This window comes from Haemorhous mexicanus, chromosome 15, assembly GCF_027477595.1.
Source record: "Haemorhous mexicanus isolate bHaeMex1 chromosome 15, bHaeMex1.pri, whole genome shotgun sequence".
NCBI lineage: Eukaryota > Metazoa > Chordata > Aves > Passeriformes > Fringillidae > Haemorhous > Haemorhous mexicanus.
In genome coordinates this window covers 16,557,139-16,627,097 of record NC_082355.1, presented here as the reverse complement: position 1 = coordinate 16,627,097, position 69,959 = coordinate 16,557,139, and the positions used below count along the sequence as shown (strand labels likewise).

Below are 69,959 nucleotides of genomic sequence, written 5' to 3'. Positions count from 1 at the left end.
CCTTCCCTTCCCTTCCCTTCCCTTCCCTTCCCTTCCCTTCCCTTCCCTTCCCTTCCCTTCCCTTCCCTTCCCTTCCCTTCCCTTCCCTTCCCTTCCCTTCCCTTCCCTCTCCCAGCCGTGCCCAGGGCAGAGCTGTGCCCGTGCCAGCCCCCTGAGCTGTCCCCTGCTGTCCCCAAGGTGCTGGGTGCCATGTCAGCTCCAGCCCCCCGCTCTCTGCTGTCTCTTTGAGGTCAAACAAGTGGAGAATTTCTCCTGGAGCAATGTCCCTGCTGCATCCCAAACCTGCCACCACTGACTGCTGGCCCTGGGAAGCTCCCAGAGAGTGCCCAGCTCCAGGCAGGGAGGGGCTGGGCAGCTCTGTGGCACTGGTTTGGACTGGTTTGGGCTGGTTTGGGCTGGTTTGGACTGGTTTGGGCTGGTTTGGGCTGGTTTGGGCAGGTTTGGGCACTGCCAGGGCAGTGCCACGGCTGAGATCAGCCTGGTGGCAAAGGACAGGGGTGAGGCACAGAGCTCAGGCTGGCCAGGCTCTGGCTGGTGACACATTTTAGGTCACCAGGGCTGGGTACACACTGCTGAGACAAGCAGGAGCTCTGCAGGCACCAGGCAGGCTCTGGGGGTCCTAGGGAGGGGAGGGGATGGAGTGGGAAAAGGATGGCAGGACAAACAGGAGTGATGGAAGCCAGGAGGAGAAGGCTGGAGGTGCCATCCCACGGCTCCAGGTGAGCACTGTGGGATTTGGTGCTTCCTGGTGAGGAGCTGAAGGAGCTCACTTGTGCCTGGAAAGGGGAAAACCAGCACCCTGAAGGCTCAGCTGGGGCTGATTTTCCATCACATTTGGGATCCCACTGCATCCCAGGGCTGTGTGGGGCCTGTGAGGCTCTCAGCCCTGCTGGGGGCTGTGCCCGAGCTCATTCCTGCATCCCTCGGCCGGAGGTGGAGCCCTGGAACAGCCACTGGGATCTGATCATCCCCTCATCTCCTGCACATTCGAGTCATGAGCATAATTCAGCAGCTCTGGGCTATGGGGAGGCCGGGGAAAACAGCCCCTCCTGGGCTTCTCCTCCTTGGAAACTGTCTGTCCTTCCCCACCCCCTCACCCCAAGGGCAGATTTTTGGGGTGCAGAGGATGGCACCACATTTGGGATGAGCTGTGCCCTGGCAGCCAGAGAGGCCCTGGGAAAAGTGCCATCCTTTCCAGCAGGCTTGGAAAGGGCAGGGATGTGCAGAGCTTCTCCCAGGAAAGGACTGCTGTGCCCTGGTATGAGCTTGTGCTGTGTAAATCCTGCAGGACCCACTCACGAGGGAGCCAGGATCTGCTCTCAGGGAGCTGGGGGAGCTGGGTCTGGGTGTGGATGGAGCACCCAGAGCTGCCACAGTCCCAGAGTGTGGGAGCCCAGGACATTCCTCTGGCTGCCCTGGAGGACTCCAGACCCTGGCAGGGGGCTCAGAGACCTTGGCACAGAGTCAGAAACACTTTGATTTTAGCCCATGGAAAAAACAATTACCAACTTTGTGTGAGGAGTTACAAGCCACAAGAGTGTGACTAGAATGACAGTGAATTTGTCACAGGGTGAAAAAGCAGAATTTTGGGGTTTTTAGAATGGGGGTTCAAGAGGCAAGATGGAGGAATCTGGGTGTGTCCTGTCCTTCTTCTTCTTCTTCTTCTTCTTCTTCTTCTTCTTCTTCTTCTTCTTCTTCTTCTTCTTCTTGCCCTCCATCTTCTGCTGTGATGGTGGCACTTCTGGTTTGGTTTAGAGTACAGACAGACTGTCTGACATGGGTGATAGGTACTGGAAAATTATTGTAAATAAAGTACACATATAAAATACTTAGTATAAAAAGCCAACACCACCCCAAGGGCAGGGGCTGTGCCACAACCCAACCTGCTGGACAGACCTCAGGTCAGAGAAGGAATGGAACAGATCAGAGAAAATAAACAGCCTTGGAAAGCAGAACCGAGGAATCTCGACTTCTTTGGTTATGGGGTGGGAAAAAAGAGACTTTCCAACATCTCAGGAGTCATCACATGCACAGAAACCCAAGGCCAGAGAACCAGAAAGAACCAGGAGCAGGGCATGGCTGGGATGGGATGGAGAGCACGGGTGTCACTGGTAGGTGACACTCACACACACACAGGGGATCAGGGCCTAAGAAGAAAAGGTTTTTATTCTGTGTTCTCCAGTTTATATACTCTTAACAAAGCATGATCTTAAGCCATTAACTACATCACAATAACTTCTTATATTCATTGGTGCAAAGCAATTAACGTCAATATAATTGGTAAAAGTTTTACAGAAATTTAATAAGGCACCTATACACATCTACTTATGCACATAGTCTAGCTTACAAAAATTTTCATCTTTTCTAATCTGTTCTTATGCTGATGGCTTTGTTTTCTTCTTTGCTATGGATATACTCAAAACCCATCAATTGTTATTTCTTCTACTAACTCAGCTTTGCTTGCAGGCCAGCTGTGAAGCCCCTCCATACTGGGGGAAGGATTTAGGGTGGGGTTAAGGAGGGCAAGAAGGCTCCATCCCTCCTCCCAGTGCTTCCCCACATCCCTGCCCTGCCCAGCAGCCCTTCCCAGCCCTCTGCAGCTCCATCCCCGCTGTCCTGGCTCTGTTGCAGCCCAGCCCCTCTGGCACAGTCCCTCTGCTTCCCTCCAAGCTTCCCTTGAAGCCTCTGTTCCCTTTTCCTGGCCACCAGGGATGCACCCTCAGGGTCACTGCTCATTAGAGGGCCAGGCCAAGGTGGCCTCTGTCATCCATTCCCTAAGGATGCACATCCTCCTCTGGCAACCCCCAGCTGTGTTTGGGTAGAAAGAATGGAGTTTTGGGGCTTTTCCTGGATTTGTGGGTGGTTTCTGTTGGAGTTTCCCTGGGAGAAGGAGGTGCCACTGGAATGTGGTGTCACCACACAGGCAATGAGTGGTGAGTAGGCAGAGCAGCCATCCCTGGTGGTGCCTCCAGATCAGATCCATGCAGGGAAACTGAGGAATGATTCAAACCAGTTGATTCCAGAGGTGTTTCCCAAAGGCCACACAAAGCCCTGGGACCACTTTCAGCTCTGCCTCATCCCATAGGATCACAGAACATGGAATGGTTTGGAAGCAAACCTAAAAATCTGTTTGCTCTATCCCCTGCCAGGGCATGGACACCTCCCACTGTCCCAGGCTGCCCCAAGCCTTTTCCAGCCTGGCCTTGGGCACTGCCAGAGATCCAGGGGCAGCCCCAGCTGGCACCCTGTGCCAGGGCCTGCCCACCCTGCCAGGGAACAATTCCTCCCCAATCCCACGTGTGGCAGTGCCAGAGGAACAGAAACCTCTGCCCTATGCTCTCAGGGTAACACCACAGTGGGTTGTGGGGGATTCCTCAATGTCATTACAACACTAATTAATCACTGGGCCTGATGGTTTTCCTGTGGGATCCTTCCTGTGCTTCCCAGAAAGCCAAAGTGTCCCTGCAGTGCTGGAACTGTGACAAGGCTGCTGCAAACAGGGAGCTGAGCAGAGGCTGCACGTCCAACCTCCTTTAGAAACTCCTTGTTAAAGGGTTTGGGAAAGAATCTTCTTTCTCTCAGTCAAACCTTGCACTGTGGGGCTATTTAGGAGTGCAGGTGGCCTCAGCTGTGTCCGTGTGAGATCTGAGTGCTGAGATGGGCTCAGGGAGGTAGTTCCCAGTTTTCCAAAGCTGCCTTTCCCCAGGAATGTGGGAGCTGGGATGTGATTGGCACCTGCTGGGCTGATGGACAGGCAGGGGGAGCAGGGAGGGGGCAGGCACAGCTCCCTGTCCACGGAGCAGAGCGTGGCTCCCTTAATCCCATCAGTGCTGCTGGCACCAAGCCCCGGGGCCGCAGGGCTGTGCTCCGGGCCAGCCTCAGCTCGGGTGGCTGGGCAGGAGAGCCCGGTGCAGGCAGCCGTGCCTCCAGGTGGGGTTAAACCCTGGTGTCAGGCCAGCCTGGGCCTTCATACTGGGATAAGGGGGTCTGGGAGCAGGGCAGGGATGGGGACAGGGTGGGGTGAGAGCTCTGGAGATAGGGACAGGGACAGGGTGAGGTGAGAGCTCTGAGGATGGGGGGACAGGGACAGGGTGAGGTGAGAGCTCTGGGGATGGGGACAGGGACAGGGTGGGGTGAGAGCTCTGGGGGTGAGGGATGGGGACAGGGACAGGGTGAGGTGAGAGTTCTGGGGATGGGCACAGGGACAGGGTGGGGTGAGAGCTCTGGGGGTGAGGGATGGGGACAGGGACAGGGTGGGGTGAGAGCTCTGGGGATGGGGACAGGGACAGGGTGGGGTGAGAGCTCTGGGGATGGGGACAGGGACAGGGTGGGGTGAGAGCTCTGGGGATGGGGACAGGGACAGGGTGAGGTGAGAGCTCTGGGGATGGGGACAGGGACAGGGTGAGGTGAGAGCTCTGGGGATGGGGACAGGGACAGGGTGGGGTGAGAGCTCTGGGGATGGGGACAGGGTGAGGTGAGAGCTCTGGGGATGGGGACAGGGACAGGGTGAGGTGAGAGCTCTGGGGATGGGGACAGGGACAGGGTGGGGTGAGAGCTCTGGGGATGGGGACAGCTCTGGGGATATGGGGACAGGGACAAGGTGAGAGCTCTGGGGATGAGGGGACAGGGACAGCAGCGTGGGGGGTGATCAGCTGGCCATGGAGACTCTCCCTGTGTTGGAGGAGGACAGTTCCCCTCTGGCAGAGGAGCTGAGCCCCTGCCCCTGCCCAGCTTGGGCAGCACCCCAGCCTTGTCCCCATCACTCTGCGGTGGGAATAAACGGAGCCGAGCGTTCTGCTGGGCTCCAGAGCCCCCCAGGGAGGGGGCTGGGCTGCCTCTAAATCTCCTAATCCCCTTCATCAGAGTGCCAGACAAGCAGAGACACCGAGCAAACTGCCTGGGGCTGGGCCCCCCTGCTCCTCTGAGCTGCTGCAAATCCCAATCATCCTGCGGGCGATTACAGGGGCTTCTCCTGCAGCACAATATCCAATCTCCCCCAGAGGCCACCGCAACATATGCAGGGCCAGGCTCCGGGGCCACGGCGGGCTTGTCTCTCGCTCATCCTATTAGCGGAGAGCCTGGCAGGGCTGTGCGGGCCGGGCACCCCCCGGGCCGGCGGGGGAAGGAGCGAGCGGCTGCCCCGACCGCGCTCCCGCCGCTCCGGCACTGCCGGCTGAGCCAGCCCCGCCCTGCCCTCTCCATGGTCCTGCTCCGGAGGCTTCACAGCTGCCTGCCTGCCTGTGGGAATCGTGGATTTAAACACATTTCGTGATTAAAAAAAAAAAAAAAAAAAAGTGGTGTCAGCTTTTCTGTTCTTTTGGAACCTCTGCCCTGAGCGCTGGGCTGGCTCAGCGGTGATGCAGAGCCCTGCTGCTGTGCCAGGGGGCATTTGTGGCCATCAGCACAGCAGAAAGAGCTGTCCCGTTGCTCATCCAAGGAAAAATCCTCCCTGCTGGGCCCTCCCTGCTCAGGCAGCTCTGGGCAGGGCTCTGCAGTTGCTTGGCCCAGGAACCACCTCAGCACCTTTCGAATTCTTTAAGGCTGCAGTGAGATCAGTTCCCACCTGGCTCCCTGTGTCCAGCTGCCAGAAATGCCCATTGCTGTGGGAGGGAGGAACCTGGGCAAGCACAGATGGGGATGGGGGGGACGCCCTGAGGGTGCCCAGAGCAGCTGGGGCTGGCCCTGGATCCCTGGCAGTGCCCAAGGCCAGGCTGGACAATGGGGCTTGGAGCACCTGGGACAGTGGGAGGTGTCCCTGCCATGGCAGGGGTGACACTGGGTGATCTCCAAGGTCCTTTCCAACCCAAAGCCTTCTGTGATCTTGTGATTGTGTGGCTACTGAAAATCCAGCTTTAAACCTCCCAGTGCTCAGGGCTGAGCCAAGTCCTGCTGGGAAAGCCCTCAGGAGGAAATGGTGCCACTGCACTGCTGGAGCCAGCAAGAGATCCCAAACCTCATCCCCATTACCATGCAAGGCCTGGAAATGACCCTGCCAGGCCTGTGCAGGCAGCTGGACAGCTGGGGCTGCAGGTCAGGCCCTAGGCAGGCACAGGAATTAAATTTCCCATCAAAATGGATGTCCCTGGCCTGGCACTCTCCCAGCTCCTGCTGTAAGCCAGGACCCAATTAAACCAGAAATACCTGGAAAAGCCAGGTCACAGCAGAGCTTTGGCACAGGCCCAGCCCAGCCCTGTCACATGCTGTCCCCAGCAGCCACCCTCACCCCTCAGGGATGGCCAGGAGCTCCCACCTCCTCCACCTCCAGCCAGGAAGGAATCCCCAGGGACTGGGCAGGGACAGCGAGGACACATCAGCTCATCCATGGAGCCCAGGCAGCTGGGACAGTGCTGGGGTGCAAGATCCCTGTTCCCACCCCCCTGCAGGGCTCCCTGGGCACCGATTCCCATCTGAAGGTGCTGATGGGATCTCTGTGCCCATTCCTGTTCCCAACCCCTGCAGGGCTCCCTGGGCACCAATTCCCATCTGAGGGTGCTCGTGCTGGGGCCCTGTGCCCATTCCTGTTCCCAACCCCTGCAGGGCTCCCTGGGCACCAATTCCCATCTGAGGGTGCTGCTGATGGGATCCCTGTGCCCATTCCTGTTCCCACCCCTGCAGGGCTCCCTGGGCACCAATTCCCATCTGAGGGTGCTGCTGATGGGATCTCTGTGCCCATTCCTGTTCCCAACCCCTGCAGGGCTCCCTGGGCACCAATTCCCATCTGAGGGTGCTGCTGATGGGATCCCTGTGCCCATTCCTGTTCCCACCCCTGCAGGGCTCCCTGGGCACCAATTCCCATCTGAGGGTGCTGCTGATGGGATCTCTGTGCCCATTCCTGTTCCCACCCCTCCAGGGCTCCCTGGGCACCGATTCCCATCTGAGGGTGCTGATGGGATCCCTGTGCCCATTCCTGTTCCCAACCCCTGCAGGGCTCCCTGGGCACCAATTCCCATCTGAAGGTGCTGATGGATCCCTGTGCCCATTCCTATTCCCAACCCCCTGAAGAGCTCCCTGGGCACCAATTCCCATCTGAGGGTGCTCCTGATGGGATCCCTGTGCCCACTCCTGTTCCCAACCCCTGCAGGGCTCCCTGGGCACCAATTCCCATCTGAGGGTGCTCCTGCTGGGGCCCTGTGCCCATTCCTGTTCCCAACCCCTGCAGGGCTCCCTGGGCACCAATTCCCATCTGAAGGTGCTGCTGATGGGATCCCTGTGCCCATTCCTGTTCCCAACCCCCTGCAGGGCTCCATGGGCACCAGTTCCCATCTGAGGGTGCTGCTGATGGGACCCTGTGCCCATTCCTGTTCCCAGCCCCCTGCAGGGCTCCATGGGCACCAATTCCCATCTGAGGGTGCTCCTGCTGGGGCCCTGTGCCCATTCCTGTTCCCAGCCCCCTGCAGGGCTCCCTGGGCACCAATTCCCATGTGAGGGTGCTGCTGATGGGGCCCTGTGCCCTTTCCTGTTCCCAGCCCCCTGCAGGTCTCCCTGGGCACCAATTCCCATCTGAGGGTGCTCCTGCTGGGGCCCTGTGCCCATTCCTGTTCCCAACCCCTGCAGGGCTCCCTGGGCACCAATTCCCATCTGAGGGTGTTGCTGATGGGATCTCTGTGCCCATTCCTGTTCCCAGCCCCCTGCAGGGCTCCATGGGCACCAATTCCGATCCTGAGGGTGCTGCTGGGGTCCCTGTGCCCATTCCTGTTCCCAACCCCCTGAAGAGCTCCCTGGGCACCAATTCCCATCTGAGGGTGCTCCTGCTGGGGCCCTGTGCCCATTCCTGTTCCCAGCCCCCTGCAGGGCTCCCTGGGCACCGATTCCCATCTGAGGGTGCTCCTGCTGGGGCCCTGTGCCCATTCCTGTTCCCAACCCCTGCAGGGCTCCCTGGGCACCAATGAGGGTGCTCCTGCTAGGGCCCTGTGCCCAAGCCCCCTGGCCGTGCCGGCAGCCGCAGCAGCCGCAGCATCCGCAGCCCCTCGCAGCCGGTAATTGATGTGTGCTGCCATGGAAACCAGAGGGCTCCAGCCCGGCTGGATGCGAGCTCAGGGCTCTGCCGGAGGAGGGGAAAGCTTCGTGTGCCGGTGTGGGGTGAGGGGAGAGCACAGGAACGGAGAGGAGAGGCCAGGAGGGAACGAGGAGGGCAGGGAGTGGATGGGATGGGTGGGACAGGGCCGGCAGAGAGGGGAAGGAGGCACAGATGGCATCAGGGAGGGGTCTGGATATCCTGGGATGGCTGAGGAGGAGGGAGTGTGAGGGCATGGAATGTTCAGGATGGACAGGGGGAGCTTGGGACTGTCTCTGCTTAGGAAAACACCCTTTGGTCACCTGTCCTGGGGGCAGCTCTGCCCTCTGTGCCAGCTGTGCCAGCCTGGAACCTCCCTCAGCATCCAGACCCTCTTTCCTTGGGATGGCAGCAAAGGGCACGGGGCTGCCCAGGGTCCCTGGGGACACATCCCTGCTCCCAGCTGGCCTGGGCCTGCCCTGGGGGGCAGCTGAGAGCCTCCCAGACCCCAGCACGAGGGGCAACCCCTCAGGAATGGGGGCACTGATCCCCTCTCACCCCCCTGCAGAGCCCTGGGGAGGGCATGGCTCAAAGGGAGTCCCTGCAAGGAGAGGGGAGGCTGAGCTTCAGCTCCACGTGGGAACTCCTCCTTCCTCCTCCAGGCTGGGAAGGAGCCTTTGCCTGGTGGTCCAACCACAGCGAGCCCAGAGCTGAGCAGGGAGAGGTGCAGGGCTGTGTGTGAGCCCAGCACAGCCCAGATGTGCCACAGCTGTATGGAACCCACTGGAGAGGGGAGCAGCCCTGCCCCGAGCCAGGAAACCTCCCGGGATCGTCGGGATCCTGTGCAAAGGCAGGCAGGGTAAAACCCCACAGCCAGGGCTGGAGGAGCTGGGGTGGGAACAGCCACAAATGTGCCCTGGTTTGGAGAGGCCCAGATGTTTCCAAAGGCTCTGAAATACCCCCAAACCCCCAGCCATGCCTGGGAAAGGAGATGGTGAAATTGAGCAAGTCTCCAAGGGGCAGTGGTGGAGGTGGGAGGGGGTCCAGAGAGCTTTGATGAGATTTTCCCTGATTCCCACCTTGGCTGGTGACAGGCCTTGGGGCAAGAGGTGTTTTGTCATTGAAATATTTGGGTTTCAATCATAGAATCAATCACAGAATCATGGAATGGCTTGGGTTGGAAGGGGCCTGAAAGCTCCTCCAGCTCCAACCCCCTGCCATGGGCAGGGACACCTCCCAGTGGAGCAGGATGATCCAAACCCCGTCCAACCTGGCCTTGCAGGAGCCTGGTCTGTGGGACAGTGCTCTGGGGGCTTATCCTCCTTGTCCTCGTGCACGAACAAGGACAAGGAGCAATCCTAGAGCTGGCAAACAGGGAGCCAAGAGCAGGGCAGGGAGGCAGGCACATCCCAAAGCCTCCGCAGCTCTTTCTTCCCCTGAGGGTGCTCAGAGGGAGGCGTGGGAAGGAGCAGGCAGGCCCAGAAGCAGCCGGGTTTTCACACTTTTATTGTAAAGCTTTAGGAAGGGCTAATTACAATGGAGTTGGTCATCTTGACAGCTCAGCAAACGAACGGAACAGGGGAGAACGGAAAGAAAGGGGCATCACGACGGTGTCATGCTCACGGCTCCGAACAGAAAGAGTTACAAGGGAATCAATTGTGCTCACAGCGCCCGGGGAAAACCAAGCCCAAGGCCCAAAGGCTTCCCCGCACAGGGAAATGCATCACACATTGAGCAGTACAACCTTAGCAAGAGGCGTCGCCTTAGACATAGGGCACCATCTGAAAAATAGTGGGGGGACTTTACTCTGCCATAGGATTTCTCCTTTAGAAAAGCTACACCTGCATGTACATAAAACTGTACAAAAAACAAGGCATCACAAGCAAGGAAATGAAATCTCGTATAAATAGAACCAACACTGAAGAGCTACAAAGGGGTCGCTTAGATCCTTCCCACGCAGCCCGCCTGCTCCCTGGCTCCCACCTTTGGTTTTCCCCCTGGCTTGTCCTAGTGCAGTGTGAGATACAGTGAACCCTCCTCCTCCCTGTGCTTGTCTGGACTGGAGCCCGTGGGGAGCTGTCCTCCCCCCACGCGCACAGAGGCTTTATCCTTCTGGCTTATAATTGTGCAAATGAGCTTCTTCCCACAGCACCTCTTCCTCGCCCTCCCCCAGGACTGATCCCCAGCGACACTGGCAGCTTCCCCCCGGGACAAATCCCCTCAAACCCCTCTCCCAGGACTGATGGCCGGCACCCTCTCCTCCCCAGGGACCCATCCCCCTGCACCCCGCTGAGGCCCCGGTCCCCCAAGCCCCCCCTCTGGCCTTCCCCACACACCCACGCAGTGCCCCGAGCCCCCCAAGCCCTCTGCACCCCCAGACACCCAACCCTGGCCCCAGCGTGCTCCCCTTCAAACCCCCAGCAGCCCTCTGTGCCCCCCCACAGGACTAAGCCACCCCCAAACCCATCCCCACCCCCATCCCCCGGGGACCCCCCTGCACTCCCCCCTCCCTCCGCACCGTGCTCGCACTGAGGACCTCGCCAGGTGCTCCAGGAGACAGCACAGCAATTCCAGCCACGGGAATTCCAGCCTCGGGATCCCTCTGGAGACCCCAGCACAAGATAGGGAGCCCCCCCGCTGGGATGAGGTGGTCTTGGACAAGCCCCCCCTCGGATGTGGCTCCCCGGGGGTCCCCGAGAGGGGCACTGGACACTGCCACTGCCTGGGCCCAGGGGAGGCGTGAGCAGCCGAGTTGGCAGTGGAGTCAAAGATCGTGGCCAGCGCGGCCAAATTGCACATTCTGCCCAGTTTGGCCCTGAAACTACAGAGCTACAATAAAAACAAGGTCAGGAGCGGCACCTGCTCAGGCAGCCAGAGCGGGGCAACGCGGCCCCGCCGGGCAGAGCAGGAATCCCGGCCGGACCCCCACCGGGAGCACCCGGCCGCTCCGGGCCCGGCCGGGCGGGAGCAGCAGCGGGAGGCCAGAGGAGGGTCCTGCCTCCTCCGGCGGGCACCGCCGGGGCCGCGGCCGCGGGCAATGCGGGGGTGGCAGCAGTGCCACCCGGGGAAGGCAGGGCTGGGGCACGAGGGACACGAGGGACACGAGGGACACGGGGCAGCGGGTGCGAGCAGGCGCCTTCTGCCGCCCTTCCTCTGTGCCCCGGGCTCGGCTGGCACCGTGTCCCCTCAGGGAGCCGCGCGGGGAGGTGGCTGCGTCCGCCACCGCCCCATGGGGGGAGAGGAGCTGCTCAGAGCGGGGTGCTGGGGGGGAGAGGCTGGGCAGGGGGTCCCGACAGGCACTACAGCTATGGCAGGGCAGGCCCTGCCCCAGCCCTGCGGGGTCCCTGTGGCCCCGGAGCCCGGCGGAGCCCCGCGCCAGCCCCGCGGGCACGGACCGGGCGCTCGCTCGCCACAGGAGAGCCGTCCTGGCGGCCTCACTCCCTCGGGAAGGTGCCAGAGCTAGAGACGGGAAGCACAAGGGTGCAGCACGGCCCCTCCTGCGGCCCAGAGGGGAAGGGCTACCTAGGAATGAGGCGCGAGTCGCCCGGACCCCTCCGGCCAGGGGTGCACCCCAAAACCGGGGCTGTGCCCCGGCTGCCAAGGGAGCAGCGACAGAGCCAGGGGGCCCCCTCAGGAAGCCCTGTGAGGGGCAGGGGCTCCTCTGACCCTGCACGGGAGCTGAGGACGCCGGGGCAGCAGGAACCTGCCGGGGAGACCGGTGGACCTTTGACAATGGAAGAGAAAGCTGGACCCCGTGAGAGTGGCCCTGTGGCCTAAGGGCAGCGGAGTCCAGCGGGCAGGGGCTCGGCGGCCCCCGGTGTGACCCTGAGACAAAGCTCCTCCTCACAAAGGCAATGGTGGCTTTACAGGCGGATGGGACGGAGGTCGAGGGCACGGCACAGCCTGGCCTCGTGGGCATCCCCTGCCCCGAGGAGGCCCGAGGCGATGGGCTTAGAGCCGGAGCCGCTGGCGACCTCCCTGCCGGCAGAGGCGGACTGAGGGCTTCTCCGGACCCAGCCGGTCCCTTCCTGGGGACATCCCCTCCCCGGACCCAGCCGGTCCCTTCTCTGGGGGCTTCCCCACCCCTCCTCCACCCGCCAGGCGCAGGATCACCACCGGGGAACCCCCCACCCACCCCCAAAGCAGCCCCCACCTATGGCACCGGGCAGTCCCTAGGGACCCTGCAGCTTGTGGGCACAGTGACAACGTTCGGAAAGAGATCCAGGCTGAAAAACAGCAAAGTCCCTACAGTCGGGCCAGGATGCTGCCCCTCTCCTCCAGCTCCCCAGCTGCTGTTTCAGGGACTGATCACATCTCTATTTACAATATAGAACACGAGTGCGGGCCGGACGCTGCGCTCCCAGGGGCTCTTCCACGCAGGAAACCATTCAAAGCTGGAACTTGCTCCCTGTGGTTTGTTATTTTTTTTCTTTTTTTTTTTTTGTTTTTCCTCTTTTTTTTTTGTCTGCTTTTTTTTTTTTCTCATTTTGTTTTGTTTTGTTTTCTCTTTAAATGTCTCTTTTTTTTTGTTTGTTTCAAGGACAATAAAAAGTTGCGATCAGGCAGGACTTGAATGTCATTCCTATAAGATTCGTATTTACAGGAGTCTACAGCAAAGAGACAGGCAGCTGGCTCCCCGTGCTCGGGGACACTCCTCATCCTATGCCCCAGGAACTCCACCAGCTCTGCGTGGACCTTTGGTACGTAAGCCCTTCTCTCCCTTCTCCGTGCCCTCCGCCTGGGAGCCTGCCCAGCCCTCCCCGGCAGCAGTTCGGGATGCTCGGCAATCAGGGTCGGGATGCTTTTCACCCTTCCCACCCACCCCCAGCCCCGGGCAACAGGGGGTTAAAAAGGCGCTCCTCTCATCCCTGCCTCGCCCTGCCCTGCTCCCCGCAGAGCCCCCTGCCTGGAGAAGCAGCCGGAGCCATAAAGCATCGAAGTGGAAAATGTTCCTCTGGCCTCAGCTCCCTGCCCCTGGCGCCCAGCCTCACAGGTAGATCTCCCTCTTAGTGGTCTGGGCCGAGGGGGTGGTGGCTGGCTGGAAGTCCGAGGTCTGGGTGAGAGGAATTTCCTCCATGGGAGAGTCCTTGCAGGGCTCATGGCTACTATTGGAGAAGGCACTGTACGTGGGGAGCAGGCGGAGGTTGGCCATTTTGGTGCTGCGCTCTTCCGACAGTCTGGGGCTGCCGTTCCCGACTTGCTCTTGACTCCCTCTGTCTTGGTAAGGCACAAAAGTGGAGAGTTTGAGGGCGTTCTTGGGCCTGCGGCTGGGGGAGGACTGGCCAGGCATCCAGCAGGTGTCGGAGTGGCCGAACTCTGTGCACTCCCGGGTGCAGGTCCCAGTCATGGCTACATCGGGCAGAGGCCGGAGATCTGTGGGGAACAAGGGACAGCGGTGTTACCCCTGGGAACCCCGGCTCGGGAACCTGGCCTTGGGAACCTGGCTTTGGGAATCCCACCTTGGGAACCCTGCATTGGGAACCCCGCCTCAGGAACCCAGCCTTGGGAACCTGGCTTCAGGAACCCCACCTTAGGAACTCTGCATTGGGAACCCTGCCTCAGGAACCCAGCCTTGGGAACCCTTCCTCAGGAACCCAGCCTTGGGAACCTGGCTTCGGGAACCCCACCTTAGGAACTCTGCATTGGGAACCCCGCCTCAGGAACCCAGCCTTGGGAACCTGGCTTCAGGAACCCCACCTTGGGAACCCCGCCTCGGGAACCCAGCCTTGGGAACCTGGCTTCAGGAACCCCACCTTAGGAACTCTGCATTGGGAACCCCTCAGGAACCCAGCTTTGGGAACCCTGCCTTGGGAACCCTGCATTGGGAACCCCGCCTTGGGAACCCAGCCTTGGGAACCTGGCTTCAGGAACCCCACCTTGGGAACCCTGCATTGGGAACCCTTCTTCAGGAACCCAGCCTTGGGAACCCTGCCTTGGGAAACCCCTCTCGGGATGCGGGGATGAGCAGCAGGGACTGGACATCTCCATCCTACCCATGCTGGGACAGACAGCCGGACTGACGGACACCCTGGGAGATGGACCCACGGACACCCTGAGAGCCAGACCCACAGACACCACAGGAGCCAGACCCACAGACAAAGAAACGGGAGCAAAGCAGAGCTGGGAGGGAAACCCGAAGCCACAGAGAAACAGGAGGCAGAGCACAGGGCAGAGCTCCCCAAGCCCTCTGGAGACCAGGATTGCACAGCTTGGATTTGCTGAGCAGGACATGCACTGCCACACCAGGCTTGTGATCCCAGAAGGTGAGGCACCACCTGGAACCTGCCAAGCTCCAGGAATTCCCACTGGGCACTGTGGCATCCCATGGCATCACTGTGCAGAGACAGAACTGCCCTGGACTCAGCCCCGAGGCACAGCCGTGTGTCCTGGGCAGCACCCTCGGGCATCTCTGCCCTGCTCCCACCGGGCATTCCAGGCCACATTCCAGCCTCCCCTGGCACTCTCAGCAGGAGCCACAAGCCCAGCCAGAAGTCCTGGTCTCCTGTGGAGCCTGCAATCCCCGAGCACACAGAGGCAAAGCCATGCCCACCCTGAGAGAGGCTGGAGATGCCAGGGGTGCCCTGTGCACCAAACCCCTGCCCCCGAGGGAGCCCAGCACCCCAGGGCACCACAGCTCCCTGCTCCTGGCACAGCTGGGACACTGAGCACCAGTTAGACCAATTCACATACTGGTGTCCTCACACACCAGCCACCCCCTGCCCCAGGTGTCCCTGAGCCTTGGCCAGGTGTCCTTGGCACAGGCAGCACCTGTCACAAGGCTTCTGAGGCCAGAATTTGGCACTTCCATGCAGTCCCTCCCAGAGCCATCCCAGTCACGAGCCAGTCCTTGATTTCTGCCCCAATTTGGGACACCACAGAGTGCCCCAGGACACATCACTGACTGCTGCCACAAGCAGATCCAGCCCGGTGCTGGTGCTGGGGTGGAAGCAGGGGCTGCCCATGACCTGGAGGCTGCTCGGATTTCCAGATGCCCCTGTGGTTCCCAAAAATCCTCTCCATGTCTCCACCACTGTGGAGCTCTCTGCATTGACAGACTGATGGAGGGAGATGCTAAGGAGCTCTGGGAACCTGAGACCTGTGGGCACCCCCTTCCCACGGGACACACACGGGTCCACACAATTCCCCCATCTGAAAAGCAGGGCAGACCCACAGGTGCCCCCTGAGCCCAGGGAAGAAGCAAACCAGAGCACCATGGTGGGGTTCCTGCCCTGGCCAACGCTCCCTCCTGCCACCAGTTTGGGACTGCCACACACCCAAGTCACCCTGGCACAGCTTTCACACACAGGACGCAGGAGAAGGCTCCAGACAATGCTGGGAATGCTTGACACCGGCACGGACAAAGGGGTGAAGTCAGCAGCCAACCACTGTGTGAGCACATCTTGCCCTAAACCAGCCCCCAGTGATGCTCCCCAAACCCTCAGCTGGGGGCTGGGTCCTGTGCCCACATTCCATTCCTGGCACCCACGGGAGCTCCCCCTGGCAGCTGGGATATCCTGGCGGGAGCCACACGGACATACCTGATGGCAGCCCCCCTTCACAGCCTGCTCCGCTCAGGGGACTCTGATGAGGGGCAGAAAAAGGACGACAGCGTCACATCAGTGCACAGCCCCGGCCTCCACACCCCCTGCAGCCTCTGCCACCCCTGTCCCCCTGGTCCCCGCTGCCTCCTCGGCCTCTCCTGGCCCTGCTCCAGCCTCCTGGAGGCCGCTCAGCCACCGCTGCTCCTCCCTCACTCCTTGCTCCAGCTTCATCCTGATCCTCCCTGGAGCCCAGCGGCCCCGGCGGGACTGACACGGGGATGCTGGGAGCTGTCTGGGTGGTGACACCAGAAGCTTGGGCACATGGAGGGGTTGGGGCTGTGCACACACACGGGGATACACACAGGGATACACACAGGGATACACATGGATGCACACATGGATTCACACATGGACACACATGGATACACACATGGATACACACATGGACACACACATGGATGCACACACATGGATTCACACACATGGATGCACACACATGGACACACATGGACACACACATGGATGCACACACATGGATTCACACACATGGACACACATGGACACACACAGGGACACATACACACAGGGATACACACATGGACACACATGGATACACATGGACACACACATGGATACACACACAGGGATACACACATGGACACACATGGATACACACATGGACACCCACGCATGGATACACACACAGGGATACACACACATGGATACACACATGGACACACACATGGATACACACATGGATACACACATGGATACACACACATGGATGCACACACACATGGATGCACACACATGGACACACACATGGACACACACATGGATACACACATGGACACCCACGCATGGATACACACACAGGGATACACGCATGGATACACACAGGGACGCACACACATGGATACACATGGATACACACACAGGGATGCACACAGATACACACATGGATACACACACGGACACACACATGGATAGACACATGGATACACACACATGGATGCACACACACATGGACACACACATGGACACACATGGACACCCACGCATGGATACACACACAGGGATACACACATGGAAACACACAGGGATAGACACATGGATACACATGGATACACACACAGGGATACACACATGGATACACACACATGGACACACATGGATACACACGTGGACACCCATGCATGGATACACACACAGGGATGCACACAGATACACACACACGGATACACACAGGGATACACACACATGGATACACATGGATACACACACAGGGATGCACACAGATACACACATGGATACACACAGGGACGCACACACATGGATACACACGGATACACACAGGGACACACAGAGGGACACACATACATGGATATACACACGGATACACACAGGGACACACACAGGGACACACACAGGGACGCACACACATGGATACACATGGATACACACACAGGGATGCACACAGATACACACATGGATATACACAGGGACACACACAGGGGCACACACGGATACACACAGGGACACACAGAGGGACACACATACATGGATATACACACGGATACACACAGGGACACACACAGGGACACACACAGGGACACACACAGGGACACACACACATGGATACACACAGACACACACACACACAGACACACACACACACACAGACACACACACACACAGACACACACACACACACAGACCCACACCCGGATCCATCCCACAGGATGCTCGCCCTGCTCGCGGCGCGGGGGACAGCCATGCTCACACCACGGGGACAAGAAGCAGCAGCACAAAAGCAGCCCGGGGACACGGCGGTGGCGCGGGCAGCACGAGAGCACAGCTTGGCAGGGCACGTCCTTGGGGCTGGCCATGCACCAGTGCCTGTTTCCCAGGGAATCGCCTCGATTCTCTCTCCCACGTGAGATACAAAACCAGAGGCACAACGGCTCCATTTCCGTCCCTGCTCTGGGCAAGCAGAAGCAGAGAACGGAATCTGAATCCAAGAGGATCCATCAGGTTTTCCTCTCGGGACCACAGGATGCTCCAGTGGCCACGCAATGGCTTAAGCACTTTGAGGTTGTGTTCTGTGGTCTTTCCCTTGTGTCCATGAGGAATTATCGCCATCCTTTCCTCACCAACTTTCCTCCTGGATGTCCTTTCCTCTTGCAGAAAGGCCGTGCTGCTCTGTGCTCCCAGGGGAGTGGATGGGAGCCATCCCCTCTTCCTGGGGCAGAAGGAGCTTTGCCGAGCCCGCAGAGGGGACTGGCAGGACTGGAACAAAATCCACCTCTGCAGGGAACAAAGCTATGGGGATTTCCTTGTGCCAGCAGCAGCTTGGGAATGGCAGGATCAAGCAGGAACGCTGTGTTCAGGGTCTTTTATTCTGCTCTACCCATTGTCTGCTCCTGGCACTGGAACCTTTTTCCAGCGTTGTCCCCTCGCTGGCGGAGCGGATTCTGTGCCATGAGCCCGGAACGGGGCAGGGTGCAACTCCTGAATAGCTGGGACTGAGGGAAAACACGACCCCATGGCCTAATTCCCAGCACATGCTGGTGGCTCAGGGACTCTGAAGTGCCACCAGACAGGCACAAATCCCTCCTCGGTGGGAATTCTGCCCATGGATTTTCCCCCATTCTGTGGGGTGGTGAGGAGGCAGGCCCTCACCCCGGGGTGCACAAAGGGTACTCGGGATTTCCCATCCCTCCTCCACCCAAAATGCACTTTTGTTCCTCTGAGGCCCTGGAATGTGACAACATTCCCAGGGATGAAGAGGATGGCCATGCCCTCTGTGGTATCAGGTTGTCCTGGTCACACCAAGTAAAGCTTCATGCAGCTGCTGTGTTTTCCTGAGCTTTGGCCCATCCTGGTTATTCCAGGCCACCAGACTGTGCTTCCCAGGCAGGGAAGTGGTTGCTTGGGCATTCACAACCCTCACATCCTCCTGGCTCCCCCCTTCCTGCAGCTTTTCCTCTCTCTCTCTGGCATGCCCTGGTCAGCTGCCTCGGGGTGCTCTCCTCCTCAGGGATGAACCCAGGGCGGGAAAAGTCAGATCCCTTTGGTTTCTTGGGGAGCACCTCTGGGGTTTTACACCAGGACACCCTCAGAGATGCCAGGTTGGCACCTCTGGGAAGAGGCACAAATTGGTGCTGCTGCTAATAATTCCTGTCTCCCTCTGTCCCCACCCAGGGCAGGAGCTCATCCTGTCACAGGGCTCCTCCCAACCTTACTGGGGGATTCCAGCACAGCTCTGGGGCACTTTGGGAACAAGACAAAAGCAGCAGCCTCAGCCAGCAGTGCTTCCATCTCCTGCAGGAGATGGGCAGAGATTCCCCCACCCTCTGCAAGCCTGGGAGCTCCAAGCAGAGGCTGAGCCAGCCCCGAGCACGTTTTTTATGCCAGCCTGGTTTCCATCCCCAACCTGGTTTGGTCTTCCTGTGTCTTCCACTTGCGTCAGTGCAGGGAGAGCAGGGAGGGATGATGCAGCACAGGAAAAGTCTTGGAAGGGAGGGGAAGTGCTGGAGCAGCCCTGGGAGGGGAGGCAGTGGGGCTGTGACAGAGCAGAGCACGGCAGAGGATGCAGAGAAGCCCAGGAAAGGGGAGGAGGGAAGCACAGCATGCCAGGAGGGACTGGAGAGGCTCAGTGGTGTGGGGAAATGGGGAAGGGAAGTGTGGGGAGAGTAGCTGGGAGGAAAACCAGATGCTTTCCCAAAGCTGGGGTCAGAAAGAGCCTTCTTCCCTCCCTGGGGAGAACTCATTCCAGCCAGCTGCCCCAAAAGCAGAGCCCCAGAGCCCTGACCTGTGCTGGCCCTGGGGACAGAGGGACAGAGCAGGGCCCATGCTGCACCCTGGGGTGCCAGGGGTTCCAGAGGTCTGTCCTGGGCCAGGGAAAGGGGCAGGGCCCCCAGTAGAGGCAGCCTTGCCACCGTGCTGTGGACACCTGGAAATACCTCCTGTCCCATTCCTGGCCCTCAGGGCTCTGCAGACCCCTCTGGGATGTCCCTGAGGGTGGTGGCCCCCCATGACATCACCTCCCAGCAACACTGTCCCCCCTCTCTGTGCAACAAGGACTCCCTTCCCACCCCACAGCTCCTGGAAATCCTCACCATTCCCTATTTCCCCATTCCTGGTGCCGTTCTCCTGCACCATGGCTCCTCCAGGAACCATTCCCAGGAATCCTGCTCCCTGCTGCCCATGGCAGAGCTGCTGGCAGGCCCCATCCTGCCGTGCCAATGTTCTCCACAGGAGCCACTCCCCACAGCTCTGTCCCCCACAGGTGTGTCCCCCCAGGTGTGTCCCCCACGGCGCAGTCCCAAAGGCACAGCTCTCCCATGGCGCTGCTCCCTCCAGGTGCCATTCCCTGCAGTGCCATTCCCGGGAAGCACTGTCCCCCACGGTGCTGCTGCCTCCAGGTACGGGTCCCCCAGGGTGCCACGTCCTGCAGGTGCCATGTTCTGTGCTGCTGCTGCCTCCAGGTGCTGCCCCCCCTGCTGCTGCCTTCCCTGCAGGCAGTGCTGCTGCAGTGGAGCCATCTCCTCCAGGTTCCATGTTTTACAACACTGCTCCCTCCAGACACCACTTCCCTGCGGAGCTGCTTCCTCCAGGCACCAGTGCTGCTGCTCCCCTCCCTCCTCAGACACCCGCAGGAACAGCTGGCATTGTGCAGCCCAACATCCCGTGTTCCTGCACTAGCCCCATTGCTATCCTGTCCTTCAATCCCATGAACAGAATCCCATGCTATCCCATTGCTATCCCATCCTATCCTATCCTATCCTATCCTATCCTATCCTATCCTATCCTATCCTATCCTATCCTATCCTATCCTATCCTATCCTATTGCTATCCTATCCTATCCTATCCTATCCTATCCCATCCTATCCCATCCTATCCCATCGCTATCCCATTGCTATCCTATCCTATCCTATCCTATCCTATCCTATCCTATCCCATCCTATCCTATCCTATCCTATCCCATTGCTATCCTATCCTATCCTATCCTATCCTATCCTATCCTATCCTATCCTATCCTATCCCATCCTATCCTATCCCATCCTATCCCATCCTATCCCATCGCTATCCCATCCTATCCTATCCCATCCTATCCTATCCTATCCCATCCTATCCCATCCTATCCCATCCTATCCCATTGCTATCCTATCCTATCCTATCCTATCCTATCCTATCCTATCCTATCCTATCCTATCCTATCCTATCCTATCCTATCCTATCCTATCCTATCCATCCTATCCTATCCTATCCTATCCTATCCTATCCTATCCTATCCTATCCTATCCTATCCTATCCTATCCCATCCCATCCCATCCCATCCCATCCCATCCCATCCCATCCCATCCCATCCCATCCCATCCCATCCCATCCCATCCCATCCCATCCCAGCAGGAGTTTCCTGCAGGGAACAGGCATGTTGCAGCTCTGTGCCTCATTCCCAGCACGTTTTCCCCTTGCCAGGGCTGTTGGGAGAGGGGGGCTGTGCTGCAGGTGGCTCTGGAGCCAGGATCTCCTTCACAATCTCACAGACAAGGTCCCCTTTCACGGTCCTCAAATGAGGGGGGCACAGCCGGTGCATTACTCCAGCAGGGAATCATGGAGTATCCTGAGCTGAAGGGACTCACTGGGATCACTCTGTCCAGCCCCTGGCCCTGCCCAGACCCCCCAGCAATCCCCCCTGTGCATCCCTGGTGTCCAAAGGCTCCTGGAGCTCTGGCAGCCTCAGGGCCGTGCCCATTCCCTGGGCAGCCTGGGCAGTGCCCAGCACCCTCTGGGGGAAGAACCTGTCCCTGATCTCCATCCCAAAGCTCCCCTGCAGCCGTTCCCTCCTTCCCTGAGCTCTGCCCTCGGCTCCTCTGCTGCAGCTGAACCAGCCCAGTGCCCTCAGCCCTCCTCGGGTGGCCCCTGCAGAGCCTTCCCCAGCCCCGGCCCCTCCTTGGGGCTCTCTGGAGCAGCTCTGGGGCTCTGATCTTGTGGCACCCGAAGTGCCCCAGCCCTGGGGGTGAGGCTGCCCCAGCCCAGAGCAGGACAATCCCCCCCTGGCTGATCCCCAGGACATCTTTGGATGAAGAATCCCTCCAGCAGCTCCTCACCCACTTCTGGCCCATATTCCCGTGTGGACGAGCCCAGAGCTCAGCAATGTGCCCTGCGGAGCTGCTGGGGCGCTGCCTGTCCCCCCGGCGGGGATGGATGGGCACGGAGCACTCGGAGCCGGAGCAGGGGCAGGAGCTGCCTCAGCCCAGGGCAACCCCAGCCTCCCCCCGCAGCTCCCGCACCCTCCCCGGCTGCAGGACCACTCCTAGCACTACATCACCCAGCCAGACGGCTGCGGGACCGATCCTAGCACTACATCACCCAGCCAGATGGCTTCCCAAGGTTCCCACCCTCGCTCCAGATGGCTCCTGCTATCCGAGCCCGACCCGGCACTGCCCACCGAGGGGTGACTGCGGCTCCGAGCCACACCTCCGGCTCCCGGGGCAAGAACGAGCAACATCCGCTCTTCCACACATCCCCGGAGCTGCCCAGGTGCTGCAGGGCAGGCGCAGGCTTCTCCTGGGCTCCGCAGCCAGGAGATGGAACCACCCCAGCATCCCCCCGGCCCCTCCACTCCTGCTGCTTTGCCCTTGTGCTGGGCAGCACAGGCAGCTCGGCCCGAAGGGAACGGGCTCTGCACACACGGATCAGCCCCTGCAGGACTCCCCGGCACTCCAGGGCTGCAGACGGCTTCCCAGGAAGGGATGGGGGCAGATGGACCCACCAGGCTCAGCATCGCCCCACAGCTGGGGCTGTGGAGCTTTGCCTGGCTCCCAGGGGATGTGTTCTTCCCTTTCCCCACTCCCAAGGGATGTGTTCTTCCCTTGCCCTGCTCCCAGGGGATGTGTTTTTCCTTTCTCCATTCCCAGGGGATGTGTTTTAGATTTTCCCCACTCCCAAGGGATGTGTTTTAGATTTTCCCCACTCCCAGGGGATGTGTTTTCCCTTTCCCCCCTCCCAGGGGATGTGTTTTCCCTCTCCCCACTCCCAGGGGATGTGTTTTCCCTCTCCCCACTCCCAGGGGATGTGTTTTCCTTTTCCCCCCTCCCAAGGGATGTGTTTTCCCTTTCCCCACTCCCAGGGGATGTGTTTTCCTTTTCCCCACTCCCAAGGGATGTGTTCTTCCCTTGCCCTGCTCCCAGGGGATGTGTTTTCCCGTTCCCCACTCCCAGGGGATGTGTTTTCCCTCTCCCCCCTCCCAAGGGATGTGTTTTCCCTCTCCCCCCTCCCAGGGGATGTGTTTTCCCTTTCCCCACTCCCAGGGGATGTGTTTTCCCTTTCCCCACTCCCAGGGGATGTGTTTTCCCTTTCCTCCCTCCCAGGGGATGTGTTTTCCCGTTCCCCACTCCCAGGGGATGTGTGCCAGAGGAGCCACCTCCCTGCTGCAGTCACAGTGGCCACATCGCCACAGCAACGGCAGGCAGAGCACCCAGATGGATGTTCCCAGACACTAAGCATGTCCCTGCAGGGCCTGGAACACACTGAGGGCTCCCAAAATCCCCATCACCCCACAGCTTCCCTGTGACACCCAGCAAAACAAACTCAACCCCCCTATAACAGATTTTGTGGTCGTGGTGTCACCCCCATGATCTCCTGCCCTGGCACAGAGGGGCTTCAACCTTCACTGGACTATAAAAAGCAGAATTATTACATTAAACTGCTGAATAATGATGTTAAAAAGCATCTAAATAGGATTACAGGGTTCAAAGGTTAGGAAATGCCAAAATTAGGATTGTCCAGGCAGCCTTAATTCTCCTCCTGCAAGTGCTTCCTGATGCAGAGCAGAGTCTCACTTTGGAGGGAAATATTTCCCCTGGGGTCCCTTTGTGGCTTCCAGGGAGAGGACAGAACCCCTGGGAGGTTTAACAGGGAAGAAGCTGATTTGCCAGTGAGACTCTGCCCCAGAGGCTGCAGAAACTGGGGAAAGTACAAGGAAAGGGTCAAGAGATCACAGAAAACTCCTCCTCCAAAAAGAGGCTGGAGGATGGGGGGGGTGTGGTGTTGCTCTCCTAATGAGAAAAAACAGCGATTTTCTCTCCTCCTTCCAGAGATAAAATATCTGGGCACATTTCGCTGGCACTTCTCAAAATATTTGGTACCTGGCACACGCCCTCTATGAAAAATCAGGTCCCTGCAGCTAAAACTCACAGCAGCCAAAAGCAAAGGCACAGAATGAGCATTGCTGGGCAATCCCCTCACCCACTCTGCATAAAACAACCCAATCCAGCTCCAGAGTGAAACCCTGGATGCATTCATATCCCAGCATTATCCTCTGGCTGTCCTACAGACCGGAGGCACTCCACAAATATCCACCAGGAAGGATCCGTGGAATAACCAAAGCCTCTTCCAGCACTGGCTCCTGCCAGGTGAGCAGCAGCACCTGAGGCTCCTTTAGGGGCACACAAAGGCCCTAAATCCGTGGAATTTGGGCAGTGGAACTCCTGCCCTCCTGCCCCAGGAGCTGGGACAGGGGGAGCTCAGGGCTGATGGGGGTGATGTAAATCCCAGGGGAGGGAGCAGCACCACCTGCCAGCCCCGGGGCTGCCAGCTCATGCATGCCTTGGATGCGCATTCCTGCTGCCCAAATTCCTCCTGATTGCTCCTGCCTGCATTCCCCATTCCCACCTGCCTCTGCTGAGGGGGACGGGGGATTCTGCCCCTGGGGGGCTGGGGATGGCCTGTGCCCCTGCAGACAGGGGCTCCCTGGGGACAGGGAATGGCCATCTCAGAGCTCCCCGGGGACACAGGAATGGCCACCCCAGAACTCCCTGGGGATATGGGAATGTCTCTCACAGAACTCCCTGGGGACAGGGAATGGCCATCTCAGAGCTCCCAGGGCATATGGGAATGGCTGTCACAGAGCTCCCTGGGGACACAGGAATGGCAGAGATCCCTGGTGACAGGGAGTGGCTCTCCCAGAGCTCCCTGGGGATATGGGAATGGCTGTGCCAGAGCTCCCTGGGGACACGAGCATGGCTCTCCCAGAGTTCCTTGGGGACACAGGAATGGCCACCCAAGAGCTCCCTGGGAACATGGGAATGGTCATCCCAGAGCTCCCTGGGGACACAGGAATGGCTGTCCCAAAGTTCCTTGGGGACACAGGAGTGCCCACCCCAGAGCTCCCTGGCACACTCCGTGTGCCCTGTGCTGCCAGCCAGGGTGACCACAAGGGGCCAGGCCAGCAGGAGCAGTGTCACCAGTGCCACTCTGGGCACCCACTGACCTGGTGACACAGTGCCCACAGCCCAGGTGCCCTTCCCAGCCCTCTGGTGTGTTTCACTCTCAGCTGGACCTGGGTGAGGGACAGGGCGTGGCCATGGTGGCACCAGGTCCTGGGGAGCTGCCAGTCCATTTTATCAGGGGTTGGTGACACACAGTGGTCCTCTTACCCTGTGTCCCCAAGTCCCCAGCTCTCAGAGAATCACTGGTCATGGCCCCAGAGGGGCTGGAGACCTGAGCCATGGCAGGATTGTGCTCTGTGGGGCTGGGCACAGTCCCCCCAGCCAGCAGGGACATGTCACAGCAGCAAATGCTTCTTCCAGGAGGAACCTGAGCACATAATCCTTGAGCTTTGAAAGTGTCTGAGCCTGTGAAAGGCCAGGTCTGACCCTCCCTGAGCTCTCCCCTCTGCCCCGGGCTGGGGGGAGCACAGAGGGTCCCCTCCAGCCCCATGCCACCCAAACCATGGCACTGCAGCCTGGCATCCCTGGGGCTGGCCTGGGCACCCTCCTCCTGCTGCATCCCCGCGCTCACCCAGCACCTGCAAGGGTTAATCTGCCTCTCCAGAGCTTCTCAAAGCTAATTAGAAAGAGCCTGGGCAAGTGTGGTGGCAGACACCACTGCACTTATCTCCCCACTTCCGGGGCTCTGCCCTTATCATTTAATTAAAGCTGCAGCCTGCTGCCCTGGCTGCCAGCAGCTCATCACCGAGGGCACTGGAGCTTGAGGCAGCCTCTGCCAGCTCCCCAGGAAGAGCAGGAGAAGGGAGGAACAGGCCCTGGGAAGGACAGTCAAAGGGAGAAGATAAAGGAGGAGTCCCTCTGTGCTGGCTGGGGACTGGGGAGGCAGTGAGGGACCCCAGAGTGCCACCCCTGTGCCACGCGTGGGGGGACACGGGGACAGTTCTGCTCCAGGGGGACCTGGGCACTGTCACAGCCTGGGAAAGAGCCAAGGAAAGGCCTTGGTGGGAGGCACTTCAGACTGGCTCCATCTCCCAGATCTCCCAGAGCAGCTCTCCCACAGAATCCCAGGATCACTGAGGTTGGAAAAGCCCTCCAGGATCAAAGAGTGCCAGCTGTGCCCGATCCCCTCCTTGTCCCCAGCCCAGAGCACTCAGTGCCACCTCCAGCCCTTCCTGGGACACCTCCAGGGATGGGCACTCCAAACCCCCCTGGGCAGCCCCTCCCAATCCCTGAGCCCCCTTTCCATGGGGAAATTCCTGCTGTGCCCACCCTGAGCCTGCCCTGGCCCAGCCTGAGGCCGTTCCCTCTCCTCCTGTCCCTGTGCCCTGGAGCACAGCCTGACACCCCCGGCTGTCCCCTCCTGGCAGGAGCTGTGCAGAGCCACAAGGTCCCCCCTGAGCCTCCTTTTCTCCAGGCTGAGCCCCTTCCCAGCTCCCTCAGCCTCTCCTGGGGCTCCAGCCCCTTCCCAGCTCCGTTCCCTTCCCTGGACACACTCCAGCCCCTCCAGGGCTCTCTGGCCATGAGGGGCCAGAACAGGACACAGCCCTGGAGGTGCCCCAGCAGTGCCAGCACAGGGGACAGGCACCAAACAGGTCCTGCTGCCACACTGGTTCTGATCCAGGCCACGTGCCCACCGCCTCCTTGCTCCCCTGGGCACACCTGGGCACCCAGCAAGGCTCCCTCAGGTACACCCTGACCCCAGAGTCCCAGAGCAGAGCCAGCCATGCTCACCCCTTCCAGGGGAAAAGGACAATCCCTGCCATGCTGGACCCAGCTTCCCAAAGAAACCTGGGGACCACAGAGCACTGGGAAATATCCAGGAGAGAGGGAGGCCACCGAGCCACTGAGGGATGTGAACCAGGGAACAGGATGGGTGTCCACGAAGCAGTGGCAGCAAACCCTGGCTGCTCTCCAAAAGAGAACATGGATCACAGGACCATGGAATCACAGAGTAGTTTGGGTTGGAAGGAACCTCGAAGCTCATCTTGTTCCCTGCCATGTGCAGGGACACCTTCCACTGTCCCAGGCTGCTCCAAGCCCCATCCAACCTGGCCTTGGACACTGCCAGGGATCCAGGGGAAGCCACAGCTGCTCTGGGCAAGCTCAGGGCCTCACCACCTTCACAGGGAAAGATTTTCCCCCTAATATCCAATCTAAACCTCCTCTGTCAGTTGGAATCCATTCTCCCGATGGATAAACCCTGGGAATGCTGTTGTCTGAAGGCCACACAGGGCAGTGTGGGCACAGCTCCCCAGGGGTGTGTTCTGAGGTACATTCAGAGCACATTTTGGGACAAGCAGCCCCCAGCTGCTGCTGGCAGCTCCCATGCCAAATCCCACCCCTCCCTCCCAAAGCGTGGTTAAGCTAATGGATCTTGACAGGAAATTTTCATAATCACTTTGTTAGCAGGGCTGAGGCAGCACGGCTTGTTCTCCAAAACTAGCTGGAACAGCTCGGCTAAAACTCATGAAAAACAGAAAAAGAAATCAACCTGAGGGAAACCCAGCATGGAAAATTGAAGCTGTGGTGCTGGAGGTGATAAGCCATCAGAAAGGAGCCTGTGCAGCACAAAATGTCAGAGCTGAGGCTGCAGGGCAGGGCAGGATCCTCACTGCAGGTTCCCAGAGCTGCTCCAGAGGCACAGCCTGGCTGGAGCCAGGGATCACATCCTGACCCCCTCCTCCTTTTCCTGCTGCCTCCTTGTGTGTGCCCAGCACGCCGCGAGCGCCAGGAGCGGAGCCATGGGAGCAGCCCGGAGCCAGAGCTGCACTGGGAACGGGAGCACCAGCCCAGGGAAAGGGGCTGGGAAAGGGGCTCAGCTGGAGAAAAGGAGCTTCAGGGGACACTTGGTGGCTCTGCACAAGTCCCTGACAGGAGAGGAAATCAGGAGCTGCTCCCAGGATGAGTGGCCTCAGGTTGCAGCAGGAGAGGTTCAAGTTGGACATCAGGGAACATTTCTTCCCTGAAGGATGGTCAGAGCTGTCCAGGGCAGGGGTGGAGTCACCCTGGAGGGATTTCAAAGCCACGTGGATGTGGCACTTGGGGACAGGGGTTAGTGGTGGCCTTGGCACTGCTGGGGGAACGGTTGGACTTGATGATCTCAGAGGTTTTTTCCAACCTAAATTCCACGATTCTGTGTAAAGGGTGGTCCTCTCCCACCCCCTGCTCATGTCCTAATCACACAAGCCAGAATTAACAGGCAATAATTGGATTCTTTTTAATTAATTTTCAGCACAGCCAGGCCTCTCACCTCACCTACAGCCACGGGGAGCACTCCAAGGAGCACCAGTTCATGCACACAGGGATTTGGGAATCCCAGCCTGGCTTTGTGAGTCCTCTCCAGTGTTTGCTCCTTGGTGGCTGCCTCTCATTGTTCCCGGGTATTAAAGCTCTTGTGTCAAGGAGAAAAGAAGTGGCGTTCGCATGTCTGCCTTTGAACAAAACCATTGTTCAGCTCCATCAACAATTTAATAATCCTTCCCTGGCAGGACAATGGATGGGGGGAAATGGTGGGTGCAGGGGGGCCGGGAGCCACAGAGCCAAGGGCTGTTCCCGGCCTTTGAAGTCAGGGAGGTGTTTAAGTGACAAAAAACCCACAAGTTTATGAAAAGGGCTCCTCTCAAGGAGGGGATCTGCAAACAAAGGGAACCGAGACCACTCAGAGGGAAGCAGAGCAGGGAGAAGGAAGAGCCCTTGGAAGAGAGTCAAGCCAAACCCCAAGGAAACCGGGAGAGGAAATGACAGTATGGATGTGCATGTGGACGCTTTGTTTCCTTGCCACGGATCTTTCCTGGGCTGCTTCCGAGGAAAGGGAGCACCCTCAGATCATTGCAGCTCTTTTACAGCCTGTCCTGCACACACCGAGGGGGAAGAGGCAGATCCCTGCTGGAAGTTTTGGTGGCTGTGAGAAGGATCAGGGGACGGGCCCTCCATGCAGGGTGAGGCTCTTGGGCTGTGCTGAGGGGGAAATGTGTGTCCCTGCTGGAGGCACACACAGCCCTGGACCCCAAACCCAGCCCTGGGGAGCCAAACCCACCTGAAATCCAACCCACAGCAGTCCTGGGAGCGCTGGAGCAGGGATGCAGCCAGGGAACTCTGCGGGAATGATCCCACATCAAATGGGGCCGTTTCTCTGCCGGCTGCTCTGAGATCCAGAGCCCGAACCCCTGGGCTGCCCAGCCCCTTTCTCTGCAGTGCAGCCGTGCCACAAAGCAGCTGAAAACGCTCCTTATTGACGCCTCCAACGCCCACAGACTGCGAGGCTGAAAATCTGCAGTGGGAGCACCACGGGGAGAGGTTTTGTGGCTGGCACGTGGCAGGAGCAGCACCGGTCACATCCTCCCGTGGTGCAGGCAAAATTCACCCCGAGGAATCAACCCCGGTGCTTGATTTGGAGCATGTGCCTTCCTGCTGTGATTCCCCACCAAGCACTGAAAGGATCTGCTGCCCTAATGGCCAGGATTGGGGAGAAATCCCCTTCTGGAAAAGCAGGAGGGATCAGCACCAAAGCATCCGGCTGAAGGAGCAAACACGGGATATGGGGAAGTTCAGGACCAGGGCAGCCTGGTGATGGCTCATTTGGGAACAAAACCCTGATCCTGATGAATTTTGCTGTGCCCTGTGTTTGTTTTTAGGATGGCAGCAAGAAGCCCTTGCGGGAAAGCAGGGAAAAGACAGAAAATCGCTTCCGATAGGGAATATCAACCTCCAGCTACCCCTGGGTGCTGCAGTTTACAGGCTGCTGGAGGAGAGACGCAATAAAGTTTGCACCACTCGAGGGAGGCCTGCCAGAGGCAGTCCTAAAGGCTGCCATGAATAAAACACGCTTTAAAGAGCCAGGGAGGATTACAAAATCCTAAAACCCAGGCGGGATAAGCGGGACACATCATTCCCTCCCCCCACGTCAGAGGGGGATGCGCTCAGAGCACAGCCCCAGGGAGCAGCAGGATGATCACGGGGAGATTTGGGTTTCACAGTCCAACAGAGATGGATGAAAATCTCCAGAATCGGTGCACGGGCATAATTTTTTCCAGTTATTTTTCCAAAGGGAGGAGACGGCAAGAGCAGGTCTGCTCCTCATGCGAGGGAAAATCCGTGTGCGGCACGGAGCAAAGCAGCGTCTGTGCCCAGGTAGAGAGCTCCGAGGATCCGCGATTGGAGAGGTCCAGGCCAGCAATTGACCCTTTGAAGGGAGCCGTACATCATCATTAAAGAGCTCCACGTCCCGGGGGACCCGGAGGCGAAACAACCCCGGCGCTGCTGTCCCGGTGTGGGAGAAAACAGGGCTCAGGGAATGACAAATGGAATGCGCGGAGGCGGCAGGGTTTACCTGCAGCCCGAGCACGGGAAGGGCTCGGGATCTGCTCCTCAGGGAAGCTGATAGGGGAACAATAGCCTGCAAGTGGCATTGTTTGCAGGAAAGGCGAGATATTTGCCTTTTCTTACTGATGTTGCTGCATCTCTGTGGGGGCCCCTTCCTGTGTGGCTAATAAGCAGCAAGACGCCAGACATGGAATACAAAAATTCCTTTGCCTTTGATTCGTTTTCTTTCTGGATAGAGTCAGCCTTACTTTTGTCAAGATCCCTGTTGTCTGGGTAATTTCATCTAGAGATCCTCAAGGAGCAGAGATCTCCACATCACTCCGAGTTTAATATCTCTGTTTGAGCTGGCATATATTCCAGCAATAATTTATACAGCTGAAGAAGGGGAAAAAAAAAAAAAGATTACTTCTGTCTAATTGGCATTACACTAATTACCAGCAAAATACATCAGGCAAATATCACATCTCCTCACTCTCTGTCATTTTGCATTCCCTGCTCCATTTTCTCTTTGCTCGGCAGCGATAAAACAACACGACAGCCATTCCGACATCCCTGGGCAGGGATCACATCCTGACCCCCTCCTCCTTCTCCTGCTGCCTCCTTGTTTCCTCACGTCCAGGCAGGTTGTACTAACCCAGACACACACAGCTGATGGAGAACTGCTGTTCCCAGGAACCTGTGCATTCCAGCACCCTGCTCTTCCCTGCTGCCTCCCTTCCCCAGCCTCTCCCGTGCTCCTTGTCCAGAGGGTTCATCCCTGGGAGAACATTTTATACCTGAGTGATACGGAACACAGACCACAGGAGAGTCACAGGTTCACCCATGGGTACAATCTGAGCTGATTTATTCCTGATTCACAGCATCCCTGCCAGTCTCCCCCAGGTTACTGGAAAAATGAAAAAATGATGTTATTTTAGCCCAACACCAGTGTCATGCCAGAGTAAAGGTGCCAAGTGTAAATCCAAGCATGTCCAGGAGCTACCACGAGCAGAGTCCTCACTGTCCAGCTCATTCTGACGTGAGTCCCAGCCAGACAAGAGCCCTGGAACAGAGCACTTTGGAAGGATCCTTCCCTGTTCTTATCCCCCAAGCCCAGGAATGAGGTCTGGATGTTTGTTTCAGGGGATACAGCCCTGGAAGGAGCATCCAGGTAGGGCTCGGTGTCCATGACACCCTGGGAAGTCCCACGCTCACACCAGTGAGGTTCAGCCCTCAGGACTGAGGCTGAAAAGCCTCACAGGGATCATCTGGGAGGCTCGTACCCTCGTTCAGAGGCACAACCCCCTCTCCACCCCACTGGGGACAACACACACAGACAATGTCCCTGCGTGTCTCTGCTGGGAAAACGGAGCCTTCCGGCCACCAACACATAAATTCCCCCGGTTCCTGCTCGTTGGAAGCTTCTTGTCCTGCTCAGAGGTGCTGGAAAGGGAGCCCAGCTCCAGCCACACTGGCCAGGGAACAAGGACTGAGCTCCATGTGGCTGCTGTTGTGTTCCTGAGCAAAGCGTGGCCCCCTCAGCTCCTGGGAAATGAGCCCTGGATGCTGGCAGGGAACGAAGCTCTCGGGAAGGAGAGGCAACCGCAGGGGCTGCCACGGTTTGATAACCTCTGAGGCACAGCAGCCTGGCCCTGGGATGGCTCGCCACATCCATGACTAATGGCAGATTTATGGAGTGTCCTCTCCGCCGGGGAAGCGGAGCGCCGGCGCTCCAGCCACTTAACGGAGGGGACTTCAAACCAGGATGGATGAGAGCCCGTGGGAAGGAGACAGGAAGAGAGATTCTTTAACGGTGACAGCACAAAGGATCAAATCCCAGGGAAGAGCAAACAACTGAGACTGACACCTGACCTGTCTCAACAGCAAAGCTCCCATTGATTTCACCGGGGACAGGGATGAATCCCTTATCCTCCATCTCCTGCTGGCGAGAGGGATTTTCCATGTGAGGGATCCACACCTGACCAATCCTTCAAACTCAGCCACCTGCTATTTTTATGAGAAAGAAACCGCGGTGTGGAGTCCACGAGAAGCTCAAATGGGAGAGTTTGTAAGCTCCTCTGGCATTAAGTTTAAATCCCACGCTAATGCAGGTCCCTTGCACGGGCAGAGGCACTGCCAGGCAGGTTTATGGAGACATTCCAGAGCATTGGGAGGCAGATAAAGGGGAATAACTGCGGTAGATCACACAGGAGCTGGAAATGGCACGTCAAATTACTTCAAAAGGAGCTTTCTAAGGAAGCAGGTCTTTGAAAACAACAAATAGTCTGGGGCTGCTGAGGGATCCTGCCTGTCTGTTGCTTTTACACTCGGTGGCTTTTTCTGGTTTAGACGTGTTCTAAAGCTGGATGCCAAGCTCAGAATCCCTGCCTCCCGCAGAATCCCGGCTTCCTGCAAGTTCAGCTCTTTGTGGAGCCACAGAGCAGGCAGGGTGGGAAAACTGCTCTGTCTGGAGAGCAAAAATGGCCGAAAAAATGTGACCCAGCAAAACCTCAGCTTGGTCACTCCCCTGTGTCCAGCTGACCACGGAGCTGTGCTGGGACAGCAGGATGGCACAGGGACACGGGTGAGCCAACCAGGAGGGACAGGAAGGACCTGCCTATTCTGCTCCTAAAACACACAGAGCATTGTGGCTCAGGAGAAATTGTCATTCCCATTCCTGGCTGTCCCCCACCTGTCTGAAGAAACGGCAGCCCAAGTTCAAGCGTTCATTTTAAAATGGGCTGGGAAACACAAAAGAAGGGCCTGAAGCAGCTTCACCCAACCCCTCACTCCGAGGAAATGTCCTCCCTGGAGAGGAACGTGGGACAAGCAAAGAAGGGCCCCACCCTCCCATTCCCATTGCAGATCTAATTCGGAAAACTCTTCCTGGAGCTGGGTTTAACAAACTCGAGCTGAAGACATGAATAGTTGGAGGCTGACGTAAACTATTTTTGGAAAATCGACTTTCTACCAAAGAAGGGATGTTGAGATTTGGCCCAGAGATAAGAATAGCTGTGCATGACCATTTGCATGGGCATTTGCATCGGAATTTGCAACCATTGCCAGGGAAAAGGAAAATGCCAAGTCCTGTGTGGGTTGGGTTCCTGTTTTAATGTCACTGGGGTCATGTTCTGCCAGGTGAGAACCTTTTCCCAGGCTTGCTGAGGTGGAATGTGATGGAAAACGTTCCTGCCTTGGACTGGAGGAGTTCCATGGCACAGTTTGGCCTCTCTTGTTGGGAAGATGGGAAATCCGCCCTTCCCTGGGACAGAGGAAGGCGCCTTCCCTCAGTGAGTTCATTTATAATTCTTAGCTTAAAACTTCCATACTCCCATCTGTTTGTAGCTGATTCCCTTAAGGAAAGTCTCAAAGTTTGCCATGGAGCTGACCAAGCCCAAGAGTGGTTCCAAGGAGCGGGGTGAGCTTGGGGTCAGCAGCTCCCAGCTGTTCCCCAGGCCTGGGGTCTCTGCAGGATTGCCCAGAAAATCCACACAGTGAGGGCAGGGTCACCTGCCCGAGCTGTGCACTCTCCAGGCACAGGGACAGCATCCTCCTGGGGAGGGCTTACAGAGGGAAAGAGGAATAAAGATTAGGAGAAATGACAGAATTTTCTCCCCCCAGTAAATTCAGAGCAGGAGGAATGTGATGGACATAACACAAGCGAGAGGCCATTCGTGGATTTCCACCAGTTTGCCACAGACAGCAGGAGGGAATGGGAGAGATCCCAACCCAGCCCAGGACGGGAAGGACCAGCAAGAAACTCCCAAAATCCAATCCTGAATGCGGCAGGCACACACAGAGCCACGAGGACCTGGATATGCTCCAAGAGAAGGCACCTTCCCACTGAAATACAGAGTTTGTGTCTCGGGCGTTGACTCCGAGTGACTGCACTGCCTGGACCTTTCACAACCACACCACGTGGGCTCAGGGACAGAATGCTGGGGGAAAAGCAACCAGAATCCAACAGGGAATTTTGGGTTCTACAAATAACTCCTCTAAAGATGTCCAGGATCCGCCAAGGATCTCTGGAGAACTCGAGGACAGCCTTATGTGTGTGCTACCACATAATCCTGTGAGGCAGGAGAGGCAGATAAATTATTGCAGCTATTTTGGACAACGTCTGAAGCGAGGAGCAGCCTTCTTAGAAGGTCTTGAGAGGATTAAAGGCAGTCTCTGGAGCTGGGAGCAATGTGCTTGTTCCTGGGGCAGGGGAACAGGCGTCCCCTGTTTACCCCGGGCTCCTGGGGACAATTGGGGAAGGTCACCTGGCTGGTGTGGCAGGACAAGTGCCCTGCCCTGAGCAGCTCTGGCGTCAGAGTCTGCCCAGACACAGCCACTGGAAAACATGGAAAATAAGGAAATAGGGCTGGAATTACAGCTCAGGCAGAAATGTTGAAACTGGGATGGGGTAATCCAGGGCCATTTGCAATCTGCTGGATGTTGTCTGTCCTGATAAAAATCTTTTCCCAGCAGTGATTAAGCAAACCAGGAGCCGGTTTTGGGGATGAACCAACATTAAGTGTGGAAAGGAGAGAAGCTCCCGATTTCTTCTGCAGAAATGCAGGTGCTGAGGATCACTGAGGGACACAGAAAGAATTTTTAGAGGCAGATGATGAGCAGAGCATGGTCACAAAGAATGTGGACACCCTAATCCCGGGCAGCAGTGGGAGCTGCTGGTCAGGACAAAAGGAATTCCAGCCCTGAGGTGTTAAAAAGGGCTGAAGATCAGTAACAAAAACCCCAAACCCACAATGTCTCAGCTAGAGAGGAGTCCAAGCAGCAGCCAGACCTGAGCCCAGCTGGGCAGATGTGTGACCTGCTGGATCCCAGTCAGCAAAGACCAGGAAGGGCACGGATCTAGCTGGAATCCCACATCCCAGACAAAGCCCACTCCAAAGCATTCCTCAGCCTCTACAACAAAGCAGAAGTTCTGCATGGTACATTTGAAAAAAAACCCCAACTCTGCAGACTGCAAATGTGCCTGGAACTCTTTCTGCAAGACAAAAGGGACATTTAGAGATAATGTAGGAAAAAGAGAATAGATTTTAAGATCTAGAGGAGTCTCTGTGCCAGGGAAGGAGACAGAATGTAATTTTTTTGTCCCATCTGTTGGCTGCAAGGAATTGAACAACAATCGCAGTGAGAACCTTAAAAAGCAGCTCATGACTGGCACTAAAGCAGAGGCAGGAGGCAGTGACTGCCCAGGGCTGCAAATCCATCCTTGTGGTGAGCAGGAAAAGAGGATGGTTGGCTCGGGAATACTCTGAGCCATCCACTTTCTTAAGGAGCTCAAAACTGGGGGTGCTCAGCATTGAAAACTCCAGGGAGAGCTCAGAGCCCCTTCCAGGGCCTTCCAGGAGAGCTGGAGAGGGACCTGGGATGAGGGATGGAGGGACAGGACACAGGGAATGGCTCCCACTGCCAGAGGGCAGGGCTGGATGGGATATTGGGAATGAGGAATTGTTCCCTTGGAGGGTGGGCAGGCCCTGGCACAGGGTGCCCAGAGCAGCTGGGGCTGCCCCTGGATCCCTGGCAGTGCCCAAGGCCAGGCTGGAGCAACCTGGGATAGGGAAAGGTGTCCTTGCCCATGGCAGGGGGTGGGACTGGATGGGCTTCAAGGTCCTTTCCAAGCCAAACCATTCCACAATCCCTGGCACTGCAGGGTGCACACACAGCCAGGTGCAGCCATGTTTCCATGCCACAGTGACACTGTGAACACAAACACTCCCAGACGCATCATCCCTGCACCTGGAGCTGCTGTGGATGTCACCAAGTGCTGCTGGGGGGCTGTGGGACATCACCTGGACACATCCAGCCCACCAAAAGCTTGTGGGCAAACTGGAGACCACGCAGAGAGGAAAATGAGCCGAAGGAACGGAAGGCTTGAACTATAATCAGAAATTAGCAAAGAGGAGGATGGAAACTTCTCCCCAGGGCTGCCTCTGCAAGGGTTGCCAAAAAGCACCACACACATCCAAGATGTGCCAGATGTTGCTGCTGCCCAGGAATGAGGCTGCAGGTCTGTGGTGGTGGCAGGAGCAGATGGCAATGGCTGGGAGGAGCGCGAGGAAGGGTGGGAGGAGAGGAAGAGACACCCAGCTGACAAAATCCCTTGCCTTGGCTCTGCTCACAGGGAGGGACTTGACTCAGTTTTCTTTCAAAGAGACCTTTAAATGTTGAGTTGCCTGAATGGGATCTCCGAGTACGCACCAGGAGAGGGAATTCTGGTGTTGTGGGACTCAGTGGGAAGAAATGGGAGGAGCTGAAGCAGAGTTTAAGTGTAAACTGGTGAAACTGGGGGCAGAGAGGACCTTCCACTGGCAGGGCTCCCCTGGGGTCTCACACACTGTGCTAACCAAGTGGGAAATTCCTAAAGGGATGCTCCCAGCAGAACCACGGGCTGGGATTTCGTGGCCATGACACACACAGGTAAGACAAGCTGCTCCTTCTTCCTTTGCAATGCATCCCTCTAAATCTTCCCCAAAACAAAGCAATACCGGGACTGGAGGGGTTTTATTGAGCCCAGCAGGCAAACCTGGGAAGTGGAATCTCCATCCATCCCCTCCAGCTTTGCGGAGGTATTGGGAAGGGCCCGGACAGCACTGGGAAAAGGCTGGGCTTAGCAAAGCCTGAACCAGGCAGGAGAGCTTCAAACCAGCTCTGCCACAAAGTCCCAAAGCCAGGCTCTGGTCCCACCTCAGATACCAGCAGCAGCCTGGGCTCTGGCATCTGGGAGCAGCCAGATTCCTGCCTCATGCCTCTGGAACACCAGGATCCCGACAGCACAGGGAGGAGCTGCCAGCTCATCCAGGGTCACCCAGAGCGAGCAGCCACCTCCAAAAAATGCAAATTGCAATTTTCTATTTCATTCCCCACCTATGGTGGAGTTTCCTCCCTGGAACTGTGAGAATAAACTCATAAACATCTGGGAAGAGCGGATCCTACGGCACAGAGAATGTTGGGAAAGCTCATGAGGTGGTTGTTAATTCCATACTCAGAGCACGGTTGTGACTGCATGCATTAAAAATGGCATGGGGTCCCCACTTTAAATAACAGCCATAAACCAGATTTTGGGGGTGGAAAAATACAAATCAGAAATGCCTCATCCAATAAAACACAATCTTGGATGCATTTGCACCACACGGGGACAGAGGGAAAACAAGCTCTGTGTAACAATTCTTAAATTGCTCGTATTTGGTCCTGCAATCCTGTTAAATTCCCTCGACGGCTGATGGAGAGTGACTGGCACTGTCCCCATCCAAGCCCTCCGTGCATTATGGCAGGGCAGAGCCTCCATGGAGCACCAGCATTCCCAGGCTCCTTCCAGCCAAAGCAAATCTGGGATCCGGGGGGAAGAGATGTCTTTGGGAAAAGCAGAGGGTGGCCAAGTGGGAGACTGAGCTACACCCCCAGCTCAGCATGCCCCACCGAGGTGGGGAACAGCACAGGGAAAAGTTGGGGAGGAAACAGTGGGCAGAGAGGGAAAATAGCAGGGATGACAAACGCCTGGGATGACTGAGGAGCGGCCACGTCAGTGCCAAGCTCCTGGAGAAGCCTTCACCAGAACCAGCGTAATTCCTCCTGCAAAGGGCCTGGCTCAGCCCCTGCAATACAGCATTTTACTGCAGTCTGCACAGCAGAAAGGGTCCAAAAAAGGAGGACACTGAGATGTGTGTTAATCAAGTGAAGAACCATCTACAAAGAAAAAGCATGGATCTGTCTTCCAGTTGAAACGCTATAAATAGCCTTGCATACTTGCTTATCAGATTGGTTCGGCTGCAGGGATAATCTCCTGGAGAAAGCAATGGAAGCCCTGTTATGTTGGATATTTATAACCAGATGAAAGCTGAGAAAATGCACAGTCGTGTCAGCCTGGCGCTCGTGCCGCGGGATGGGGGTGCGGGATCCAGCGCGTCTCCGCGGTTTATCAGAAGGTCAAGAACAGCTTCGTCTGCCCAGCTCCCCAAAAACCCAACAGCTGACCTCTCTGAGGGGCTGGGGCTGCTGATGGAGCCAAGGCAAGGACATGGTGGGACGGTCCCCAAAAGGTCATGATGGTCCCACATCACCGGAGAGACTTTGCAGGAAACAAGTCATGATCCTTCTCGGGACTAGCAAGGTCTGTCTGGAAGCAGAGCTGTGGATCCCCCTCGGGCAGGTGATGGAGCAAACACAACTCTGGTGAGCTGATCTAACACCCCAGGGCCTCCTAATCCCCAGATCGCCTGTCCCAGTGCCAGGATGCCCTCACAGTCTGCTTAGAGGATCACGACCCTGAGCCCAGCTCCTCAGGTCCCCCCTGAACTGCCGTGCCAGATTATCTGCAGAGCACAAGGACCAGCTTGGGATGCTGGTGGATTCCAAGAGCCTTGAGACCTGCCACGGCCTCTGCACCCAACACAGGATGTCCTCCAGCATCAGGACAGATGCTGGAGCCACTGGAGCCTGACTGCCAACCACTGCCGTGGGAAGGGAGCCAAGGCAGGACGTTCTGGGGGATGGAGAGCGGAGCGGGGTTGTGGTTGTTCCTGGGAGCCTCCACAGGGTCTGTACCACTCAGGGATCTGGTGGTGGACGGGTGTGGGGTGATTCCTGCTCTCCTGGGAGGTGAGCACACACAGGGCACCTTGTGCCAAGGCAGGGAGCTGGTGGGTAGGGCAGGTTTGTGATGCTGTGAGCAGGGAGCCATCCCTGGCAGCTCCAGGCCATGTCCCTTGCCCTTCCTCAGCTCTGCCCATCCAGCCGGGCACACAATGAACATTCCAAGGAATATCCCAAGACAACCCTCTCTGCCCTCCACCTTCCAGGTGCTCCTCTCTCTCCCCTCTTTCTAGTTTTAGCCCTGCTCCTCCCTCATCGTCCCTGAGTTTCCTGTCACATTCCAGGGCTCAACCTTTCCTCTTCCAGGTCCATCACCCCCACCACCTCGCCGTATCCATCAGCTCATCCATGGGGCAGCTCCTTGCTCACCACCCTTCCAGCCTCTCTTCCAAGTACTGCTACCATGTGCCAGGGCTCCAGGAACCGCCCCAAACTGCTCTTTCCAGGTGACTAACTAGCACTTTTGGGGGAGAAAGTCATCTGCACAACACTCGTGGACAGCAGGGTGCAACAGATGGATTTGGCAACCCCACCACACCTCGCTCCAATGGTTGTAACACAGATAACTCCAGTGTTACTCCAGGAATAACCTGGGAATTGGGAAGAGATGTTCCACTAGACCTGTCCATTTCCCCAACAGAGGGACTCAGCAGGTTTGCAGCTCCCTAAAAACCGTCTGAACGCACGCTCAGCCATCTTCCCTTCCCACACACACTCCCATCCCAAAGCCAAGGATGCTCCCAGAAACAGGAGGAGACCAGGAGAACCCCCTGCCACCTGCTCCTCTTCCCTCCCAGAAGTTTCTTTGACCCTGCCACCTCCACAGCCACCTCCCCTGGGGACACAGGCACAGAAGGCAGCAGGTACAGGAGAGAAGATGTTATGTGCACAGCCAGAGCCAAATCCAAGGAAGCAACGGGAGCTGGCCGGAGAAGACAGCTGGGGGGGTGGGCTGCAGCCAGGGGGGCAGCACAGAGGCAGCACGAGCAGCACGACCGCGGGGAAGCAGCTCTCTGGTGGTGACACCACAGACACCTCCAGGGGTTCTCGGGAAAGCTGGACCCCACTGGGAGGTGACCCGAGGAGCAAGGTGAAGGGACACATCTCTCTGGGGTTGGCTGTCACCACCACCACGCTCGATGAGCCTCCGCTCCAAGGATCTCCTCAGCCCAGCCTGTGCCACTAAACCTGCTCTGCCCCCTGGAACCTCCCATAGCTGCGACCCAGACACACTCAGGGAGCTCCAGCACACCCCAGTCCCCCTGAGGTGGGGACGGACAACCATGGGACCCCTGAGTGCAGCACACGAGCTCCCCTCGGCTCACCCCTGCGCTGCCATCTCAGACCACCATCTGGGGCCAAATCCACCTGTCCCCTGCCACACCCACCCGCTTCCTGCCACACCTACCTGTCTTCTGCCCCACCCACCTGTCTCCGTGACTCTTCCCATCCCACAGCTCACCCAGACCTCCCCTCCCTCACCCACCTGTCCCCTCCCCACCCCTCCTTGCTGCTCTCTTGCTCTGAGCCTCACCTCTTCTCCATCTTCCCATCCCCACCAAGCCGAGCATGTCCCAGCCGAGCTCCACGTCACCCACACCTCCACGGATCATGGAGGACCAGAAGCCTCGGGGACAGTTCCCAGGGAGGGGAGAGGCGCGAGGGCGGGCACGTACCGTTCTCGGGGTGCTCCATCTCCCCGATGCTGCCATCGGGCGTGGTGCGCTCATAGTGGTCCTCGGGCAGGGCCAGGGGCCCGATGCGGGGCCCCGATGAAGATTTGCTGCTGGGGGTCTCGGATTCCTCCAGCCCGCTGTCGTAGTAGCTGTGCTGGGAGGGGTCCTGCAGGTCCTGAGCCTGGCTGGCTGCAGAGAACGTCACTCGGCGATGAGGTAACTGCAGGCAAGAGAGAAGATGTTGCATCACCCACCTGACAGGTGAAGGCAAAGCGTGGGGTCATCCAACCTGACCCCATTCTCAGCCCCCAGAGCCATCCTGGCAGACTCAGCACCAGGCTCCATCCCGGCCAAGAGCTCCCCATCACATGTAGGGAGCACACTTTGCATGGTCCCTGTGCTGCCCCAACCCATCACTCCCTCCAGGCTCTGTCCCAGCCTCATCTGTCACCCAGGTGTCCCCTCCCACGGCAGGACAGCTCTGGAAAGGTCCCCCCATCAGCACAGCCTCCTGAATCACTGTCACCACCCTTGACCAGGGCTCCCCACTTGGCAGGTTCCTGGCACAACCCCAGAGCCTCGCGTGGCCAAGGCCACCCCAAAGCCTCTCTGATGGTGTCGCTGCCCAGCACAGAGCCACATCCTCCCTCCCCTGCTGGCCCCTGGCCTGCCCCCAGCTCCCATCCTCGGCACTCTCCTCCCAGGGTCACCACCAGCGCTGCTTTGATGTGCTCCTGAAGCGTTTCCAAGAGCCCACTTCACACCCTCCCTCCCCAGCTCTGCCTCAGCTCGGAGCAGCTCCCTGCCAGCAGCCATTAAGCCACATCATTATCCCACTCCAAATCCTTCCACCAAATCCTTCTTTGGTGTGATTACCGAGGAGTGGAGTGGAGAGTTCAAGGGGCAAGAGAGGGGAATGAAACACAACCACCGAGAGCAAGAAAAAGCCACCACGAGGTTTCTCCAACAGAAACGTGGGGAAAAGCCCAAGACAGGAATTATTTGATGGGGATCTGAAGGTGATGAGGTGAGAGAGGAGTCACCACGCCGTTTAGGCTGAATTCCTTTTTTTGTGCTGGTGTCTTTCCTACAAATCAGTGGCAATCAGGCGTCCCACACACAGCGAGCACCGGCCAGGAAGGGGAAGGAATTGAGACGAACAGAGGGAAGGAACACAGAGGGAGCATTTAGATGAGCTGCTTTAAGGTTGGTTGGACCTGATTAAATTCACCACAGATGCTTAGAGACCTGATTTAAGTAACTTCAGAGCTGTTAGGGCTGCTTTTTTTTTTTTTCCTGAAGAATTTGTAGAGAATCATGGAGCTTCCAGAAGACTGGAAGTGAGCTAAAATAGTGCCTGTCTTTAATGATGAGAAAAAAGAAGAGCTGGAGAATTATAAAACAGTTAGCTTAATTTCAGTTCCTGGAAAAATACTGAAGCAGATAAAAGAACTCTTTGTAAGTACCTACAAGATAACAAGGAAATGAGTAACAGCCACTGTAGGTTTGTCACAAACAAACATGTCAAGCCATTGAACTCCTTCCTTTGAAACGACAGCAGGCCTCGTGGAGGGAGGAGGAGCAGTAAATGTTCTAGCTCGACTTGGGGAAGTTTTTTTTGACACTGTTTTAGCTGATTTTCTCATAAGTAATGCAAGCAAACAGCAGAGGTGCAGCACGGTACATCCCTGCCTGGGTAATGTGGGTGCAAATCATTTGGAAAGTGTTATTCCCGCAGGAATTACTGCAGACAGCCTTTTCAGCTGGGATCATGGATCAAATTAAAGCTCTGGGTTGTGTCCCGAATCCGTTGCTGGGCTGTGTTTCCATTAGCTGCTGGCATGACAGATGTGGGATGGATCTGTCAAATCTGCACCCTCGTGAGGAGCAGTCACAGCTGGCTGAGGATCACTGCACATCACAGGCTGGGGATCCACCCCTGCTGCCAACCTCCCACCCAAAAATGCATCAATATTGGGATGTGTGAATGGGCTGGGATGTGCCAGCTCTGCTGGGTGCCAGGAGCTGAGCTGAGCACCAGTTTTGAGGAGAGTGCCCCACTTCAGCAGAGAAGAGCAGACAAGCAGTTGTTAAAAACCGTGACAAAATATTTCAAAAAAAGAGAGAAATAGGTTCAGGGAAGAGAAGGTTAAGGATGGCAAAGGCTGGAAAGGAAAAGCCTCTGCTAGGGACCACTGGCAGATGAGAAGGAATGACCTCTACCTGCAGCAGGGAAGACCGGGTTAATCACTGTGGCAAAAAACCCACAGTGGTAGCTTTGGCCAAGTGCAATCACAGAATCATGGCAGGGTTTGAGCTGGAAGGGCCTTAAAGCTCATCTCATCCCACCCATGCCATGGGCAGGCACCTTCCACCAGCCCAGGTGGCTCCGAGCCCCGTCCAGCCCGGCCTTGGGCACTGCCAGGGTGGGGCACAGCACCCTGTGCCAGTGGGCTGCCAGAGCAGAGGGTGCAACCCCTGCCACTAAGGCACAGGTGAGCCCCTCCCAGGAGGGCTCTGGAGGAGCTGAGGACAAGGCAGCGCTGCCCAGGTGCCAATGACCCTCTGGAGTCCCCTCCCAGCCCACAGGCATCGTGAAAAACCTGGCACTGCCCTCCCCCTGCACCCTGCCCACCCAGCTGAAACCAATTTCCTGCCTTGCCCGGCCCATCCCGAGCTCCTGCTTTCCCTCCGTGCTTGCCCCAGCCCCGCCAGACCAGCCGGGCTCCTGGGGGTGCTGAGAGGACACAAATAAACAGCTCCCAAAAGCCAGCCTGTGACAGCCACCATCCCCCCACCCCGGGGGGCTCCATCCCAACAGCAGCGCTTGTACCTGAAAAACACCTCCTTTAAATGTCACCTCCTGCCAGGCAGCCCTGCAAAGGGCTCCTCTCACTGCAGGGCTCCCAAGCTCTGTCCCACAGGGCAGCGTGGCACTGGCACGGGGAGGGCCCCCCTCCGTCTGTGCCCAGCCCCATCAGTGGGTCCCTGGAAAGCTCTCCACCCGCTCAGCCCGGCTCTGGAATCATGGAAAGGCACGGAATCGATTTGTCTGGCCTTGACTCACAGAAATTGGGTTTGGTGTGACCTTTCTGGGGGAGGGTAAACAGCCTTTGAGCAGGCAGTGCCCTCTGCACAAGGAGCTGCTTGTGCAGTGCAGTCCAGGCACACCAGAGCCTTCTGCTCGAGGAGTCAAACACAGCAGGTCCAAGTCACAACCTGCAAACAGCAAATCTGTTTTGGGGCCCTCATCTTTGCTTGCCCCAGTTTTTCCCCGTTCCCCATCACAGGTGACCTTTGCCGGTGCCATCTCACCAGGGCTTCCTGCAGTGCCTTCCTGCCCTTCTAACCTCACAGATTGTTCCACCTGAGGTCTGTGCCAGCCTCTTAACCCTGAGCTACTCGTGCAGCGTGACCCTTGAATCCATTTTAAAGTCAGCACTTCCCAGGATATCAGCCAGCGCTCCGTTTCTCCGCGCGCAGCTCCACGTTAAGATGCACTTTGTTTAAATGGGCCCAGTTTACCAAGCAATCTGGATTGCTCTGCATGACTGCTCCGTCCTCAGCACCATCTCCCACTCCACCAATCTCCGTGGCAGCCGCGGGTTTATCAGCAGTGATTTCAGATTCCCTTCCAGACCATTGATTACGGCGGTGAATGGCAGCGGGCGCGGCGCCGCCGCCGAGGGGCAGCTCCAGGAGAACCCCGCTCCACAAGGAATCCCAGCCAAGCTTCCCTTCCCTAAGCTCTGGATAAACCGGATCTGCCTCACAATGCCGTGCTGAGAATCCCAGAATTCCAGGTTGGAAAAGCCCTCTAAGGTCATCGAGTCCATGCTGTGCCTGATCTCCAGCCCAGAGTGCCAAGTGCCACATCCAGGTGTTCCTTGGACACCTCCAGGGATGGGCACTCCAAGCCTCCCTGGGAAGCTCCTCCCAATGCCTGACCACCCTCTCCATGGAAAAATTCCTGCTGATGTCCAACCTCAGAGCAGTGTTCATGCAAAACAATAAAAATAATAATGATGATAGTGATAAAATCCCCATTACCAGCTGGGAGCCTCCATCAGTCTCCAGCTGCTCTGTACCCAACACAAACCAGCTCTGCCTCTCCAGCCCTGTGGGAATGCCTGCAGCAGCCCTTGTTCCTCACGGAGGCCAGGACCGTGCCTAAGGAAAGTTTAAAAGCCAGACCTGTCACGTAGTGCCAGTGCCCAGCGTCCCCTGCCATCAGCCACAGTGACTGACGTCAGTGCTATTTCCATCAGCCATTCCCTGCTTTAGCCATTAATCCAGTTGTTCCCTGGGGCTGCCGGGGGCAGTGAGCACTGCACAGCCCCAGCCAGCTCTTCCTGCTGCTCGTGGCATCGCTGCCCTACCAGTCCTGCCCACCCCAGGCTCCCCAGCTCCATGGACACCTCCGGAGCAGAGAGATCCCACTCTTTGCCACAATTATTCCATTCTATTATGTCAAATATCTCTATTTTGAGTGCCTTTGCTGGTTCCCAACACATGGGCAGGTCCCACATCCTACGTTGTTATGTCTCAGCCCAAATTGCTTCAACTATTTAGTCAATACTTTTGCATTTTTCTCCATAATTAACAATTTTGCAATCTCCACTTGGAATTGACAGTTCCTGAATTCCACCTCTTCCCGGCGCATTTTTTAAAGTACTTATTGTGTTGACTTTGTAATAATTGATTTTCCCCCAATGTCTTTGGCTTTGCTTGTTAATTTTCTACACTCCAGAACGACTCATTTCTCCTAATTGCTGTAACTCCCTCCTTTTACCCCCAGTATTTATTGGTTTCCTACTTCCAACTGCTGCCACTGTGCTGGAATGGGATTTGGGGCAGAGCTGTCTATTTGCTCAGCTGAGAAATTGTGGCTTTGGATAAAAAACCTGCATTTTCAGGTCTCCCCAGTGCACACTGTGATATTCCTGATGGGGACACCTGTGCCAGCGCCACATCTGAGGGACAAACTGAGCCCCTGTCCCCCTCTTCCCGCAGGGATGCTCTGATGGGGATGTTCATCCCCGGGAAAATCCTGCAGGCTCCGTGCTGCCGCAGCTCAGGGATTTTTCCCGAGGAGGAATCCTTGGCAGCTCTCCCTCTGATGACCCCCATCCTCTGTGAAGTGCTCTCCTGCCTTTTTGAGTCCGTGCCTGCTCCGGCCTCCACAGATTCCGGCAGCAGTGAACTCCCGGCCCATGTGCTCGCTGGAAAAGCTCTTCCCTTTGCTCCTGCCTCTGCTGCCTGCTCGTTTTGCCTTGAACTTCTCCTACCTGCAGGGTTGTGAGGAACGGCAGTAATTGCTCCTCGCTCTGCCCCCTTCCAATTCCACAAATCCAGGCTGCATCCGGCTCTGCAAGGTCCTGCTGCAGACACCAGGCAGGTCTGGCCAGCCCTGCTGCCCTTCCCTGTGCCCCTTCCAGCCCTGCTGCCCTTCCCTGTGCCCCTTCCAGCCCTGCTGCCCTTCCCTGTGCCACTTCCAGCTCTTCCCCAGTTTTCCAGCCACAGGGAAGGCAGGCCCAAACCCACAGCTCCAGTTTTGGGGCTCGTCTGGCAGTAGCAGAAGCTTTGTTTTGTTGAGGAATTTTTGTGGGCTGTCCCCGACCTGCCTGGTCCTGGCTGCACATCCCAAACCCCCCAACACCAATCCCTGACTGTGCTGATTCCTTCTGCCAGGAGGGCACACTCGGAAAAATTATATTGGGAGACATTTCCTCATGGAAAGGGTGGTCAGGCATCAGAAGGAGGGTGGTGGAACCACCATCCCTGCAGGTGTTTAGGTAATGACTGGAGGTGGCACTGAGTGCTCTGGGCTGGGTCACATCAAATCTTGATGATCTTGGAGGGGTTTTTTTCCCAACCTTAATGATTCCATGAGGATTCCCACTCATGGATGCTGGATGGGGGTCAGGGGATCCCGCACTCCTCAGCCCCTCTGCTCCCCCCTGCCTCTTCCTTCCCTCCTTTCCTTCCTTCAAACATCCCCAGCTCCCAGCACAACCTGCACCAGGCTGATTGTCCAGGGAAAACAAACTCAGTCCAAGTGACAGCAGTGCCAGGAGGCAACAGGAATTTGGGATGTCACCATGTCCCCACAAACCCACTGGCATCACCGCCTGTGCAGAGGGCAGGGACCGAGCAGCAGGAGAAATTCCATTGTTCCCAAAGGAAACCACAAAACCTGCCCTGGGCACCCTTTTCCTGCTGGCAGGGATGGAGGGGAGCCACCCTGCTCCCCCTCCCCGAGCGCAGGGGAAAATCCAGCTCTTGTTAACTGGCTCACTGCTGATCCCAAAGCGGGATCCACGCCCCCCTGGCCTCCTGTGCCTCCCCACACGCCAGAAGCCTCCTTTCAGGCAGCTGCCAAGGGAGCTGCTTCCCCAACAGCCGCCACAATGCAGCAACTCACAGGGCCGGGAGTGAAAGGCAAAGTCAGAGCCAGCGCCCGGAATATCAACATAAGCGACAAGGGAGCCATTGTGGCACCGGAGTTACTCAACTTCACACGGATTCATCGACCCCTCTCCTTCACACACCAACCTGGAGCCATGCAGCATCCCTGGATATGGAGAGGAAGAGAGAAGGATAAGCCCCGGGATCGTGCTTTGAGTGACCCAGGGTCAGCTTTCCATGGGTGGAGGCTTGGGAATTCTTTGCTTTGCCTGGTGAGGAGTGGGGCTCCAGTGCAGTGCAGCACAGCCTTGTGAGCAGGAGGCTGAGGGGAATATTATGTCCATGGAAACCAGGGCAGGCCTCGAGGAAAGCTGGAGCTGAATTGCCAAAACCACCCAGGGCAACGCTCAAGCTCCAGGAAACAGGACACAGCTCGTCCCTGAGCCGACCATTTTACAGCTCATCTGAGCCACGAGAGCTTCTGCTGCCGTGCTGGGGTGAGGCTGGGGCTGAGACAGCTCTTCCCATCCTGTTCCATGACCCTCCAGCAGCACACTGTGCAGCCACTGCACTGGTTTTTGGAGAAGAAGCCCCCCCAAGAGCCCTGCTTGCTCTGCACTCACCCTGTAGGTGATGGGAAGAGCTCAGGGCATCTCCTGGCACAGCAGCACCCTGAGGGACAGGGATAGGGACAGGGACAAGGCAAGCACTGCCCTGGCTTGGTGTCACCTCCTGGCATCTACAGCTCTCTTCTACTCCTGCCCTCAATGGCCTGGGGGTCCTGTTTGCCACAAGGGCCCCTTCCTGCCCTGCCACAGCATCTCCAGGGGTTCAGTTGGTTGAGCAGACCCAGCTGCATTCCCAGGATTGCTCCCTGTTCACCCAACACAAAGGAATTGAGGGAAGGGCTGGGATCAGGTCCCAGGGGCTGCTTTGGACAAGGGAGGGACACGGATGGACCCATCTCTAAGCCAAGATCTGTGGTCTTACCCATGTGAGACCCATCCTTTTATTCAAAACACTCCTTCAGGCCCTCCCAAGATTTTGTCCCTGAAGATGGTGTCTCCCAAAGAACCCCAACAATTCTGGAGCACAGTTAGAGGCCCGGATCTGTGATCTGCCAGTCTGACTTCACTGGGGTCACCTCCACCACAGCCACTGGGGTCCCAGAGGGCACATCAGCCATGGGGTGACCTCTCTGCTCCGAGATGCTCACGGGGTCTCGTGTGGTGGCTGTGTCTGCCACAAATCCCTGCGTCCACCCCCAACTCCCAACAGCCCTTCAGCTCTTCCGCTGTTGACAAACCAGAGAAGGAACCCACAACCAGAGGAAAAAAGCACAGGAATCCGTGGAATCCCAGCTCCCAAACCCAGGTATTATCCCAAAAAGCACCTGCTCCCCCCTGAGTGGCTGCTCAGCTGACAATTAGTGAGTGCTGACCTTGCAGTCAGCAGAGGCAGTCTCCAAGTCCTGCCGAAATAATGATAGCACAGCAGCCAGCCTCAAATGGACATCAGCTCCCGAGGCACTGTTTAATGAATAAATCCAGGGAAAATGCGGGCTGACTCCACATAGGTGCCCTGAAGCCTCCTGAAATTTGCATGATGCTCAAAGAAGCCGCCAAAGCCCGGTGCCAACCTGCCTGGTCAGATCGAATTTATCTAACTCAGAGCAAGATCTAACGCAATTAGAGACCCATTTAGGCAGCCTGGGGACAGAGCCTGCCTAACCCTCAGCCTATCCCAGCTCTGAGCCCATCCAGGAGGTGCCATTTGGCTTTTCTTTGGGTGAAATGAAGATGGGCAAGGAAAATACGGAAATAAATCATCGGAAGGGCGAACGGCAAAATGGAAAGGGGTCATAATCTTTATGGAATGATGTCTAAATTGGCCTGGCCGTGCTGCCCTGGAATGTCTGTTACCATCCAGCTGATAATGGAGCTATTCTGGAGATGGTTGGTGTGGAGTGGAAATTGCCCTGGACGCAGCAGGAGGCCTCATAATCACGTTAAAACTATCTTAAGATCCCAGGGAGAAAAAGCTTTCCGGGACTGGGAGCAACACTTGAATAAAACCCTCGAGGAATCCAACAGCTGCAGAGTGGGAAAATGATGCTGGGAAAATAATGAGCTAATCTGGCTCCCAGTTGCACCCAGTGGAGCTGACAGGGAGCATTGAAGGCTCTGGGGAGAGCAGGGGGTCCGAAGCTGTAGACTCAGGACTCTATAAAAAAAAATAGAGATAACCAGGAATGCTTCCGTGGAAGCCTTTCCACAGAAAACCTGTCAATTTGCTGAAATCAGATCATTATTCAAGCGAGCTCCCTGTTTCAGAGCTGGGGCGTGGGGGGAGATCTTTGCTGACACGTGAAAATGAAAAAATGATGCTCTTGCAAAGGTACCTTTCACTTCAGGACTCCAGCCAAGTATTAATTATGGAGCTCAACTCAAAAAGGTCAGGCAAAATCATGCCTTTAGACATTACTAGAAAAAAAAATATTTATATATAATATATATTCTGATTGACCTGGGAAACAGGGGGGAAAACTGTCAGTTCTTCCTGATTTGCTTTCAAATTGAAAATTTTCCTCCGAGGGCAAACCTGTTTTTGCAACCAGCTCTATTTCTACAGGCAAAGGGCAGCAGCTTTTCCTGTTTGCCCAAGGAATTGTGCCTGTTCCAGAGGTCTGGGCACCCACATGCTGCAGAGATGGGCAGAGCCCTCACTTTAGTGGTCTGCACCTCCTGATGAGTGGAGATACCGGGTGAGACAACCCTTCCTTCAGAGACATCAAACAGGTAGGACAAGTCAGTGGAAGGCTTCTTAGGGCCACTTATCTTGCCTGCACTGCTCAAATTCCCATTCCCACTGGCACAGGACCCCTGGAATGGACGAGCTCCTCAAATCCCAGGATTGCTGTCACATCCTTGGCTAAACCAGATCCTGGCTCCAGACAAATTTCCAGCACATTAGCAAAGGTTTCTGAGCTCTCTGGGCAAGAGACACCCCAGTAGTCCCTAAAAAACTGTGATCCACTTGAAATCCTTGGGAAAAAATCCCACCCAAGCTCCTCCAGGCACTTGCAGAGCCTGGAATCACAACACCTCAGAAGGTCTTGCCCAGCCTGAATGAGAACGAAGGGCTCTTCAAACATCTGACACGGGCTTTGCCTTCCACAGGGCTCAAGTGCTTTTGATGAACAAGCAGGAAGATGAATGGACGAGTGCAAGAGGAACATCCCACATGGCTCCAGCAGGACACTTCCAGCAGGATCTCAGTCCAGAGCTCAGCCATGAGGCACCCCCCCAGCAGCTGCTCCTGAGCATGGGGGAGCTGGGAGGATGTGAAAACCAGGCCATGTGGGAGCAAAATAGCTGCAGGCTTTCAGGTTGCTGGGGCCTTTCAAGATGTCTCCGAGGAGCTGAATCAGGGCAGGCTGCTCTGACAGCTCCAGAGTGGGATCAGCTCCCAGGGAGGGAGGTGGGATCGCTGCCCTCCCCAAAGGACGGCTCCCAGCTTTGATGGAGCGTGCCAGGATGCCTGTGCCATGTGCAGACAGGAGATCAGAGTCAGATCAGAACCCAGATCATGGCTTTTGCAAGGCAGGAGGAGCTCAGAAGGATGTTTACATCCTGGGAAAGGGGCATCTTCAGGGATCTCTGGGCAGGACCCACAAGAACTAGCTGTGAGTGCCACAAGGATGGAAATAATGAGGTGGTGGAGCTTTCTCCTGCTCTCCTGGCAGGTCACAACCCACGCTCCCACCGCAAACCCACCCACGCTTCCCTGCGAGCAGCTGAAGGGCTGAGGCAGTAAACAGCTTCCACCACACAAGGCATTGATGCAAAACAACCAGGAATGTTTTTAAACGGATCTGGGGGAGTTGTTTTCTTTCTGGTCCTCTGCCTGACCTCCTCTTCCTCTCGAGAGGGTTGGGTTGGGAATCATACTTGGAAAAGAAGCCTTTACTACAGGTAGGATGTGGAAACCAGGTACTCAAGGGTGAGAGACCTCCAGAAAAGTTCAGAAAGTCAGAGAATAAAATCATGGAATGGTTTGAGTTGGAAGGAAACTTAAAGCCCATCTCATTCCACCCCTGCCATGGCTGGGTCACCTTCCACCATCCCTGGCTGCTCCCAGCCCCAGTGTCCAGCCTGGCCTTGGGCAGGGATCCAGGGGCAGCCCCAGCTGCTCTGGGCACCCTGTGCCAGGCCCTGCCCACCCTCATGGGGAGGAATTCCTTCTCAATATCCCATCTAAATCTCTCCCGTTTTAGTTTCAAAGAGTTCCCCTTGTCCTATCACTCTCTGCCCGTGTAAAATCTCTCTCCATCTTTTTTGTAACTCTCCTTAAAGTACAGAAAGGGTCAGGACAAAAGCCAAGGTCAGTGAAGGACCTGTTGGGGGGAAGCTGAGTGAAGCTGAGTTGCAGGTCTGACTCCAGAGGTGAAGCCACGGCTGAGCTTCACCCAGGCTGGACTGGTGGATGCTGCAGCCACAGTCAGAGGTGACAAGAAAAGGGGCACCAAGATGCCAGGGGTGACCTCCTCACCCTTGTTTAACCCTCCTGTGCCCCAGCTGAGCTGTCTGTGCTTTCTGGGGTGCTGAAGGATCAGGGCATTGCAGGAAGAGCCTCCTTTGGAATAATCTCCAGTGACCATCTTGGTTTCTGCCAGGAGCAGAGCTGGGTTGTGCAATGGCAGCACAGCCGTGCCCTGGGGATGGGCCGTGCCCAGGGCTCCTGGCAGGTGCTCTCACAGGACAGGGGTGTGTGGGGATGAGGGCGGAGGGGCAGGAAGGTGATTTGGGCCTGGCACAGGGCTCAGCATTCCAAAGGATGTGCCAACCAGCGGGAGGTTTGCCAGGGCACCACACGTGCTGAGTGTCCAACACCCCACAGACCACGAAGGGGCTCTTTGGGACCTGCCCTGGCACGGCCCCACATGGGGGATTCACTCTGGGGGTCCCAGCTGGCCACCAGAGCACAGCAGCCACCCCTTTGCTGTTGTCCCACAGCTTCCAGGGCTGCCCTCCCCAGCTCTGACACAATTCCAGCCACTCTGTGCCCTTTGCTCCAGGCATTCCTTAGCCCTTGTTCCCTCCACAACAACCTCCCTGGCCTGTCCTACATCCTGCACCCTCTCATTACTCCAACCTCCTTCCATCCCATCCCAGAACATCCCAGAACATCCCAGCTCTGTCCTCACCCAGGAACACCCCACCCTCCACCCCCTCCAGCTGCATCCCACTCTCTGTTCTTCACCCCATCCACACCTCTGGGTGCTCTGTGGGCTGAGGGGCCACTGAGTGCCTGGGGACACACAAGGACCATGGGGACACACAGGGACCACAGGGACACACAGGGACAACAGGGACACACAGGGACCACGGGGACACACAGGGACCACGGGGACACACAGGGACACACAGGGACACACAGGGACCACAGGGATATACAGGGACAACAGGGACACACAGGGACCAGGGGGACACACCCTGTCCCAGCCCCGGGTTCTGCCCCCAGATTTGGGTGCTGGGTGAAGCAGCCTGCAGGGCTGGGCCCCGCTCCAGGGAACAGCACTGCAGCTGAGAGCCCGGCCGAGCGGGCAGAGCAGTGCTGGGAATATCAATCAGGGAGGCTTGGAGCGGGCGGCTGCACACACAGCCAGGGCTTTCATCCCCCAGGATCCACAGCTCGGCCGGCAGAGCCAGCCAGGGGCTCAGCCCTGCGCTGGGAGGGCTCAGCATCCCTCTGTACTGGGGCCAGCACAGTCAGGAGAGACTGGGGAAAGCCAGGGAGAAGGGAGAGATCAGGAGAGAGGGTGGAGAGGAGCAGACACAGTTGTGAAAGAAGTGGGAAGATTTGGGGGGGGAAAAAGGAGGAGTTCCCCAGATCCAAGCTAGGAAAGGCCAATGCTGGCTCCAAGGGCATCAGGCAGGGGAGAGGCTGAGGCTGTGAGGAGGGAGAGGGAGAGGAGGGGAGGGAGGAATGGCAAGAGGGGAACTGGGCAGTGCTGTCACCCAGCCCCATATCGGGAGGCCTAGTCAAGGAGCACAGGCTTCTCTCTCTTCAAGGGAGAAAGGACGAGGTCCCCAGCGCTGGTGGGGCCAGGGACTGCCAGGCAGGAGACACCTGATGACCTCCCTGATGTGTTAGGGACAGTAAGTGCCACTGTCTCCTTGCAGACACTGCCAACAGAGTTGTCACCTGGCCAAGGCTGCCCACTCAGCTGTCACCTGCTGTCACTGTGTGCACCCCACTGCCATTCTCCACACAGCACAGCCTATGCACCCCCTGTGCCACCTCGTACCACAGCCCAGGCTGCACAGTCCCCACTGCCATCTTCTTGGGGACAGGGGTTGTACCCTGCCCTGTGCCACCTTCCCCCAGGGGAGACTCCAGCTGCATCCCCTGCATCCCCTACCCCTGACACACAGCCTGTGCCTGTGTTCCTGCCCCACCTTGTCACCGAGACCACGCTCCCCTCTGTGTCACCTCCACAGGGTGCTGGCAGTGAGCATCCCGCTGTCACCTCCCACGTGTGGGGGCACGGCCTGGGTGCACCGCGCTGTCACCTCCCCCTGCAGCACAGCCTGCACACACCGACGCTGGCTCTGCCTGCACATCCAGCCTGTACCACGGGTTGCTCTTCTCCCGTGGCTGAAGCTCCACATTTTGAGGTCCCAAGTGCCCCAGAGTGCTCTCACTCACCAACCCAAGTCCCCAGCACAGATGCAGCAGGAGCCACTGCACCTTCCTGCCTCACCCTCAGCATCCTCACCAATGCTCCAGCACGGTGCACTGCCCACTCCCCACCCTGTCCTGTGCTCCCCCAGCCCCCCCAGGCGCGCCAGTGAGGCTCACAAGGTGCTGAGCTTTGACACAGCCACTCTTCCCAGCAGATCCAGGGAGCTGCAGCCCCTCAATGACACTTCCCTCATTCGATCTCAGCCCGGCAGAGCCAAGTCTGACCCAAGCCCCATAGATCCCAGCAGCAGGAGCTGATTCACAGGGTGGAGGAACTGCTCCCAGCACAGCTTCTCTCTGAAACTGGGGGAAAGCAGGGCAGGTCCCCCATGAACCCTCAGCTCCATCTGCGGCTCCTTGCTGGATCCATTTATCAGCTCATTCCACGTGAACGACCTTGAGAAAACCCACTGACCCAGGACAGTGGGAGACTTTCCCAGACATCTGCCAGCACCTAAACCTGCAATTTATGGAGACTCCGAGCTAAATTTTCAAACAAGACGATTTCATTTCTGTCCATTACAGCTACAATATTCCTCTCCTCCCCTCCCGCAGAGAGTAATTAATGCTGCGCCGCGCTCCGAGCCCGCGGGCAGGTGCAGGAACCTCTGCTGAGCTCACTTAAGTTCACACCACTCCAGCTGCCTTCCCGGGTGGTGGGGGGCTGTAAGGACCCGGGGCAGCTCTTGGGAAAGGATGTAGAATATCCCCTCCCAGTACAAAAGGGATGGAGCCTGGGAGCCAGGCAGAAGAAAGAGCCGCTCCCCACGCCAGCGCCTGAGTTCTCACCCCAGGTTCATCAAAGAGCTGCCGAGGACGAGGAAGGAAGGGAAACTTCTCTCAGAAAGTTCCCAAAGGGAAGCAGATAGCAGGGCTGAGCCAAGCCCCCAGACTGCCTGGCCCAGCCCTGCGGGGAGCAGTTATTGAGGTGGTTGCTGGTGTCTCCTTTCCTCCTCTGCAGCCATCGCATCTCCCTGCGGGTCCCAGCCCTGCCTGCCCAGGAGGCCCAGACACTTCCTGGATGGTTCAAGATAAAACCTTATGCTGTTAGCAAAACAAACGAGGAGGCTGTGCGAGCCAAGGCTGGCACAGGGCTCAAACCACCGAAGCCAGAACCACTGGTTTCCCCGGCTGATCTAATCTCTCCCAGTGCCAGAGCTCCTTGGCCCCAGCAGCCTGGTGAGGCCACTGGAGGCCCTGGGGAAGAGGTGAACTGGTGTGACAGGAGCAGGGATGGGTGCCCCAGTTTGGAAGAAAAACCAGGAGAAACAGGAACCGGTGGCCAGGGAGGGGGACCCTGAGATGGATAGTGGGATGGTGGGAGAGGGGTGTTGGACTGTTCCTGCCTACCAGGGTCCATCTTTTCTCCAAACAGCTGGAGACAAGACCCTGAGTGAACCCCATGGCATTGGCATCACCCCCATCCATCCCGCCAGGAGATCCCACACAGGGCAGAGCCATCTGCATGGGGAGCAGGACCACCCGGCTCCAGCAAGACTTCCTGAGAGGATCTCTTCTTCCCATCACCTCCCAGGGTGGGGGAGCACTGGGATCTGGGTGCTGCTGACACGCCAAGGCTCCATCTCCAACCGCGTGCGCCCTCATTGCAGCACTGCGGCGGGCGGGAGCGGCGGCTGCCAGCCCGCGCCGGCGGGATTTGGGTCAGGCTAGCCAGGCACAGGGATCTGCTCCACCACGCTCTGGCTGTGGGACTTGGGTGTGGCTCAAGAGGATGTGGAGATCAACCAGGAGAAGCTTTGAGGGAGGATGTTGGTGTGAAATGAAATGAAAGCTGGGCGGGCTGGGCCATGGCTCAGACTGTGTCTGCATCCACACAGGTGTGCGTGTGTGTGTGTGTGTGTGTGTGTGTGTGTGTGTGCTGGTGTTGGGAACCCTGTCCTGGAGGGACATCTTCAGAGGGCCAGGTAGTGACTAGACATGGGACATGTCAACCTGAGGCTGAAGGTCAGCACTGTGAGGCCTCTGGAGTGACGCTGGGGTGTGGTGGAGGGTTTGTGGAGATGGCCAGCTCACGTGAGCATCAATTCTGGCCTCCACAGGGCCTGAGTGCTCCAGGGGCCAAGGACATGGAAAATATGCCTGGGAAATTGCTGGCAGAGCCTTCTCAGGGGCAGCAGGGAAAATAAGGCACAACCGGTCAAAAATAGAAAACTTTATTGAAGTCAAATCCAACAGGGCAGCTGAGCTCAGCCCCACGGCAGGAGCCCAGCCTGCCGCTCACTGGGGTACAAAGAAGGGGGCAGGGGTCTCATGGGGCACAGGGGGTACAGCACGGGGGAGAGTGGGTGGTCCTCACCCATGGGGCCCCAGGAAGAAGACAAAGCCACAGGCACTCACTCCCCCTCTCCCTCCCTGGCTGGTTAAAGACAGAAGTGCCAAAGCAGAAATGTGGTGCAAGCTCCTGTAAGTGGCCAGACAGCCCGAGAAAGAGGGTCCTGCAAGCTCCACACTCAGCCCACGACCTCGTGGCTCAGCTCCAAGCTCCAGTGCACACCAGCGAGCAGCCAAGACCTGCCTCCGCCCTGTCCCACACGCAGAGACCCCCCCGGCAACACCAAGAGCAGTGACCCGACCGCAGCAGAGACCTCAGTGCCCCTCTCCCCCAGCCCCCAGCACAGCCTCAGCCCCGCCACACGGATGGGCCATTCCCGTGCCACCAGGATCTGCAGACCCTCTCCCGCAGAGCCACAGCTCCAGGCCCAGTGCTCGTGCTACGGGAAGCCCGGATTTCACAGCACCGGCTGTGGCAGAGGGCCCGAGCCTGGGGGAAGCCGGGGCCTGAGCCTGGGAAAAAGGCAGAGCTTTGCTCCTCCACCCAGCCCCACCTGCCCGGGCAGCCACAGCCGGCGCAGAGCTCCCTTTGAGGCGCCCTGGCGCAGGAATGGTGGCAGGCTCAGCCGCACCAGTAGAGCCAGGCTGGCAGCAGTGAGGCCAGAACCTTCCCAACTGCTCCCTGGAGCAGGGCAGGGCTGGAAGCCGGCTGTGGCAGGAGCAGGACCAGTCCCTCCTCCCCCTGAGCCAGCCCAAGCGGAGGGAGGGATGGGAGGGTGGGCATTGCCCTCCTTGGTGCTCTTAGAGTGATCCCCAAAGGGGAAGCAGACGGGTGGCATTCCCTGCCCAGAGCCCCCACATGCAGAGCCACACACATGCAGTGCCCTCTGCGTGGCTGTCACCCAGGCAGCGCCACCAGGACCCAGCCCCGGGCGCTCTGACAAGGGCTCAGACAGTTTTTGGCCTCCCCACACCACCTCCATCCCCTCCCTGCACCACTCCCAGGCTCTGTGGCTCGGCTCTGGGGTAGTCCAATGCCAGCCCCCTGGGCCACACATGCAGGGCTGGGGGCCAGTCCACGCTCACTCCCACACCTCTGTCCAGATGGCTCCCCGGTGCAGCGGGGGCGCCGCTGCCGGCCTCAGGATGAGCTCTCCTACCTGCTTGTTGGTGTATTTCTGGGGGTTGGTGCGGTAGCTGTAGTCCGAGTACTGCTCGGAGCCCGTCGAGTTGTTGTCCCCAGTGCCAACAAAGGTGTTGGTGGCCGGCAGGTCCTGCACCACTTGGTGCTTCTTGGAGGCAGAGGGTGACTGAGGCTGCAGCTGGATGGAGGGCAGCGGCGAGTTGGAGCGGTAGTGGCGGCCCAGGTCCGGGCTGCCCGGGGGGTAGTTCAGGGGCAGGTGGATCCGGGGGCTGTCGCTGACAGAGTCGTTCATGAGGTTGAACTTGAGCGATTTCTGCAGCCCCGTCTCCTCCTCATCCTCCGTGGGCTTGGGTGGCTTGGGAGACTTGCTCTTCTTCACCTTGTTCTTGCTCTTCCCGCTCTTGCTGGCCTGCTTGGGTGCATACAGGTCCTTGGTCTCCTTCTTGCCCGCCTGGTAGCCGCTCTTGGCCTCGCGCTGCCGGCAGTAGCGCACCAGGACCACCAGCACGATGACCAAGGTGACAGCCACGATGCCAGCGATGACCCCGAAGAGGATGTTGCTCCGCTGCTTGCTGCGCTCGTACTCGGGGTCGCCGGCAATGTCGATGTCCAGCGGGGTGTCCAGGCTGTGCCCCACCAGTGTGTCCAGCAGCGTGCGGTTGGCCAGCGTCTCGTTGACGTAGAAGTGCACCAGAGCCGTGCCGTGCCGTGAGGGCTTGCCCTTGTCGTTGACGCGCACGACCAGGCGGTGCAGGCCGTGGTGCTTGCGCAGGATCTCCTTCTCCAGAGTGATGTCACCGCTCTGCGGGGAGATCTGGAAGAGCTCGAAGGGGTTTCCTCCTGTGATGCTGTAGATCAGCTCGGCGTTAATGCCCGAGTCGATGTCCTCCGCCTTGACCTTGCTCACCTGCTGGCCGGGGCTGGTGTGGGGCAGGATGTGCTTGTAGGTAGCGTTGGAGGGGGAAGTGATGAAGGGGGCATTGTCATTCTCATCCAAGACGTTGATGGTCACCCCCACATAGGCAGACCTGGGGGGATCCCCACCGTCTACTGCCTTGAGTCGGAAGGTATAGGTACTCTGCTGCTCCCGGTCGAAAGAGATGCTGGAGAGGATGGTGCCAGTGCCATTTTGGATGACAAAATCCCCGTTGTCTTGCTCCACTGACAGCTGGATCCGGGCATTTTCTCCTTTGTCAGCATCGATGACCGTCACCATGCCCACGGGGCTGAGGGGCGGCATGTTCTCCATCACTGAGAAGTTGTAGCCGCTCAGCATGAACTTGGGGTCGTTGTCATTCCTGTCCATGACATTGATGGCCACAGACGCTGTGCCCTGCTTGCTGGGGCTGCCCTTATCTTCCGCCACCACCAAGAACTCGTAGCGTTCCCGCTGCTCTCGGTCCAGCACCGCCTTCACCCGGATCTCCCCGGAGTCAGGGTCAATGGTGAAGGAGCCCTTGGAGGAGGGGTCTGTCACCAGGGAATAAACCAGCTTGGCGTTGGAGCCGCTGTCAGCATCAGTGGCACTCACCTCCATGACCAGCTCGTCGGGCTCATTGTTCTCAGGGAAGGCCACCTCAGTGAAGCTCTGGCTGAAGACAGGGGCGTTGTCATTGACGTCCATCACCTGCACCTTCAAGGAGTTGGTGCTGGAGAGGGGCGGGTTCCCCGAGTCCACAGCCACAATCTCAATCGTGTACTCCTTCACCGACTCGTAGTCCAGCGGCGTTGTGGTCTGCAGGAAGTATTTCTTCTTGCTGTCACTCCCTGTCTCACTGGCCTGGCGCAGCTGGAATGGGACGTCACCGGCCACCACACAGGTCACTACAGCGTTTTCACCCTCATCTCGGTCGGACACCTGCACCAGAGCCACTGCTGTCTCTACTGGCACGTCCTCCGAGATGTTGGCCATGCCATCCTGGTGGGTGACCAACCCTATGCCCCGGATCTCTATGGAGGGCGCGTTATCGTTCATGTCCTTGATGGTGACCACCACCTGCGTGCGGGCGCTCTTGGGGTTGGCACCCTTGTCCTTGGCCATGACGGAGAATTTGAGGGTGCCGATGTCCTCGCGGTCGATGGGGCCCTGCACGGTGATGAGCCCCGTGGCACGGTCCAGGCGCAGCAGCCGCCGCACCATGTCCGAGGCCTGGTGGAAGGAGTAGTCGATCTCGGCGTTGGCGCCCTGGTCCGAATCATTGGCTTTCACCTGGGGGACAGAGGGACAAGCGGTGAGCAGGACAAGGGCACGGCGCAGCGAGCCCCTCCGCAAACTGCCGCGGCCTTCCCTGAGGACAGCCGGGGGGAAAAACCAGGATTTCCTCTTCTAGGGCCAAGGACTGTGGGGCAAAGAGCCTGGGACCGGCAGAGCAGCTGGGAGCCACCCTCGGGCACGGAGGCTTTGCCTCGCTCTTCCGGAGAAACCGGCTGGGCCGGTTGGCTGCGCTCCCCTCCCAGCCGGCTCCGGCACGCAGGGAATCCTCCGGAACCATGGAACCGTGCCACTGAGACCCAGCCAGCAGCAGGGAGGGACAGCTCCAGCTGTGCCCCCGAGGAGGGGCTGGAGCAGCTGCCTGGCTCAGGTGAGGGCGAGGAGGGAGGCAGCCAAGTGCGGAGCTGCAGCAGCTCCATCGTGGCATCTGGGGATGCAGCCACGCAGGGACTGGGGCTGCCTGAGCCCCACACAGCACCGTCCATCCCTGCCCGACCGCCAGGAGCCCTGCATCCCCATAAACCTGCTTCTACGCCTATTATTTGCTTTCTAAAGAAGATGAGGTTTGTCTAACATTTGCCTCCCTAATCGGCTCTCTGAGCAGCCTCTTCTCTGCACCATTTGCTGCTCCGCCGTTATCTTGCTCAGCAGATTTGGATGGAGAACGAAAGTTGTTAAATGTAAATTCCACCTTTTACCTCCACTCACAAAACAGGCGGAAGTCATTTTCCCCCTGAAAGATAAAAGCTGAGCAATGGCAGCAGCGGCATCTCAGCCCATTCTCCTCCCGGCCATGCAGCTCCCTTATCTGCTTCCAACTCCCATTCTCTTAACAGTGAAAAATGAATTCTTAAAAAATTCACATCAGAATTAGCAGGCAGATGAGAGCTGGCCGCGCTCCGCTTATTAAGATGGCAGCTGCAGATAAACAGATGTCGACTACTATCATCTCAATGCCCCCTCCAAGCCAAATCCACCAAGATCCAGGCCCCTGGGCTCTCTGGGCCAGTTTGCAGCGCTGCCCGAGACGAGGCAGAGCCCCCGCTCTCTGCAGACAGCAGGGCACCTCCGGAGCCGTGGCCAGCCCCGCGCACGGGCAGCAGGGATGCTCCCTGTCCCCACCTCCTGAGTTTCCATGGAGCAGCCAAGGGAATGCAACTTATGAAAGGCTCTATGTCTTGTCTGTGGGCAGCACTGAGACCGTGCTGGCTCCAAGCCAGGCTCCCGGTGGCCCTCAGGTCCCAGCCCTCCCAGTAACCCGGAACCCTGCTCCCTGCATCTCTGCTGCTGCCCCTCAGCTGTGTCCTGCAGCCCCACTCCAGCTGTGCTTTCCTGTGCATCCTCTCCAACCTCACTTGAGCAGATGTGATATCCCAAGGACCTGCCAGCCCGCTGGCCCTGGGTGACACTCTGAGCTCCTCCATCCAACCCTCCCTCCTCCCTGCAAGAACCATGGCCATGTCGATGCTCCTGGGTTGTCCCTGCAGCCAAGCAGGAGGGGAAAGGGTGAGGGTAAGAGTGCCGCGCACTCACCTGGAGGACGGAGTGCCCCACAGGGCTGTTTTCGGAGAGCTCTGCCTCGTACAGGGCCTTCTCGAACTTGGGCGCATTGTCGTTCATGTCCAGGATGGTGATGCGGAGCAGGGCACTGCTCGCCCGCGGGGGGTTCCCCCCATCCTGCACCTTGATGGTCAGATCGTAGGAGTCCCACTGCTCCCGGTCCAGGTTCCCCATAACGATCAGCTGAGGCTGCTTCTCATCCTGGTCCTCGGCCACCTGCAGCCCAAAGAGCTCCTGCGCCTCCGGACCGGCCATCAGCTCGTAGGAGGCAACGCCGTTGGGGCCCGAGTCCCGGTCCATGGCCAGGGGGATGGGGAAGAGCGTGCCGACATTGGTGTTTTCAGGGATGGAGAGGGTGAGGACGGGCGAGGCGAAGTTGGGGGTGTTGTCATTGATATCGAGCACCTCGATCTGCCCTTCGAGCAGGCGTGGGCTGCTGTTGGCGTTCAGGTTAGTGATGGACACCTCAAACTCCAGGAAGCAGGGCTCTCCGGGCAGGAGGTGCTGGCACTCCCGCAGGCTCTCCCGGTCGATGGAGGTCTCTGTGGTGTAGATGTCCCCAGTCTTGCCATCCACACGGAGATAGGGGGCCCCCACTTCCAGTTTGTAGAGGTGTCCCATGTCCGGCAAGCCGTAGTCGGAGGCCAGGCTCCCTATGAGGGTGTTGGGGGGCTGCTCCTCCTGCACTTTGTAGACTGCACGTGTCCCCGAGGCCAGGGCAGGGAGCTGGCAGAGGAGCCACAGGCCCAGGCAGGACGCCAGCGAGTTCATCCTGCGCTGCAGGGGAGCTGGAGGAGACACAGACACCGGAGGTTAGTGACCAGCCCCCTTCCCTGGCTCATCCCCCTGCACCATGTGGGACTGCATATGGTCCTGGCACGGCTCCCGAAGGGAAGGGGCTGCTGGGGTTGGCTCCTGGCAGCCTCCAGTGCCCTGAAGGACCCGTCCCAGCTTGCAAAGTTCCTGCAACGCCCTGCTGGAGTGAGTAACCCTGTTATTGAAACCTCAGCCCTGTCACTTGCAGGAAGCCACTCCTGCCACTGTCCACCCTCTTCGTCACCACACCAACTGTAATTAGACCCAACGAGGCACACTAACAGGGTGGACTGCAGGCAGCCTGCTGCCAGCAAGCCGATGGGAGCCGGCCAGACTCTGAGACAGCTTCTCACCACCCAAACACTGGAGCATTGTGTGCCACCAGTGCAGGGGCACTGCCTGCCACGCACGGCAGGGACACACGGGCACTGCACGCAGCTGCCAGCACTGCAGAAACGGGAGCACCAAACGGGGAGTTCTGCCTGCTCTGTGGGGATGTGGGGCTGACACCCACCTGGCCCTGCGGGGATGTGGGGCTGACACCCATCCACCACTGTGGGGCCATGGGACATTGAAAGGATACAGGACTGACACCCACCCATGGACACAGGGCACTGCAGGAATGCAGGGCTGCCACCCATGCAGGGATGGAGGGCCATGGATCACTGCAGGGATGCAGGGATGCAGGGCTGCCATGCACCCAGCACTGCAGGGACACGGGGCACTGCCAGCATACTGCCATCCATCACTGCCTGCACTGCAGGAACAGCAGCAGCCATCACTTCGGGGACACCGGGCACTGCAGGAATGCGGGACTGCTGCCCATCCAGCACTGCAGGAAGATGAGGCGCTCCAGGGATGCTGCCTGTCCAGCACTGCAGGGCTGCAGGGCATTGCAGGGCCATGGGGCGCTGCGGACATTCAGTGCTGCCACCCCTCCAGCACTGCAGGGCCGCGGGGCAGCCCTGTGGCAGGAGCAGAGCAGCACTGCCCTTGCTGCACTGCCAGCACAGTGGCACTGCCAGCCTCGCACTGCCAGGTACAGAGGCACCACCCACCCAGCACTGCAGGGATGCAGGGGCCCTGAGCCTCATCCCTCCTGCACTGCCTGTGGAGCACTGCCACCCCCGGTGTCCCAGCAGTCAGAGGGACACCGGGGTCCCTGCCCAGGCTGTGCTGCAGTGCAGGAACCCCCAGGCAGCCCCCGGCAGTGCCCAGCCCCGGCGCACTGCAACGGCAACACAGCATCCCCCTCGCTGCACAGTCACTAGGCAACCCCACACCCTGCGCCAGCAGCTCCTGTTCCCTTCCTCACTGCAGACACACTGTTCCTTCCCGTTCCCTCCCACTCCAGTCTGGGACATGGCACGCACTGGGTGCCCACCCCGTGCTGGTGCCCACCCCGCTGCTGCAGCACAGTGCCGGGAGCGCTGCCCCCCTGCATTGCAGAGACACCCCTGCACTGCTGCACCCCTGCACCACTGCCCCTGCCACTGCCACCTCTTCCCTGTGCCCACACACTGCCCAGGCCATGCCAGCCCCACAGGCTTTCCCCTCCTGTGCCAAGCCACATGCCCTGCCACCAAGATCCTGTCTGGTGCTGTACTTGACCACCAGCTTTCCTGTTCCATTCTGGGAATACATATTCCTCCTCCAGGGTCCAGGAGCTTCTGCTGAGCTGTGAGCATAAAGTGGTTCAGCGGAGCTCACTGGCACCCAAAAGCCCAGAGATTGGATGCCCTAAAATTAACAGCCACAAACATCTGCCAAGGCCCCACAGCATCACCCTGCTCTCACCGCTCCCATCGCTTCCTCTCTCCACACTCTACACCCAAGGACAAGCAAACGCTCCATGGGCAAGCACTCCATCACCATCCCCCTCTGTGGTGCCACGCTGAAAGTGCCCAGTTCCTGGTTAGCCTGGCATGGCAGGGATCATCAGCAAGTGGAACATGCTGCACTGTCCTCCCTGGTACTTCCCACAAGCCAACAGCTCCCGGTCCCTCCAACCCTCTGCTTCCCCACGGACATGGGGACATGGACGAGATGAGTTCTGCCTCTGCAGTGGAAAATACATCTCCATGCCTAGAGAGGAGACTGTGGCCCCTGCTCCCTCGTCCTGCCCCTTCCTTTGTGCAGAGCAGAGCCATCCCCAGCTGGCTGAGGATGTGCAGAGCTGCCCCCACCAGCACTGGGATGTGTGACTCCAGGAGGAAGGGATGAGGAGAGAGAGCGGGACATCTTCCATCCCTGGACTGGGCTGAGGATGGAGGAGGTGAGGAGCCAAGCAGAAACACAAGAGATTTTTGCATCAGCACGGGCAGTGTGTGCACACACGTGTGTGTGTCCATGCTGGGTGTGCACCGTGAGCGTTCCAGAGTGCGCACCTGCCCGGAGCACGGCCGTGTGTCCTTAGGTAAAGGCACACAATCCCACCTGTGCCCTGGCAGGGTGTGCAGCTGTGTCACACGGGGCAAGGAGCACATCCCTGCCTGCTCTGGCCCGTGCCCCGGGTGTGAGCTCGCACTCCTGCACGTGTGTGCGCCCCACACAGCGCGTGTGCCCGCGTGTGCGCATGCCCCTTCTGCTGCCTGTGCCTGTGTGTGATGTCACCCGTGCGGGGGCACTGGCACCTGGGTCACGCTTGTGTCTGCCACCCCCCAGGTGTGCTCACACCAGATCCCCCTCACCCAGCTGCCTCCACGGGGTGAACCTGCCCCGAGGTCTGCCAGCCCTGCGCTCCCGTTGGGGATGGCCGTGAGTGAGGACAGGGAAGATGGGCAGCTCCAGCTGTTGGGAAAGGGCTCCTGGAGGATGCCCGGGCTGGGGGAGGCACCGTGCCCACTGCTGGGCTGTTTGCCCTGGGCTGTTTGCACCGGGCTGGGCCTGGCTGCTGGTGACGTAGCCACATCCTGACTAAGCCCTGGTGCGAGGTGAAAGATCGCCAGGAAAGGGGAAAGTCTCAAGGCAGTGCTGATGCCTCACATGGCTGAGGGAGCTGGAAGGGAGGGCCCAGCAGCTGGAAAAGCCAGGAGCCCTGTGCCAGCGTGGAAGAGGAAGGTGTCACCCAAAGGTGCCCAGCACCCAGGATTTCTTCCCCAAAACCAGGGCTGGAATCTGAGCCCAAGCCCTATTCCTGCAGGTGAAGGAAGGCACCCTGCAGAGCAGGGAGGTGCAACGAGAAGAGGGCCTGAGAGCCTGAGGGGCACTGCTGGAAGGCACAAGGGGCCCTGGGCTGGGCAGGATAAGGAATCAGCAGGGTCAGGAATCCTGCTCGGCACCCAGGGGTGCGAATGACACGGTGAAGACGTGAGAGCCCAGAGCTGGGCGTGAGGAGGAGGAGGAGGAGGAGGAGGAGTAGGAGGAAGCCTCCACAAGCACGTCTGTGCAGGAGACACAGGCTTCCCAGGGGCCAGTTCAAGGCACCAGGCTATTTTCCCATGGGATCTAAGGACCATCCCACACTTTCTTCTCTGGTGCCAGGCACCTTTTTCCAACCTGCTGGCAAAGCACAGAGCACTTAAAAATAAAAGCCCCTCCCAAAACAACTATTCCTCCGCACACACAATTCTCCCTACGGGGAGTGTGTGAGAGAGACTGAACCACATGAGAGAGGCGTTAGTCACGCTGCTTAATGCATGACTGGGAAGCTCTCGGAGGACAGTGGCATGCAAAATCCGACAGAATTTAGCCATCCCCACCAAAAAAAAAAACAAGCCTTAATGAGAGAGAGGTTATAAAGCGCCGCGAATTTAAGCAACTGATTGAACAAGCCTGTGCTCCCTGTGATTCCCACAGCCTGCTGGCCCCGTTCCACGGGAGGCAGCACCGCTTCGGGAATGGGCACCAAAGTCCAGCCTCTCCTCGCTCCCAGCGGCTGATTGCGTGGCTCGGAGCCACGGCTCACAAGTCTGTCCAAACCCCGCACTGAGCACACAAGTGCTAATCCCCCCTTCACACTCCCCCCAGCCCTGCTCCGACACCCGGAGCTGGAGCGACATCCCAGCAAGCAGCAAACAGCTCATCCCAGCTCCACGCGGAGATCAGGGATCGTGCTAGCCGAGAACACGGCCGCTGATGGTCAGTCCTGCGCCGAAGGCACGGATGGGCTGAATCCTGGGTGTTCCGTAGCACGTCCCAGGATTTGCTCCAGCTCCGGCTGCCACTGCGGCTGCTCGGCGTTTCTGCAGGCTGGGCCCGAGCGCCGAGAGCCAGAGCACCCCGCGAGGAGGAACCCCACTGGCCTGGCAACAGCGTCACCCCAAAATCATCCCTGAGGAGCTGGGCGGTGATGAAACGCCGGCAAAGCCCAGGGCCCTCTCTCCTCTTGCTGCCTTCTCCACATCCCTTCCAAGTCTGGCAGCCAACGAGGCAGAGACCTGTCAGAGCCTCCCTGGAGTGGCATCCTCATCCTCCGAGCCGCGGGTTCCCCACAGCCACTCCGGGCTCCTGTCCCCTTCCGCCACCATCCCACCCTTCACCCCGGCTGGAGAGGGGCCCTGGGGGAAGACAAAAATGTCGCGGGCCTGGAACACCCCGGCAGGGCCGCTGGGAGCCGGGCACAGCGGGAGCGGCTCTGCTCCGGGGATGCAGCCGGGAGGCTTGGGGGGACCTTGGGGAAGGGGTACAGGGTCCCCCCCGGCCTCGCAGCGCACAGTGGGAGCCGCTGCTGCCGGCTGCGGGGGCTGGGAGGGAGGATGGAGGCCGGGCTCCGCTGCCGGCCGCCGCGGCCGAGGCTCCCCGCTCCCCGCGGCGCTGCCCGGGCTGAGGCTCCGGCTGCCGCCGGCTCCGGCTGCGGTCACGAAGGGAGCGGAGTCCCCGCTCCCCCAGGCGGCTCCGCCAGCCCCGTGCACACCCACAGAGACACGCACAGAGACACGCACACACACACACGGACACACGCACGCAGACACCCGTGACAAAACCACGGGAGCCGCTCTGCCGGCACCGGCTTCGCGCTCAGCCTCGCGTACCGGGAAACAGGGATCCTCCGCGGCGCGGGCACGCACAGCCCGCTGACACACTCGGAGCCCGCTGACACACTCGGAGCTCGCTGACACACTCGGAGCCCGCTGACACGGTCGGAGCCGGCTGACACACTCGGAGCCCGCTGACACACTCGGAGCCCGCTGACACACTCGGAGCTCGCTGACACACTCGGAGCTCGCTGACACACTCACCGCACGCACACCCGTCACACACACACAGCTCCGCACACAGACACGCGCACCCCACTCGTCCCCGCACCCCGGTGTCACACGGACCCACGCGGACACCCCTCCACACCCTCGGCGTGCGCCCCCGGAGCCCCTCGCTCCCCGCAGCTCCGGCTCACGCACCTCCCCGCTCCCAGCCGGCTCCCGGCTCACCCGCAACTTCTGCGGCTCCCACGCAGCCGCGCACCCCGCGGGCGCACACACCCAGGGCTGGACGAGGGACACACACCCAGGGCCACCCCCACGCGGAAAAATAAACACCCCGAAAGGCGCACGCACCCCCCGCCACAGCCGCCCTCCCGCAACCCCCGCCCGCCCTGCGCTGCGCCGCGCTGTGCGGGGCTGGCCGCGCTCCGCTCCGCGCCGCACAACAAGTGGCAGCGCCAGGCGGGACTGGGGACAAACGGGAGCCGCCCCGCTGGCCGCGGAGCCCCGCGCAGCCCGGCGAGGAGCGGAGTGGAGGGATGCGGGATGCTCGGGAGCGGGATGCTCGCCAGCGCCGCTCCCGCCGCCGCCCGGCCCCGCGCTCCCGCACAGTGCCGAGCTCCGGCGCCGGGCATCCCGCACCCCCCGCCGCGGCTCTGCCTGGCTGCGGGCGTGGGTCCCGGCCCCGCCGCAGCTCTTACTTGGATGGTGCCGGCGCTGCGCTCCGTGCCGAGCTCCTGCGCGCCGGTCCCGCGGCGTCTCCATCGCCTCCTTCCCGCCGGGACCGCGCTCCCCCCACCCTCCCGGCTCCTCTCGAGCGTTATCCACGGATGAAAACCAAACGGAAAAAAAAATACTGAGAAAAAAAAAAAAAGGAAAAAAAAAAGAAAAAAAAGAAGAAAAAAGAAAAAAATGGGGAGGGGGGGCAAAAAAAAAATATAAATGTCCCGTGGGAACCGCCCCCCTCCCCGGGCCGGGGCTGCGGCTCCTCCGGCGGAGCGGCGGCTCAGGCTGGAGGCAGCCCCGGTGGGCAGCTCGGTCCGTGCCCGCCTCCGTCCCTCGGTGTGTGTGAGGATGTGCAAGGGAAGCGCAGCGCAGGCACGGCCCCTTCCCCCCCCGCGCCCGCCGCTGCCTCCGCCTCTCGCCGCCGCCACCATGGGGAGGTGGAGCTCCGGCTCCTTATCAGATCCCGAGCCCGGCCGGGCTGCCGGGACGAGCGGGCAGCGGCTGCCGGGCAGAGCCGCCCGGCTCCGGGCTGCCGGCACCCCGCCCAGCGCCGTGCCCGTGGAGAACGGGGGTCCCCGCAGCCCCCCGGGCCCCCTCACCCCGGGGACCCCTCCACTCCGCGCCCGCACACGTGCGGTTCGGGTCTCCCGTTTCACTCCTCTCTCGGTGCTCTTAATAATTAATTCGCTCGTTTATTCTTCCAGCCGGCGCTTCGCAGCCCCACGGCCCCGTGCACAGGGCCAGGGACCCGGGCCAGCGCAGCCGGGAGGGTCCCTCCGTGCGACCGAGCTCAGCGGGGGCTGTGCCCACCCTCCCCGGCCCCCCAGCCCAGCAGGGCTGCGGGCACGCTGCAGAGCCGCCCTGCTGGCTGCGGGGCCGGGGCTGGAGCGGCCGCTGTGCCCTGCCGTCACACCTCGGTGAATCACGGCTTTATTTATCGCGGGGTGTCGGGGCGCAGCAGGCGCGGAGCCCCTGCGACTCCCAAAAGCACCCGCGAGCTCCCAGCGCCCTTGCGATGCTTTCACAAGCTGTTCTCCCTCAGCTGGTTCCTCACCCCGGCTCCTCGGCTGGCCAAGCCAAGTCCCCGGGGGCCTGGGGACAGCGTGTTCCAGGGCTGTCCCTTCTCTTGCTGCCTCCGCCGCCTCCGCGCTCCTGCAAGGAGCGGCCGCGCTCCGTGCCGGGCGCTGGAGCTGCAGCCCGACCCTGCCAAAACCCTCAACACCCTCCGAGGGTCGCGCAGCCCGTGGCGCTGCCCCTCACCCGCCTTCCGGGCCGGTTGCGGCGCGGATTTCTCGCCAGGATGCTGGAAAGTCCTTCCCGCTCCGCCGCAGCGAGGATGGGAGCGCGTCTCCCCGCTGAGCTACGCCAACCTGTTGCGCAGCGCCCTTCGCTGCACACATGCTCAGCTCGGCTGCATGACTGCACCATCTAGAGGCTGCGCTTGCCTGCTCGGAGCAGCCCGGCTCTATCTCACCCCCTAAATCGCCCCGTTTTCCCCCCAAAATTGCCGTGCTTTTCTCCCAAATCTCCCCGCTTTTCCCCGGCAACAACCGGTTTTAGGCCGTGGCAGGGCTGCATCCCGCTGGGCAGGAAAAGGGGGCTGGCGAGTCATCCCTCAGGATGGAAAGCCCAGCTCTCCTCCCAGACTTTCTGCTCCTCCAGAGATATCGGCTGCTCCCGTCTGTGTGCGTTTTTTTTTTTTTTTTCCCCGAGTGTCAATTCAAATGAAGCCAATTTAGCAGGAGATGTGAATTGAGAAGCCAGGGAAGGTCACAGCCCACCTTTGGGGCAGAGAGAGGAGCTGTGGGGTTTGTCAGGCTGTACCCTGCTGATCCAGCGTGAGCTGGGCAGGGAGAGGGAACGAAATTCTCCAGAGATTTGATGGATCAGTAACTGGCAGCCCTCCTTGGAGGGATGGAGAGCTGGAGCAAAGGGAGAAACCGAGAGAGTGACCCCGTGGGTCTGAGGCTGCCCGTGGAGCCGGGACAGCAAACTTTAGAGATTGCTGGGGACCAAAGGTTTGCATTTCACAAGAGTCACGTGGCAGTCAAGGAGTCAATGGGCAGTGGCACAGGGAGTGCCGGGGAGCTGGGCACGTACATGGATCACTGGATGCCGCTGATTTCTGGGACACCCGTGACTGTCACCTCAGCCTCTGCTCACACATGTTTCTGAGGGACAGGTCCAGGCTCTAGGAATGCAGGGGAAAAGTGGCCTGGCATCAGGAACCACCTCTGTGCAGCCCAGGGGAGCAGCATGGCAGAGCCTCTGCAGTGCCAGCAGCACCCGTGGCCTGGGGAGCTGGGGGGGGGACACCATGTCCAGGCCCTTGCTGGCCTGGCATCCCAGGGCTGCCTCATTCATGTCTGCCTTCCTCCTCCACCCCAGTGCCTTTGAAAGCCCCTCCCAGAGTGCTCCTTGCCCTCTGACAACACAGGAAGCTTGCCTTTCCCTGTACTTCCTTCTCCTGGGTGTTATTGTAGAATTCCAGAGGGGTTTGGGTTGGAAAGGAGCTCAAAGACAATCTCATTCCACCCTTGTCTGGCAGGGGCACTTTGCACT

General features: G+C 58.7%; 1 protein-coding gene across 5 annotated transcripts; it reads right to left on the bottom strand.

The window, feature by feature from the left end:
- Nucleotides 1-12,478: 12,478 nt before the first annotated feature.
- On the bottom strand, nt 12,479-68,797 carry PCDH1 (protocadherin 1). Of its 5 annotated transcripts, none has more exons than XM_059859913.1 (6): nt 68,658-68,763; nt 67,373-67,527; nt 60,688-61,502; nt 56,959-59,151; nt 40,352-40,571; nt 12,479-13,366 (listed from the first exon to the last, which is right to left on the bottom strand). In XM_059859913.1, exons 2-6 carry the CDS (start codon nt 67,434-67,436, stop codon nt 12,981-12,983), a joined length of 3,678 nt encoding a protein of 1,225 aa, XP_059715896.1. In that variant the 5' UTR covers nt 67,437-67,527; nt 68,658-68,763; the 3' UTR covers nt 12,479-12,980. The 5 variants fall into 5 exon arrangements, with proteins under 5 accessions (XP_059715896.1, XP_059715893.1, XP_059715895.1 ...); XM_059859914.1 differs by lacking the exon at nt 68,658-68,763 and adding an exon at nt 15,532-15,574 and having other exon boundaries at nt 13,145-13,366; nt 67,373-67,753; XM_059859910.1 differs by lacking the exon at nt 67,373-67,527 and having other exon boundaries at nt 68,658-68,797.
- Nucleotides 68,798-69,959: the final 1,162 nt, after the last annotated feature.

Excerpts from the sequence above, each read along its gene's own strand:
- PCDH1 (XM_059859913.1), bottom strand. The coding sequence starts at position 67,436 with ATGGAGACGCCGCGGGACCGGCGCGCAGGAGCTCGGCACGGAGCGCAG. Across the intron at positions 40,572-56,958 it reads AGAAATACACCAACAAGCAG|TTACCTCATCGCCGAGTGAC; the intron begins GTAGGAGAGCTC and ends TCTTGCCTGCAG. Across the intron at positions 13,367-40,351 it reads GATGGAGCACCCCGAGAACG|ATCTCCGGCCTCTGCCCGAT; the intron begins GTACGTGCCCGC and ends TGTTCCCCACAG.